At 33.7% G+C, this 70,907-nt stretch overlaps 8 protein-coding genes across 12 annotated transcripts in view; 3 read left to right on the top strand and 5 right to left on the bottom strand.

The window, feature by feature from the left end:
• Window positions 1-1,325, bottom strand: part of LOC140809156 (protein FAR1-RELATED SEQUENCE 5-like) — a 1,527-nt gene extending 202 nt beyond the window's left edge. The window contains exons 1-3 of the mRNA XM_073166649.1: window positions 313-1,325; window positions 173-237; window positions 1-87 (exon numbers count right to left, since the gene is read on the bottom strand). The exon at window positions 1-87 is cut by the window's left edge and continues 202 nt beyond it. Of these exons, the coding sequence (XP_073022750.1) occupies window positions 44-87; window positions 173-237; window positions 313-1,325 (1,122 nt within the window). The 3' untranslated portion in view covers window positions 1-43. The remainder of the gene's footprint in view (window positions 88-172; window positions 238-312) is intronic.
• A 16,068-nt stretch (window positions 1,326-17,393) lies between these two features.
• On the top strand, window positions 17,394-19,436 carry LOC140810649 (transcription initiation factor IIA subunit 2-like). Of its 2 annotated transcripts, XM_073168511.1 has the most exons (4): window positions 17,394-17,516; window positions 17,605-17,757; window positions 17,996-18,046; window positions 19,054-19,436. In XM_073168511.1, exons 2-4 carry the CDS (start codon window positions 17,629-17,631, stop codon window positions 19,192-19,194), a joined length of 321 nt encoding a protein of 106 aa, XP_073024612.1. In that variant the 5' UTR covers window positions 17,394-17,516; window positions 17,605-17,628; the 3' UTR covers window positions 19,195-19,436. The 2 variants fall into 2 exon arrangements, with proteins under 2 accessions (XP_073024612.1, XP_073024611.1); XM_073168510.1 differs by having other exon boundaries at window positions 17,402-17,757.
• An 859-nt stretch (window positions 19,437-20,295) lies between these two features.
• LOC140809208 (exocyst complex component SEC10b-like) lies at window positions 20,296-33,665 on the top strand. 4 transcript variants are annotated; one of them, XM_073166719.1, is made up of 27 exons: window positions 20,296-20,493; window positions 21,687-21,734; window positions 22,247-22,342; window positions 22,441-22,686; window positions 22,767-22,841; window positions 22,953-23,054; window positions 23,217-23,267; window positions 23,375-23,480; window positions 23,814-23,933; window positions 24,286-24,377; window positions 24,759-24,924; window positions 25,002-25,078; window positions 27,476-27,574; window positions 27,659-27,749; window positions 28,228-28,313; window positions 28,394-28,567; window positions 29,094-29,147; window positions 29,249-29,377; window positions 29,505-29,597; window positions 29,686-29,832; window positions 30,001-30,098; window positions 30,238-30,322; window positions 30,490-30,548; window positions 32,565-32,663; window positions 32,763-32,846; window positions 33,210-33,335; window positions 33,448-33,665. In XM_073166719.1, the coding sequence occupies exons 3-26, from the start codon at window positions 22,247-22,249 to the stop codon at window positions 33,286-33,288; spliced, it is 2,508 nt and encodes an 835-aa protein (XP_073022820.1). In that variant the 5' UTR covers window positions 20,296-20,493; window positions 21,687-21,734; the 3' UTR covers window positions 33,289-33,335; window positions 33,448-33,665. The 4 variants fall into 4 exon arrangements, with proteins under 4 accessions (XP_073022820.1, XP_073022821.1, XP_073022819.1 ...); XM_073166720.1 differs by having other exon boundaries at window positions 21,662-21,734; XM_073166718.1 differs by lacking the exon at window positions 21,687-21,734.
• A 709-nt stretch (window positions 33,666-34,374) lies between these two features.
• On the bottom strand, window positions 34,375-38,400 carry LOC140809983 (QWRF motif-containing protein 2). Its single transcript, XM_073167770.1, has 6 exons — window positions 36,690-38,400; window positions 35,880-35,999; window positions 35,531-35,647; window positions 35,362-35,451; window positions 35,151-35,258; window positions 34,375-35,058 (listed from the first exon to the last, which is right to left on the bottom strand). The coding sequence occupies exons 1-6, from the start codon at window positions 38,019-38,021 to the stop codon at window positions 34,999-35,001; spliced, it is 1,827 nt and encodes a 608-aa protein (XP_073023871.1). The 5' UTR covers window positions 38,022-38,400; the 3' UTR covers window positions 34,375-34,998.
• Window positions 38,401-41,521: 3,121 nt separating this feature from the next.
• LOC140810747 (small ribosomal subunit protein uS14z/uS14y/uS14x) lies at window positions 41,522-43,334 on the bottom strand. Its single transcript, XM_073168632.1, has 3 exons — window positions 43,117-43,334; window positions 41,881-41,980; window positions 41,522-41,767 (listed from the first exon to the last, which is right to left on the bottom strand). The coding sequence occupies exons 1-3, from the start codon at window positions 43,176-43,178 to the stop codon at window positions 41,759-41,761; spliced, it is 171 nt and encodes a 56-aa protein (XP_073024733.1). The 5' UTR covers window positions 43,179-43,334; the 3' UTR covers window positions 41,522-41,758.
• A 465-nt stretch (window positions 43,335-43,799) lies between these two features.
• LOC140809279 (probable polyamine transporter At3g19553) lies at window positions 43,800-46,533 on the top strand. The gene is given in 3 exon segments (XM_073166858.1): window positions 43,800-44,715; window positions 44,718-45,003; window positions 45,852-46,533. Coding segments are annotated over 3 exon segments (1,515 nt in total). The 5' UTR covers window positions 43,800-44,027; the 3' UTR covers window positions 46,393-46,533.
• Window positions 46,534-46,612: 79 nt separating this feature from the next.
• LOC140809280 (protein SYM1-like) lies at window positions 46,613-48,623 on the bottom strand. Its single transcript, XM_073166859.1, has 4 exons — window positions 48,212-48,623; window positions 47,891-48,116; window positions 47,088-47,212; window positions 46,613-46,980 (listed from the first exon to the last, which is right to left on the bottom strand). The coding sequence occupies exons 1-4, from the start codon at window positions 48,581-48,583 to the stop codon at window positions 46,897-46,899; spliced, it is 807 nt and encodes a 268-aa protein (XP_073022960.1). The 5' UTR covers window positions 48,584-48,623; the 3' UTR covers window positions 46,613-46,896.
• A 2,130-nt stretch (window positions 48,624-50,753) lies between these two features.
• LOC140810730 (uncharacterized) lies at window positions 50,754-55,120 on the bottom strand. The gene is made up of 5 exons (XM_073168615.1): window positions 54,616-55,120; window positions 52,862-53,020; window positions 52,607-52,779; window positions 51,142-52,531; window positions 50,754-51,039 (listed from the first exon to the last, which is right to left on the bottom strand). The coding sequence occupies exons 1-5, from the start codon at window positions 54,727-54,729 to the stop codon at window positions 50,977-50,979; spliced, it is 1,899 nt and encodes a 632-aa protein (XP_073024716.1). The 5' UTR covers window positions 54,730-55,120; the 3' UTR covers window positions 50,754-50,976.
• Window positions 55,121-70,907: the final 15,787 nt, after the last annotated feature.

The following is a 70,907-nucleotide window of genomic DNA, read 5'->3' as shown; positions in this document are numbered from 1 at the left end:
TACAAGCACCAGCACCAAAAACATAACTTCATACAGATTAATTTCAGTCATCAAAGCTCATTCCAGTTGTCCACATGTTTGTACTACCTGCAATTATGTACACGATGATTACAAAAAAATTATGAAATAAACAAAATTTAAATGCATAAAATAATTTATGTATTTGAGTTACCATGTATTGAGCCAAAATCTTCTTCATCTGAGTTCTCATCAGTGTTATCATTTTTTACGGTTGACCTGATAAATGAACTTTGTCATCTGTAGTAATATTAAAGAAATTATTAACTTCTCAAAAAATTAATCAATACATACCCGTCTTTCAAATTTGGACAGTTACGTTTGTCATGTGACACGCCTCGACGCCCGCATCCACGACACTGTCTGTCCCTTGATGTTGACTTCTCCTTCGATGATTTTAGTCTCTTCCCACGTCCTTTTGTTCTAATTTCAGAAGGATCAATGATACCAATGGCTCCATCCAAGCTTCTCCTACTTTGAATTCCACTGCGTAATGTTCTATTAATATTCATCTCCTTCATTTTGCTATCAATAAAATCAAACTGCTCAGTCAAAAAGTTTGTCCCCTCATCACTGAAAGATGCAACATCAATTAAAGCTGAGGCTTTACAAGATAGCCTCGTATGTCTAGACATCAAACACTTTTCTGGATCGTCAACCACATTTTGCTCAGCCATAGTGTAATATACGCCAATCTTTGCATCTTTTGTCCACCGTTTGAGTATATACTGATCAGGTAAGTGGAAAACTTGGTTGATACGAAAAAATGCTAACATATGCCTGCACGGAATACCCTCAAATTGAAATTTCATGCAACTACATGATATATCGTCTCTTTGTATGTCATGCGTAAGCAGTCTATGTTTGGCAGAAGAAGAACCTTGAAAATTAATGATATTGTAAACCACAAACTCAATTCCAATAGATGCTTGTTGCACATAATAACCATGACTCAGACTAATTTCATTTTGAAACTCCAACCATTTGTTTTTCGTGTATACATTCACCATTTGCAATTCCATTGGCCAGTTCGATTTAACCTTCGGCCGCTCGTTCAAATCAGTATGCTCGGCAACTAACTCATTGTGTCTTTGGTGTCGAAGTGCTTTATTGAAACGAATTACGAAATCCATCAACGAGTTATTGCTACATACGTACTTCTTGAAAAATGAATGTGAACTTTCAGACCTTTGGCTACTTGACATTCCAGCAGAAAATACAAGGTTGAAATATGCCGGCACCCACTTATGTCGCAACTCATACATCAATGACAGCCAATCATTTTCTACCAAGTCAGCACAATTCATAACCTCTTCCCATGATCTCTCAAATTCAATAGAAGTCGTAGAATGTACAATGACATTTTTTATGCTTTGACAGTGGTCACGAAAAGTCGTCGGGTTCAATTTATCTGGGAATTTGTTTAGAATGTGCCACAAACAATATCGATGAATTGTTTTAGGGAAAACTTCACCAATGGCTTTCGTCATAGCAGGATCCTGGTCAGTTATGATCAAGTTTGGTGCTCCTTTAGGCATGGCTTCTAGAAACTTATTAAGCAACCAAACAAAGGAATCAGTTTTCTCATCACTCAAAAATCCACAACCGAAAACAATGGTTTGATGATGATGATTAACTCCTACAAATGGTGCAAAAATCATTCCATATTTGTTGGTGTTATATGTTGTATCAAACACCACTCATCACCAAATGCAGTGTATGCCCTCCGTGACACAGGATCCGCCCAAAAACAACGAATAAATCTATTTTCTGAATCTGTCTCGTAATCAAAAAAGAAAGTTGAACTCTTGTCTTTCTCAGACAGAAAGAAATCAATCAATGTTTCGGCATCAATACCCTTGTGCTCATCCCTAAGCGTTTTCTCGTAGTTTTTTATATCTCTTGCCGTGCAACCTACATGTTCAGGCCCTCCAGACTCTATTTCAAACAATCGCATTTGTTGACAAGTAGGTACATTCGCTTCAGCAAACTGTTGAGTTAGTGCTTTCTTTGCTGCAGAAACAGTACGATGTGAGCGTAACAAATGCACCTTTGAAGGAGTTGATAGTGGATGATTATGACTTTCTACGAAGGTACTAACAACCCAACCTACACCAGTTTGTTCCTTCACAACTGAAATCTTTGACTTACATCCAGTTCTAATCTCACCACGAGCTCTTTCCTTTACTGGTTCATCACTTTTTGATTGTTTACTCCATCTTATTGCATCTGTATGTCCTTCTTTAAAGCATACAAATTTTTTCCAGATAACTTCATTTGTTTTCTTACTTTTTTTGCTATTGCTCATTCTCGCACTAAAACCAGATTCTCGTGCGTATTGGTTGTAGAACGAAAACGCCTCCTCTAAAGATTCGAATTTCATACCTATTTCTGGCTTTTGATTGTCTCCAACTTGGAGAATGTACGACAGTTCATCGCCGCCGTTTTCTTCCATTCTACAATATGAAATGAACAAAATTAATTTTGCTTAGATATTGAAATTCTACCGAAAAAGTGAGAAAGTTAGGAGCATTCACGCACAAATTCTACCGAAAGTGAGAAATTTTCGAACAACATCGAGTTACCTTGGGATTTGACGCGCACGAGATCTGGAAAAAAAATTAATTGTGTTGTGGGCACTAGGTTTTGAGGCGCACGAGATTTGGGTGAAATAGTTTACTTTTCTGTGTGGGGCGCTAGGTTGGACGGGTTTTGTCTAAAAAAATTTTTTAGACAAAACCGGTTACAATTTTTTAATATTGTCATTTAGCGACAGTTTCTAACAAAACCGTCGCTAATTCCGGTTACAATTTTTTTTAAAAAAAAATGCACAAGTGAGCTGTCGCCCACGGATAATAATTTATTGCATTGATATGTTTGATTCTCTCCTCGGACGAATTAATTTAGTTTTGAATATACCGATTTTCATGTATATCATATTTCTTTTTTGAGCATTTTTACGATGAGCTATATCTCAGATTGGATAATTAATTTCAAATGGACAATTTCTTGTAGTTAGCACTTTTCTTGCTTGTGTATAAAATTTCCCAATTGATTAAAAAATCGCTCTTACGTTCCAAGAAAATATAAGAATTGATCGATTGGCTTATTTGATTTTTTTAGATTTGCTTAAAGAAAATCTCCAAATTCGAAAGAAAATCTATCAAAAAATAAACTAACCAGATGCAACCATGACGTGATTATCCAAGATTTTTTGTCATTGAAACACATACATCCTTAGGAACTATTATAACGTAGAACGTGCATGCTTATTTATCTGGACTTTGCACCGTAGTGCTTCCTTTTGTGGCCACCCAAAGCCGGACCAGAGTTGTAAACTTCGCCGCATATCGAGCACTCGAAGACCCTGGCAGGTACATTCAAATCAGGGATTTCGGTGGTTGTCTTCTGCCGATGACTGGTTTTGTGCCCCCCTAGTGCTTGAGGTGACGAGAACTCTCTATCGCATGTATCGCACTTGTACATGGTTTTTTTGGCCTTCGGCTGCAGTTTTATAAGTAGCAAAAGTGGGTTTTTCTCGTCTCTTGATATCGATATCGCACGTGGTGTTGTCTCAGTAGCATTACTTCCACTATCTCTAGAGTTGATATGTGACGACATAGAATCCGCGACAGCGGAGGGGGAAACGCAGAAGCCACCGCCGCCGAGTGACAGCAATACTAGGGCATCAGCCGCTTCGAGTTCGTCAGCATGATAGTCTCGGCAGCGTCCTTGCTCCGTCCGCCGAACTTTCCTCGACGAACAAAGTTGATCATCATCCCCAAACTCTTCCAATCTCGGAATCACAGTGTGTGGCGCTTCTGCTGTCGGAATCAGCGTCGAAAAAAATTTAAATTCTTGCTCTTGAGACGCAGTATACATTGAAGACGATGAGAGATCGATCGAAGAGAGAGTTTTTGGGGTGCTATATGAATAAAAGTTGGTGCGCGTATCAGAAATATGTTTACTGAGGGAGTGGAACGGTGGAGTAGGTTCCTAGCTAAAAGAAGATAGGAGAATTTTATCTACACGATAATTTGAATAAGCTTATAGGATTGTATTTATTTGTTTTCCGTATGCTTCAAAAATTATAAATATCCGAATTTTATTTGATGAATTAAGAAAATATAAATATTTAATAAATAAGTATAATAGATTTGTGTAAAACTATGATTAATTATGAAAAAATTTAATCCAGAATTGAACACATTTTTTTATATAAATTAAATCAAATTACACTGAAAACAATATTTATTGGGACTAAGATCCTATACTGTGGCTGTGGCACAAAGTTTTTTTTAAAAAAGATTTTATATATATTTTTTAATTTTTTTTATCATTTTTTTTGGATTTTTGTTTTAATCTTTTTTTTTTTACTTTCACTCAAAATTTTCATTTTTAAATATTTTTTTGATCTTTTTAAAATATATTATAATTCTTTTTTTCTTTCTGTTTTTTGATTTTTTTTTTGACATTTTGTTTACCTCGTAATTGTTTTAAAAGTAAAACATATTTTATGTTTCAATTTTAGTTCTTTTCGCATGCTTGATTCGTCCATTTTCATCGATACTCAAACAAGATCATTAATTAGTGTGTTTTGTTTTCGTTATCAGTCAATTCTACCAAAAAACATCGAATTTTCATTAATGTGGTAAACACTTGGTTTTACAATTAAAAAAGAGGGAAAAAATTATAATATATATTAAAAGGAGCAAAAAAATATTTAAAAATAAAATTTTGAGTGAGAATAAAAAAAGATTAAAACAAAAAATCCAAAAAAATGATGAAAAAAAAATTAACAATATATATAAAAGCTTTTTAAAAAAAAAAATTGTGTCACAACATCCTCACCACAGTAGAAGATCCTAGTCCTATTTATTGACCGTATTTAATTTATTAGTGAAAAATATAACAATTTAACAGTCGATATGTTAGAATCGAAACTAAAATTTATCTTGGAGCACTCCAAATGGCCACTCCACATCTTTTCTCATATGAATTTCCTCTTCTTGGATCATCGGGGGCCGAAATACCTTAATGAATGTACCTCATTAAGGGTAGAAACCATCTGTCACATAATATCCTTCTGTATATGATGTGCCATTTACCGTGAAATTTACGTCCGGAGCATTTCTTTTATATATAGGACGGCGTTGAACAACGATGATTCACTAAAGACATCTGTATCTTTATGTGACCTGCGACGCAAAAAAGAAAAAACAAAAACAGTGTCATATTCACAAGCTTGCAAATGCGGACTACTTCAAGAATTATTGTTGGGACACCGTAATCGCCTCTAATAAACTGACATTTCCATTTTCCAAGCGACGTGGTAATTCCTCCACTCTCAGTGCATGCAATCAAAGCTACCCAATATTCCAGGAAAGTCGTGTCATTGCTCATGCATTGAAGCAAGATTTTAATATCAACAAGCCCAAAATATATCAATAACACATAGACAGAAGTTGACCGGGCAATCCAGGGCAGTTCTCTCACCCATCAGTCATATCGGTGAGGGCTGCATATATATGCCAATTGACGAATAATCATTGTGCATTAATTTTGAAGTTGCGAGAAACATTTTCTTCCAATTGTGTCTCTCCTTCACTAAAAATTCTTTGAATGATTTTCAAGGCATCGACTTTGTGAACGAATAACTCTCTTTCGCATTTGAAATCGTCGTCGGTCGGAACATGTGAGAAGTAATCTCGGACAACGTCGGCATGCCCGTCTTCGCGATCCCGGTCCACTAGCCTTCTTCGATTTGTATCTCTTGAAGAAATTCGACCTGATTGACGTCTTTGCTCTTCCTGCTCAAGCATCGTAATCACCATTCGATCAACATCATCTTCTGCATCTTCTCATTTTTCCAAAATTCACGTATGATATTTTTTTATAGAAGCGGATATCTACATACGTTTCTAAAATGTACGTAGGAGGATCACATAGCAGCTGCTTCGATGTCGAGCATAGATCCTTGTATGGACGTGATATACTCACAGTTGTATATCGGATCATCACAAGACTTGGGTCACGACGAGGAGGAGACAGATGCACAATAGGATTTTATTTTGCGTATGTATATATATATAATTCATATTCTATTTGGTATATATTAGTTTAATATTATTCTTTTTAAAAAAATTAGTAAAATAAAGCAATACAATGTGTGACGTCAGCCTGCATCATTTTATTACGATTAAATTTCGATTGCTTAACTTAAAGGACTTCAATTCCATATTGTCCAACTTCATGACTTTTTTAAAAAAAAAAAGAAAATTCCCTCGTATTTTTTTCGTGTGTAATTATTAAAAGCATTTTGATTGTGACTAACATAAAATTTATATTAAATAGTTAAAGTATATACGTAACTTTTAAAAATAATAATAATAAATATGTATGTAACTCATCATCATAAAAATAATAAAAAGTTTCTAAACTACTTTTTTTCTTTTTAATTAATAATGACATTAGACAGGGACACACTGCATTTATCTATATAACCCAACATCGACCAAAGACAAATTAAAGAAACGTTAAAAATGGTTAAAAGTAATCAAAGAGGTTGGACTTGAATTAAAAAAATAACCATGATTTCGTGTTTTTACTATTTGAGTGGATAGTATTTAAATATTGAGGAATTGATTTTTTAAAGTATGTGGATATATCGTATTAATTAAATTATAATAATAGTATATAATGTAATTAATAGGAGATGTGAGTACATTTTTAAAAAGACAAAAACTTATGTGAGACGATTTTACGGTCGTGTTTTGTGAGAAAGATCTCTTATTTGCGTCATCCGTGAAAAATATAATTTTTTATGCTAAAAATATTATTTTTATTGTTAATATCGATAGGGTTGACTCATCTCATAAATAAAAATTCGTGAGATCGTCTCACAAATCTTTTAAAAATTGTAATAATAAATTAAGTAGTGTCATTTTTAGACTTTACAAACACCTTTACTCTTTTAAAGAGTTCTAATCTAGATATATTGTTTTTAGGGTAATGTTACTTCAATTTTATTTTGCAATAATTAGATTTATTTTTTAAAAAAGAAAAATATTACTTATAGCTTAAAAATATATACGACAGAAATTGGAATACAAAGAATATAAATAATTCTTTTATTTTCACATATAACAATTGAGAAGAAGATGTACAATAACATGGCATATTATTTCCAACTTTTCATTAATAATTCAACTTTCACATGCAAACAAATATGATGACTTTATTCTTTAATTTCCAAACAAATTGAATAAAAAGTAAAAGATTAATGCAATAAATCAACACAAATACACAATTATTCAACCTTGTAGAATCTGATCTGCATCTGCAAATTTATGCAATTATCTCTATAATGCTTCTCATTGGTATTAATCCACCATGGAGATTTCTTAATTAACATTCATTAACGGTAGCCGTGTGCGGAGGAGGGCTGCCCATGCATAGCTCCGCCGCCTCCACTAATCTCTCCACCACCATAGGCGGCGGGGGCGGCTGTTGCTTCAGGCTCATAAGGAACAGCGGCAGCTGCGGCTGGAGCCATTACAGGCCTTTTCTTTTTCTTGGCTAAGCAGAAGAGGCCAGCTGCAAGGAAGGCAAGGAAAAACAATCCACCTAATGAGACACAAACCGCGATTACGGTGGTGTGGTCTTTGCCGCCGCCGCCTGGTGGTGGTGGAACAAGAGAGGTGGAGGGTGGTGAAAATGGAAAGAGGGGGCTGGGAGGTGTTGGAAAATTGAATGGGGATGGAGCTATGGGTGGATAGTTATAGTATGGTGGCTTTTCAGGGACACCAGGCTTCGGTGTTGGTGGATAATACGGGGATTCCGGCGGCGAAGCTGAGCCACCAGGTGGAGTTTTTGGTGGATATGCAGGTGTCTCAGGCTTTACAGGAACACCTGGTTGTGGTGTTGGTGTATCGCACGGTGGTCCCGACGGAGGTTTCGGCGGTGCGGCAGGGCCGCTTGGAGGTGTTTTTGGTGGAAGTGCTGGTGTCTGTGGTGGTGTGGAGGGTCCATTAGCAGGTGGATGATGATAGTAACCACAATGTTCTTTGTCGTGACAAGGATGAGGCGGCGGTGGAGGCGGAGGAGGTGGTGGTACAGCTGGTGTGTCACATGGTGGAGGAGGTGGTGGTACAGCTGGTGTGTCACATGGTGGAGGAGGAGGGGGAGGTGAAGGTGGTGTTTCACGTGGAACTGGCGGAGGAGGAGGGGGAATTGAAGGTGGTGTCTCATGTGGAACTGGCGGAGGAGGAGGGGGAGGTGAAGGTGGTGTCTCATGTGGAAATGGCGGAGGAGGAGGGGGAGGTGAAGGTGGTGTCTCACATGGAACTGGCGGAGGAGGAGGGGGAGGTGAAGGTGGTGTCTCACATGGAACTGGAGGAGGCGGTGGCGGTGGCGGTGGCGGCGGTGGTGGTGGCGAAGGTGGTGGTCCCGTCGGATTACATGGAACAGCTGGTGGCGGCGGAGGAGAGTAGTATGGATAAGCAAACTTGATGCTTTTAAATGAAGGCATTTTGATGCTAATACCTTTGAAAATCTTGAATTTAGGAACTGATATTGAATAATGAACGATGCGAGGATATATACACACACCCCTATATGCAAGAGGTGCAAAGTAACTAATAAATAAATAATTTAATTTCTCAAAATAAATAAACATATCCTTAATTACTATCAATATCATATTATTTACGTAGGTATTAAAAAGGCAAAAACTTGTGTGAGATGATCTCATGAGTCGTATTTTGTGAGACAGGTATCTTATTTGGGCCATTCATGAAAAAATATTATTTTTTATGCTAAGAGTATTACTTTTTATTGTGAATATCGGTAGGGTTGACTCATCTCACATATAAATATTCGTTATAATATTTTTTATAATTCATTTGATTTATATTTAAATGAGAATCAAAATATAATTATAAGAAATCATGAGGGACTACACTATAATTTTGATATATAAATTAAAAAATAAATTGAAAAATAAAAAATAAAAAATTGACCTCAGTAAGAATTGAAGATAGAACCTAAATCCCATCCCCAGAAATAATGATTTCTATCCGCTGAACTGCATATAATTTACATTAAAATTTTAACATGTTCTTAATAGATATAATTATTAAAACAAACAATGATACCAAAATTAGTTATTATAAATGTTTCAAATTTAATAAAATAGTATAGATGAAATATTTTCCACTTTTTGTAAAATAATTTTCCAATCTATTTTATAAAGTATAAACATCCCTTGTTATTTTTATTTATATTATCTTTTGAAAAGGAGTCCCAAGTTAACAAGTTATTTTACTTGCTTTTCCACGCTTTGGTCTACAGTTGTATTCACATTAATTCAAGTGGAGCTTACTTAAATTCAGGATTCCATAATTATTTATAACTTAGAATTTGAGCCGACAGCCTTAATTCATTGACCAAAATGACCAAAATTAATATAAATATTCCCTTGTATTAATAACGAAAAAGGGCTGCTAGATCACATAAAATATTATATAAAAAAATAAGAAAATAATTATAATATTGATCTATTAATTTAGAGTATATCTCTTGTGAGACGGTCTCACGATCTTTATCTGTAAGGCGAGTCAACCCTAACGATATTCATAAAAAAAAATAATATTCTTAGCATAAAACGTAATATTTTTTCACAAATGACCTAAATAAGATATCGGTCTCACAAAATACGACCTGTGAGACCGTATGACCGTCTCATTCAAGTTTTTATCATTAATTTACTGGATTTCCATGCTATCGTCACATGAGTCAATAGGAGTGGTTGGGTTCGATTTCTAAGCATGAACCTGTCGGCGTAACTTTCTATTGGATTCAAGCAAGTACAGGCTGTGGCTAATAATAATAATAATATTTTACCAAGTAGTAACTAATATTGACAATTGACATATACCTCAAACTTTAGGGCAAAAAAAGGTGACAATTTAATAGGAAAATCTGGCAATAATTTCCTTTCATTTATTGATTTTTGGTTACTTACAAATTAATCAACTAAAAATTCTTTTTAAACAATGCTTTTAAATTTTTTGTTCGTTAATTTTCATACATCCCAAAAAATATTGGTTGTGAGGTAAATGCAACATAATTAGAGATTTCATCGCTAAAAATAGAGAGGAATTCTCAATTTCGTGACCCCAAAAAAACAAACGTCTCTAATTCTTATTGTTTCAAAAGGTGAAATCGCTCACCTTAGGCGCCCCTCACCTCCCGGCTCGACAGGAATGTGAGAAGAGGTAAATCATGGTGACTCAGCCAACCAGCAGCAGCTAGACCTTATGCTACGCCGCGCACAAGGAGCTTCCTCTCATTGGAGCGAATTCGCTTGCGAGACTCGATCCCTGATCATTATTCCAAGATTCACTGCTGCTGACCAACTGAGTTAAGCCCATGCGAGCGTCTCTAATTCTTATTCTAAAATATCAATGTCACTCTCTACAAAACTTAGTGCAACACGATACCGAAAGTAACATATCCATCCTTCCTATGTATAACAACTCAAAATTATCCGAATCTTAAAAAGATACAAAACCAAACATATATATCCGTCTTTGTGAATAGCCCTCTTAAATTAAAGATTGAACCCATTTATTTTATAATAAAAAAAACATTAAATTTGTAACCCACTTGTAACGGCTATATATATATATATAGACTTTCCAAAACTTTTTTAAAAAAATTATATTTATCTAAAATTTTGAATTTTTAAATGCTCGAATCATTTAATAAATAATAATATTGTAAAAAATATTTAACACGTGGAAACTTTTACGTACGTCTATAGCGAAAGTACGCTGATTTTTGAATTGGTGGTGGCTAACGAGTCAAAATGGGTGGGTCTATTATTTTAGACTTCGCTCGCTTGGTGAAAGGCGCGTTTTTGTCACGCTGCTCCTCAAATATTTCGTCCTCAAGCAAAATAAATAAGAATAGGTTTTTTTTGTGAGAAGGTCTCACGAATTTTTATCTGTGAGATGAGTTAATCCTATCGATATTCACAATAAAAAATAATACTCTTAGCATAAAAAAAAATATTTTTTTCATGGATGACCTAAATAAGATATTTGTCTCGTAAAATACGACTCGTGAAACCATCCCACACAAATTCTCACCAATAAATAAATCTCAAACGAAAAGTTATCGAAATTACGAATTAGTGGGATAAGTAATCATATTTGGCATAGTTTGGTACATGAGATAAGAGAGGGATTGATAAATAATTCTCTTTATCCCATGTTTGGTACTTTTTTAAAAAGCTCATGATAATATCATGGGCCCTTGGTAAATAATTTTTTAGAAGGATAAAATATCCGTAATAGAAGGTGTGATAATTTTAATTTAATGATAAAATATACTACAAATGACTTAATTACCTTCAATTTATAAATGATCTTTTTATAAATCTATGCTAGTAGGTAGAAATTAAAATCAAAAATTTTTTTTATTTATTTTTATATATTATATAATATGATAATTATATAAATGAATTCGAGATAAGTATATAAATAATTTTTTTAAATCTCAATAAAATTATTAGTATCACTCGATTAACCTTAAAAATTGATATTTGACTTGAATCAAAAAATCAAGAGCTCAATTATCATATTATATAATATATAAAATTAGGTAAAAATAAATAAATCATGCAAGTACTATCGGCACATGAACAAATAAAAAATATGAACTCAAGCAATAATTTTGAAATTATAAAATTTATTATAATAAGGTTAATTTTGTCATTACAATCTAATATATAAATTTAATCACTCTTATTAAAATCATACCAAACATTAAATATAATATCATACATCTTATTTATCATTAACTTATCCTTATATTATATATCACATGTTTATCCTATCATGTGTACCAAACTATACCTTTCTGTATGAAGGGAGACTATAAGTTATTAAAAATCAATCACTTAGGACAAATATCGTTTTGTATAATTAGTATAAAAAAATTATCTTTAAAAAATGTTTAAAACAAATATTTAATCTCATTTGAGCAAGTCTCATATTTTAATTCACCATGTCTTGAAACCCTCGAAATTTTCAGAATATTTGAATCTATGTTATATATATATATATATATATATATATATATATATATATATATTTTAAATTTATGAAAAAATATGATGAATTGATTTTATTTATTATTAATAACTATAAAGGTATAAAAAAAATTATCTAGACTGACCCAAGTGATCTACCAAAAAAATGTAAGATCAGTGGGAAAAAAAATAGATGACAGCTCGATTTCGAAATGCTAGCTAGCTCATCGCAATCATGTATTGTATTGCTTTTATCCGGAAAACTTTGGTATAGTCCCTCTCGCACATGCATTATTCCATTGTAGTGATAGCTTCTTTTTTGTGAATTGTGCATGTATGTATACACACACACACACACACACATGCATGACAATAATGTGTGTGTATATATAATCAATAATTGAATTGATATCATGATAATTATGTTATTGCTTCCCAACGTGACAATAGTTTCTTTTATATAAACCCACAAAAAAGAAGCTATCACTACAAAATACACATACACACAGAGTTCCATATTAATTAAGATAGCATTTAATACTGTGAAAACAATTAATCCTACCGAGATATATAGCTGCAATTGATAAACTTAGTTTCGCCGATTTTTTAGATTAAATATGCTATGGTAGCACAACAACATAATCTATCGCTGCTCATGTATTAATATATCATGACAATTAGTCAATTACGGATCACCGAGTTCATGGATAGTAGTAGAAAATTATATATCGAATTAAATTGTTAGAATAATCAACATACAGTTTTTATAAAAATAAATCAACAAATACTTGAACAAAATACGAATATTAAATTAAAACTAAAAAGCCTCACAGTGATAAAGTTGAAATAATAAAAACATCTCTTGAATTAAAAATAAAAATTTAGCCTATAGTTTTGGAAAGAAGATGAGAAATTCTCGTCCTTTTTCTTGTTCTTCGCGTTGAAGAAGTAGATGGAGAAGAGAGAATTTTATCGTCCATTGTGTGTTTCCTTATCTTATTAACTGTATAAATGATTAATTGAGCCAAAGAGAAAAGCCCATTAACCAAAAGAAAATCTAGTGTACAAAAAAAAAATTACCAAAATGGAGGATAAAGTTTTTATGAAATAAAACTCTATATTATCTTTATTTTTCCCAATAATGAAATTTCTCTTTAAATATTTTAAGTCAAATACGATAATTAGGACTCTAAATTTTGGCATAATCTTTACAAAATTCGAGATTAACTCTTTGAAATTCTGTCAGCTTCACGTTCACATACATCAGAAGAATATTCATAAGGTGTGATCACGCCTTGTTCCAAAACTTCTTTTGTTCTTTGTATTTTTCACAGCTTTATCTTGACAACTTCAAATGTGATAAAAATCACATCTTTAGCTCAAATTTGCTCCAAGACTATAAAATTTCTTCCTACAACAAAATAACACCAAAGTGTACATCAATTAAGCATGTCAAAAATGAAAATAATGAGAAATATGATTACAAAAATACAACTATTATGAGCCTATAATTTATTTATGGTATTTGAGAATTATCATCTTAGGCTTTCAATTATTTCGGTTTACATAGATTAAATAACGAAAAAAAATAAATGGGTTCATCATGTTCATTGGTGAGTAGGGACTAATTATAAATATGAATCAAATATATAATTTTGCATTTTGTGAGAAATAAAATAAGACTATTTATTTATTCTAATACAATTATATATCATTAAATGAATTAATATTTTGTTCATTAGGTACTTAATTGATTTGTATTTGTTTTAAATGGACAAAAGGTTTATATAAATTAAACAATGAATATATTCTTTACTTTTGATGATATAGAGTGATAGTAAAGTAAATTATAGTTGCTATTTAAGGTATAACTTTATTTTATTTTATTTGTGGCATGACATAATACACCTATTTGGATGCTAATAGGTCGGACTGTTAGGTTTATGTGTCCTGGAGGTGCATGTCTAAATGTTTATGTTGTCTCATATCCTTTAGAAATCAGTCTTACTATTTCCATACTGTCGGCCATGTCTCCAACAAATAAAGTATTATCTGTTAAGATCTAGTGTCAATTTTTTATAGCCCACCTAGCCAACCAGATCAAGTAGTGACGCAACATCAACAGCTTGACGCACGACAATTTCTTAGAAGGTCGTCTATCTACTACTCTCACTCATGCACGATTAACCAAACATCACCAAGAAGTATATAAATATGCTTCTTGGGAGATTTGAACTCAGGACATCGCTCCAATATCAATTATTAGGATCAACTGCTTATCACTAGGTCAAAACTGTAGCTGTTAGTCAAGTCGCACCTTTATGTCCTTATATCACACCTAGCCAATCAGATCAAGCAGCAGCAACGTCTGCAACTTGAAGTACGATAACTTCTCAAAAATTCACTGATCTCAATACTAATATAACTCATGTACATTTAATCCAACACTAAATTTAAAAAAAAAAACATTATGTTACGAAAATATTATGAATAAGATGTTTTTTTATGTTGTTTGAGAAAACAAATTTATCTATTCACTCAATCGAAGTTTCACATGTTTTTTTAAATTTTAAATTTGGTTATTAAAATATAATGTAATATACCATTAGAGAACATCAGATTTATAAAATTCAGAATATTTACTTTTTAAATTATTTTAGTGAGACTATCGTCTAAAAAATAAAAAAACAAAATTAAAGATAAATATATCAAAATATTAAAAGATTGAAATATCATAAAATATCTTGACTCATCAATTTTTTATATGAATTTTTTTTTAAATATAAAATTCAGTATCCTTGATACAAAATCCTGACAATTTAAAATAATTAAGTTTTATCATTATCACCGACTAAAACTTTTATTAAACAACTAACGTTTGATCTCAAGTGTTATGTGCTTAACAATTCTTTAGACATCACTATTTAGTATAAATATGATATATGCTATATTATTGAAGTATGGAACTGATATATTGAGAAATACAAAAAATATATAAAATATGTTAAGATGTGTTATTTTGTAGATTTAATATCCTTAACTACTGTTAGAGGAATATTATCCAGGGAACAAAAAATAACAAAACCAAAATTGGATGAATATTGATACACATAGTGTAAGAAAGATTAATTCTTTAAGAAACAAAAAAGTACTCATTTAGCAAAAGATAATTAATCTAAGTATCATATATTTTTTATATTAATTTGAATGAATATTTTCCATAAGAAAAATATTTATTTTTAGCCTCTATATTGTCACGTTTTAAATTATTGTCATCTAAGTCGTCAATATTAGATTTAAATTTAAAACTTTACACTTTCGGTTGTTAGTCTTATTTTTTTGAAGTATTGACAAAATGCTTGACACGACAAAATATTTGATATCATGTTAACATTCAACGATAAAATAAGTTTAAAAAATTATAAACTTTGCGTCCTAATACTAAGTAAGATCTAGAATAAGCTAACTTCCACGACATATCTGACTATTTTCTCAATTTTCTTCGCTATTATATTATAGTTTGAATTATAACTTAATTACCTCAAAATCAATAAATTTACGCTTCATGGCTATCCCCCACACCGATAGCTTTGGTGGTAAGTAAAATGACAAACACGGACACAAAAACATTACATTTTAGAGTAAGTCTATTTGTGAGACGATATCACGAATCTTTATCTTTGAGACGAGTCAATCATACCGATATTCATAATAAAAAGTAATACTCTTAGCATAAAAAGTAATACTTTTTTCATGGATGACCCAAATAAGAGAGCCGTCTCAAAAAATACGACCCGTGAGACCATTCTCACATAAATTTTTGCTTACATTTTATATCAACATGAAACATTTGAATAATTTTTTTAAATTAAGATAAGAGGGTGTCTCATGTGAGACCGTCTCACGGATCATAATCTGTGAGACGGGTCAACCCTATACCATATTTACAATAAAAAGTAATACTCTTAGCTTAAAAGATAATACTTTTTCATTGATAATCTATTTAAGAGATCCGTCTCACAAATATGACCCGTGAGACCGTCTCACACAAGTTTTTACCCTAAGATAATGTCATTGTCTCTATAAATATTAGTTAATTATTTCATATTTCATATATTAAAATCGAATAAGATGGAAATAGAATCAACCGCTAACTATTATTATTATTTACAATCCAATTTATATTATTCACAAATTAGTTAATTGGATATAAAAAGTGACAAAAATTGTGAGATGATCTCACGAGTCGTATTTTGTGAGATGAATATCTTATTTGATCATTCATAAAAAATATTAATTTTACGTTAAGATTATTACTTTTTATTGTAAATATCGATAATATTGACCTATCTCACAGATAAAGATTCGTGAGATCGTTATACTCAAAAAAATACGAGTGGATCAAAAGGTTTTTATTTTTTTTGGGTAAAGTAAAAATAAAGTAATTATTGTGTACACAATCATTGCCACTACTTTTAAAAAGCCGCCTTTGTACATCCAAAAAAACAAAAGAAAAAGAGAGCCGCCTAGTACTATTGACACGTCTGCAGATTCTCTAACTCAAACACAAAATCAATATGAAGAATTTAAAGGGGTAAAAATAAAATAGAAAAAAATGTTGAAATAGGGTTTAGAGCTTGTATTATATTTTTCTTGTTTTATTTCGATATAGTTATATTACATTTTACTTGAATAGTTTTATTTTTTTGAAAAATCAGAGTAGGGTGTGTAACCCGTCCTTACACCGTGAAGTTGGCTTATATTGAGTTTTAGTCTTAAATTACGAAAGTTTTCAAATTTTGATTCAGACGAAAGGATGAATCTTAGTTTTTTTTTTAACGTGTGTATGTGTGCACGTGCCTAAATAAAAGCAAATATTGGAGATAAATTAGGATGGTATTATTGATGGCAAAAATTTGTGTGAGACGGTTTTACGGGTCGTATTTTGTGAGATATATATCTTATTTGGGTCATCCATGAAAAAATATTACTTTTTATGCTAAAAGTATTATTCTTTATTGTGAATATCGGTGGATTGAGCCGTCTCACAAATAAAGATTCGTGAGATCGTCTCACAAGATACCTTCTCATTATTATGATATGTGAATTTTCATAGTGGCCCATTTTGTTGGAAATGAAAGCCCAATACGAGGAAAGAATGCTAGGGGGAATTGAAATTTATGCTCCGGCCCATAACCAGCAAGAAATATTGGAGGGTAAGATCGTCTTTTTCTTTTGTGGCTCGCCTATATAGTTCCTCATCTACAAAATCTAGGGTATAAAAACCCTTATTTCCTCTCCCTCTTCTTTGCACCTGCTGTGTCGCTCTCCATCCAAGCGAACCGAAAGCTTCTAAATATCTGAATTGTTAATTATTAATCGATCAAAACGAGTGGCAGTGGTTAAATTTCTCTTTTTGGGTCTGATTTTTTTCCCCGGGTTATGGAATGTTGGTTGTGATTGTTTTTGTTTTTGCGATTTGTTTGCAGGTATAGTGGTGTTATTGGAGAATAATGGCGACTTTCGAGCTGTACCGAAGATCTACTATCGGGATGTGCTTGACGGAGACTCTGGATCAGATGGTATCCGGAGGAATTCTCAGTCCGGAGCTCGCCATTCAAGTTCTTATTCAATTCGACAAGGTCATATTTTTTTTAATTAATGGTTGATAATTTCCTGGTAACTATGTATTGGGGCAGTGTTCTTGCTGAATGCAATCAAGTAGAGGGATGAAGTTTAGTGGGTTAATATGGAGCAGGAAGTAATAATGTCATGTATTGTGATGTGGGAGTGTTCCGGAGTTCATTTCTTGAGGCTTTTACTTTGATCATGCACCCTACCTACTTGAATCCATTTTAATCTCGCTTCCATGGGTTGCAGTCAATGACAGATGCTCTGGAAACTGAAGTGAAAAGTAAGGTTTCCATTAAGGTATATGTTGTTCCTTTTCTGCCAAAATTTATTTAGATATTTGCTATATATGTGACCATGTGCGCGTGACTTTGTTTGTCTTCATTGTGAACAAATTTGTAATATGTAGTTGGCTAGTAAGCATGGATATTGATTTGTGCGTTGTTTGCTCAAGGTGTTGTGTTCAGGTCTACTTGTTAACCTGTATAGCAATCAATAACAGGTTGCCATATTATGTTACTCGATTTCAGCAAATCAACTTATATGTTAGTTTCCTTGTTTGTTTTACTACTTTCTTAGGATAATGATGAGAAAGTGTATTGAATATCTTTCAGGAATCATTGGGATTCTCTATGATTTTAAATAATTAAATTTCTTTTGTTTCAGCAGTTGTTCATGCTTCAGAGCTGTGCGTATGAGGCGACAATTTTACATCGTTGTTTGCCGACTTTTTTTGTTAACCATGCCATCATTGTGAAGCAAATAACCCCCCAGTATGAAGTCATTGTACAGTTTTTCGTTTAGCTATTGTGTCAGGAGTTTTAAAAGATGTTTAGTGAATGGCAATTTCATTTATTGTTCATCAACTTAATATTCTTTACCTCTTCATTAGATTTAATGAGTGTTTTTTGCCTATTTTAAATCTGTTCTTCTTTTAATAGTTTGAACTTGTTTGGTAATCAACCTGACTCCTGGGCATAAAGCCATTTATTTATGGGAATGTATTTTGTTCGGGAATGTATGTGCTCGCTATAACAGGATTATAGGAAGAAACGCCCAATGGGAATGTATTTTGATTCAAATTTGAATTTAGTTTAGAATTATGAATAGTATGGTTTAGAATTATGAATGGTATGGTGATGACAAAGAAGGTAGTTATAATAGATTCATCCTAATTTTTCAGCTTTATGCTTACCTTTTATGCTTTTTTTTTTCTGGATATCCTCTGTCCATATTGTTAAGATGGAGTTATGGATATTAACAGCTACAATGCTCCTTTGTTTTCCTTGTCACCGTTGTTGCTACAGGGACATCTTCACACATACAGATTCTGTGACAATGTTTGGACCTTCATCTTACAAAATGCTCAGCTCAAAAGCGATGAAGGCCAGGAAACTGTTGATTCGATCAAGATCGTCGCATGTGACTCAAAGTTACTAACCCAGTGAAAAAATGAGGAGGACTTACATTTCATTGTAGTTTTTGTGTGTGTTATTTGTATGGAGAAGTTTGTAACAAGAGAACGGAATTGCGGGGTGTCCATAGCCTATCTAATTTATACATGGTGTCATGGTCGAAGCATTGTATTGTGCTATCATGTATTTTTCCCTTGATACAGTTATCTGTCATTTGCTTGGAGTTTCTTGTGTTACTCTATTCTTTCACTTCCATTTGTCTCTATTCTATGTTTTATGGGAATTTAGCTTGCCCTTGCATCGAAGAGGGATGGATTTGTTAGAGTTTATTCAAAATGGATCCAATAGTTGGGGATTTGAAATCTATTGTATTGATTTGATTTATTTTCCCATTGATACAGTTATCTGTCATTTGCTTGGAGTTTCTTGTATTACTCTATTCCTTCACTTCCATTTGTCACTATTCTATATTTTATGGGAATTTAGCTTGCCCTTGCATGGATCCAATAGTTGGGAATCTGAGATGTATTGGTTTGATTTTTTATTTTATTAAAAAAACTTATAATTGGAATGTTGGATTTAAAATCAACATATTTGGTATCATAGTCTTAGTTTTCCCCGATACCTTTATTTATATTATTTTAGTAAATAAATTTATCGATTTACATTATAATCTACATCAATTGTTTCTCATCGAATTACTAATGACAGAGAAAATTCTCCAAAAACCTATTCAAAAATCTCGATTTGAGATTTATGGATACAAATTTGGTCTAATTTAAAGAGTTGATATGTTATGAGTTGTTCGCATATCTTTACTTGTGAAACAGTCTACATTATTTATACATACAATAAAATCGATTATATAATTAGAAACGGTCTCTACACATCTATTTTTTCATATTGTAGATTAAAATTCAAATTTTATTCAAGAGAAATCAAACATTTTATCATTGGAATTTGGAAGCATCGACGTGACGCTCTAAGCTATTAAAAGTTTACATTATTTGTGATGGATAAAAAAAACTCGTATGCTAAAATCGACATAATTTATTGGGAGCAAAAATATAATTCATCTAAAGTTGAAGGGTTAATATGTTATTTCCCCCACAACACAAAGTTGGCTCAAGATGTTTACCAAGTAAACAGATCGCATACCAGTTCAAAGGCAGTGCATCAGCAAAGTGATTTGTTCCGAGCTTCCCTCCTTCTCCTTCTCCTTCTCCTTCTCCTTTCAGTCCTGCAATCATTTTCAGGTTATCTGATTTTTCGTACATTTCTTTGGAGCTGAGCCGTCCAGCATTGCTATCATCGTTTTTCGTGTCTTCCGAGGTCGGTTTTCTCTTTCATTTTTTGGTTTGATTTAATTGTTGGTTTTAGATTATATTGTGTTTTGATTACGATCGAAATGTTTTGGGAAATTTGAGTTTCCTGGGTTTTGTATGATTTTTCTGGATTTAATCCTGTTTTATGATGTTCTTTAGAATTTATTTATTCGAGTTATTTATGGAATAACTGGAGTGTTTTTTGGGTTGGATGCGTGCGATCACGGGTTCTCGTGCATAGAATGACGATGCATATTCATTTAAGACCGAGATACATAATTTCGCTGTCCATTTCTGTAATTTGTATCTGAAAAAAAATTAGAAGTTCTGAAGGATAATTTGAGGAATAATATTTGTGGCAGGGTTTTGTAATCGATTTTCTACTAGAGTGATAACAATTGTTTGGTAAAAAAGAAGAAAAGGTTGATAAAAACTGTGTTGAATATGTTTTTGAGTTTTGCTTTTTTAATGATGACTGATCCCACAATTTTTTTTTTTTTTTGCGTATGCACTATGCTTCCTTATGATTTTGCAGATTTTTTTAAAACGACTATGTTTAGAATCATTTAAATATATGACTCCTGCATATATACTTTTGCCTTGTACGAGTTTATGTATCTAAGCAATCTAAAAATAAGGTCATTTTAAAAACTGTCCCCCTACTTATGTTGTGTTTTTGTTATTAATATGCCACGAGTTGATCTTTACTTGTTATCTCATGGTTTGTACACTTTCATTAACCTGGGGGAGATTTCCATGATCAAGATCATTCACTACAGGGTCTTTGGTTGCAGATCTTTCTGAAGTTCTGAACTAATATATCAAGATATTCATGGTTTAAGTAGGATTTTTTGTGAAGGTTTTAAGTAGGATTCTATGATTTAGTACACAACAGATTTTGTTGAGAAACATAAATGGTTGATGTCCATAAATGGATCTACTTTTATGGGTAAAAAAAAATATTTATCTGAACCTTTCCCGCCATTTATGTGTGCTTTAATCATTGCCACATTTGGATTTATTTATAATTTCAATGTTTTGAACTCAAGGTTTAGGCGCATTTTAATGGGTTTTTGAAATTGAATACATTTTGAAATTCACTATTTGAGCAATGGGTAGTTTCTGTTTAGATCCCTTCATATTCTTGATTTCACTTAGCTTGTGTTGTAAAACAGAGCATTTACCATTTGCGTCTCTTAGGCTGTATAGCAACTCAAACATCATATTTGGATTGTTCTTTCAGATGAGGTAATTATTGGTCCTCGGTAATCTTCTCCCCTTTAACCACAACAACATTTAAATCACAGGAATCAAACATGTATTTTTGCTAGGATACCAATTGTAGGAATGGTCATTGTCAATTTACCAAAAGTCATAGTTGGTGGTGATGGTGTAACTCAGTTTTTTAAAACTATACAACATGTCAAACTTTGCATTTGGATCAGCCTCTCAACAGGGGTTGTTATTTGCCCATGGTTTGATATGTACTCAAATTTCCTCATTCAACTCATAATTCCATACAAGTAGTCGTAGCTTCTCGAATCTTATTGAGCAATTTTCGTGAAGCTTCGAGACTTATTGCTTTGTCTGTTTCGGAGTTACATCCCAATGTTAGGTTCCCATGTTGGTTGTCTAACACAATCATAGAATAGTGTCCGCTGGATTTCAAAGTTGATTAAAACCATTCTGATTAGCAATCTATTTCTCTGTTTTTATGCCAATGTATACTTTCCAACTTCTCATGTATTAATCCAACTTAGATGAAAGAGACTAAAGATGGGACAATGACTCGTAGAATTTCGGAATCTCCGTCAACTGAAACTAATCCAATTGTTTTAGACATCGATGACTTTAAGGTGAGGCCTCAAACAATTGTTTGTGTGCAACTGCCTCTTATTGAGAAATTTATCGGTGTAGCTACTAATTGTTGATATGGCCTTCCTGTATCATGTAGGGTGATTTTTCATTTGACTCTCTATTTGGGAACTTAGTCAATGAGCTGCTGCCTTCTTATTTTGAAGAAGAAACCGATACTTCAGATGGACACGGAAACGACACTATGGCAAATGGTCATTTGCGAACTCCATCTGATGCAGTAAAATTAGTTATAGGGTCATTGAGCCCTCTGTTTCCAGAAGTAGATTCTCTGCTATCTTTGTTTAAGAATTCGTGTACCCAGTTGATTGATCTTAGAAAACAGGTAATATGTCAGGTTTGTTATAAATTTTTGCTCGTATGTACCAAATTTTCACTCTTCTGATGTTCATGTACACTCTTAAGATTGATGGAAAACTCTACAATCTGAAAAAGGAAGTCTCTACCCAAGACTCTAAACACCGGAAGACACTTTCCGAGGTTAGTCAATCCTGGCTACGTAGATTTGTTTTTAATCCGTCAGAATGATTCTGCATATGATTAGAAGTATAACGTGCCGATTTCATTGTTTTTTTCCCTTTTAACATACAGCTGGAAAAAGGAGTCGATGGGTTGTTTGACAGTTTTGCAAGGTTGGATTCACGCATATCAAGTGTTGGCCAAACTGCTGCTAAGATAGGAGACCATCTCCAGGTAAAGCTTAAGTTCTGTGATTTTTTTTATCATGCTATTTTATGTAAACCTTATCTAATGCTTTTGCTTCAGTTTTCATCTTGATTTATTTCATTTTTTATTGCTCATTGACTAATTTAGCATATGACTTAATATTTAGTTTTTCTTTTTCTTAATTTCTAGAGTGCAGATGCTCAGCGAGAAACTGCCAGTCAGACTATTGATCTCATTAAGGTGCACATTTGAAGAATATGTGTAAAAAATCTTGCTAGTTTTTGCTGACTTCCAAGGGTTACCTAAGGGTACCATTTGAACAACATTAAATAAAACTCATCTTGCAGTATTTGATGGAGTTCAACAGTAGCCCAGGTGATTTAATGGAACTTTCACCTCTGTTTTCTGATGATAGTCGGGTAGCTGAGGCAGCGTCTATTGCACAGAAATTGAGTAAGTTCTTTGTACATCTTATAGATGAATTATATGTATTTACATTATGCACAAAAAATTATCATCCAAAGGCTCACTTTTTACTAGCTGATTTTGGAAATCAAAATTGCAATTTTAAGCACGGCAGCTATAGAATGTTATCAAGTTCTTGTGAAAAACAATGATCATTCAGTGGACTTTTAATGTTATATCGATGAGATGTAAACGTATGGTTATTTCTTTTCTTTTTTACTAAACGTATTGTTATTTCTTTTCTTTTTTTTTTTTACTGAACATATTTTTATTTCTTCGATTGTCAATCGTATGGAAATTCACTAAGAATCTTGAAACTAGGATCATTCGCTGAAGAAGATATTGGCAGGCAAGGCATGTCGGTCTCAACAGTTGTGGGGAATGCAACAGCAAGCAGAGGATTGGAAGTTGCAGTGGCTAATCTTCAAGAATATTGCAATGGTACTATATACCAATTTGCCATAATTGTTGCTTTTTCGTTCACAATTTTAATCCACAACTGTATTTTGGTACTTTGTTCTGATATGAATACGCATGACACGAATCTTCTTTTAATTTTTTCTTGCTATTTTGAGCTTTTTAAGGCTATGTGATTAATTATTGTCATATCTAAGCAATTTGGCAAAATTCATGTGAAAAGCTCCAAACACATTTTTCTTGACGTGTAAATGAATTTTGTTTGGAGAGGAGTTTCTCCTAGTGTTTCATTTTATTTTGCATTTTCTTGGTTCGATCTGATAATCTTGTTTGCTTGTCTAAATGACAATTTCTTTTGTTTCAAATGCATGAGCAGAACTGGAAAACAGATTGTTGATTAGATTTGATGCAGCATCGCAAAGAAGGGAATTGTCTACAATGGCAGAATGTGCAAAAATTTTGTCACAGGTAATTTGTTTACAATTTCTGTCAGAAGTATTTCTAATTAATATTTTGTTCAGTGAGTTGGAGAAAAATAAGTTGTTCTTTGTTAGAAATTTGTTCTTTATTAATAATTTTTCCTCTCGATCCTTTGATTCTTATTCCTTTTATTTGAGTAGGGTGGGGTGGGGTGGGGGTGGGGAGCCACAATGAGTGGATATTCGCAACCCACTTGTCATATCATTTTGTAATTGTCAAATGGGTTTGTGCCTCATTGAGCATTTGTTCGACGGATTATTTATTTAAATCATATTGGTTTATATGCAGACAAATGAAATCATTAGTATTATTAGTCGTAGGCTTAATATTTCTCCTTTTCTCCTTTAACATATTAGTTTTGTCATCCAGTTCAATAGAGGTACTAGTGCCATGCAACACTATGTGGGATTACGCCCAATGTTTGATGTAGAGGTAATGAATGAAGATGCCAAATTGGTTCTTGGTGACTCTGGTTCTCAACCCAGTCCTAGCAATGCCGCTCGTGGGCTCTCTGCATTGTACAAAGAAATTACAGGTTTGAATTACTCTGCGTCCCCCAGGTCTCATGAAGATGCATGATTTTAATTTGATTTATTATAACATGACTTTCAGATACTGTGCGGAGAGAAGCAGCAACAATAACAGCAGTATTTCCTTTCCCAAAAGACGTTATGTCAATTTTGGTTCAGGTATTCCACCTTGACTTTTATTATTGTATTTGATGGGCATCTGCTTTTTGAGGTGTCTGAATAGGATGTATAAAGAAGGCTCCTCCTTGTTTCCTGTGGAACAATCTTTGTTATTGATGGAAATCTGATGTAGTTAGAGATTACAAGATATTTAAAAATGATCCTGCTAAGATAACAAGCAAGCGAACACTTTAAGATGTGACAGGATAGGAAACCCTAGAAAATCTGTTCCATAGAAGAGAAACCTGAGAATCCCTTTAAAATCTTCAAGGACTTAATGAGCTCTAGAATTTCTTTGTTGTATGAAAGAAACCTGAGAAATTCTAAAGCTTTCAAAGACTTTACGAACTCTTACCATTGTGTCCTTGAACTTTAATAAATTCTTATTTCAATCATTTTGTGCGATGAGAGATTTTTGATATTCAATGGCTATGAAATTCAATGGCTATGAAACCTTCAATCTGAACAATTAATAGATTTATGGTCCGCTCCCAACAAAATTAGAACTATGATGCAGCGGAAAGCTTTATTCTTGTAGCGTTCTTACTTGAGCCATTACTAAACAGACTAATTAGCACACAAAATTTAAACTTGATAACAACAATTAAACAGCTGAAACCAAATAACTTAATCATCTTACAACCCAAACGAAAAAAGAACAATAACCGCAGTTTTAAGCGTTAATATAAACCAAATCGAAAACAAAATTCTGAACGAGAAAACGATAAATCAAATAAAGCCTCCACTTGATTACCACCAAAAACCCAACTACTCTGGCCGTCCGAACTGTCCAGTCTAAGACCTGCCCCGCGGAATGAGGTGCCCAAGATGAAAAACAAGGACGTGAGCGACAATCACGGATCACCCAATACGAGAATGTACGAGTATACAAACTGATATGATGCATGTCAAATGCATTATGCTTAGACATCAAGGATCAAGTCAAGAATCTCATGCTCAGTCTAAAGGCGCCTGAGTGTGTAGTCTTTTATCTGCCCTAAGCATGTTTTGTCTCCCGCACTCATCATCAAGACGTGGACCTACAATGTCCAGGGTCATCAGAGCCCGCGGGTCCCGTCGGACACTGTAGCTCTCTATGCCCAACCGTCCACAATACAGAACAAGGCTGAGCGGCCCCAACAAACAAGGTATATCTCAAAAGATATCAGGCCCAACATGATATGTATTGCATAACATGCCAAAGCAGTAAAACATATATTATAGAGCAGATAAATATGCTGCATATAAGTGTGTATACTATGCTTGAATATCTCAATCAGTACATCACGTACCTCACTAAAACATTCTGACAGAAAGCTTACTCGTCTGAACCTAGACAAGACCAACATAATGAAATAACTATCAAGCCAGATCTTGAATTACCAAACATGCTTCAAAATTCTTCCTAATGATCCTTAAATCACTATTTAATGCTTTAGGATTATACCTGCGTCCGTCGTCAGCCCGTTGATGATGTCTCTATCTGCGTCCCGGTTCACCGACCCCTCCTCAAGTCGACACTAGCTTCGAAATTTCTCAACACCAAACTATCATAGAAACTGGCTAGAAAACCTAATGCATATGGCTAGAACTCGAGAGAGTAGCTGAAAGAAGCGGTGTAGAAACAAATGAAATCAGCTTCCATTTATAGGCTGCATCCGGACTAGTTCAGAAGATTCGAATCAATCTTCTCTGTCACGTGTAAGAATCTCATTCGTCTAGTTAGATTTCTCGGGATAATGTAATTTGAAGTAGATTGAGTTGTCCATTTTAAATTCGGTGGTTCCCAGATTGATCACGAATTATTAATTCTTTAATAATACTTAATTAACAACCCTTTAATCATATTTTAATTAGTACTTCATTCAAAATAAGAATTTGGGACATTACAATTCTTCATTGGAATGGAGACATCAAAATGTTTGTTTTGACAAGCTTTGACAAATTATTAAACATTCCCTTCGTAATATATTACCGTACTTGTATTTTGGCTTATGTACTGATCACCCAGTAAATTTTGCTTATATTCTAATGAAAGATAAGAAGTGATGCCTTAGGGGAAACCAAATAAATTAAATATTTCCAAAAGATACATTATGCTGTTAGCCAACTTATTAACCACATCAGCAGTACCAAAAAAAAACATTCATATTTCATAGATATATTTTTAACTCTGCAAAGTACCCTGTTGTTTTCTATAGCGTTATGCTGTTAGCAAACTTATTAACCACATCAGAAATACTAACTAAAATATGCTTACTTCATAGAAATATTTTTAGATCTCCACAGTACCCTGTTGTTTTCTACAGCGTTTGCATCACCATGTTCTGTGTTTAGGTCAAAGGATATAATAGTCTCTGTACGGCATTAGTGCTGATGGAACCTTTTTTTCTGTAGCGTGTGTTGGAAGACCGAGTTCCTAAACTTCTTGAGAAGTTGTTGGTGAAACCATCTCTTCTTAACCCACCTCCCATGGAAGAAGGTGGACTTATATTAGTAAGTTCCATCTATGGCTTGTAGATAATACTAATAATTTCAATGTCGAGTGCTATTAACTTTTGTTTCATGTATTACCCTCAGTATCTTAGAATGCTAGCAGTGGCATATGAGAAGACACAGGACCTTTCCAGAGATTTACGCAGCGTGGGTTGTGGTGACTTGGATGTTGAAGGTGCACTCTACAGAACTTGTTGAGCTTCTTAGGTCGCATATCATCATCCATTGATTCAACCTTACATTTTTATTGTGATGGAACCTTACTATACGCAAGTCTGCATATTCAAATAATCTACTTGGAATTGTTAAAGTTAAGATTCATATGGTTTGCTACTCCTTATATTTTGATAAAAGCTAGGGGAGTCCATGCTCATTACCGTGTCAAAACATAAATATCATGTTGACCTCTAGACATATTACCCTGTCCGAGATTGCAGTTGGAATTGATTGATAAAATGAAACTGGATAGCATCCATTAAAATATAATATATCTCTGTACCTTTCACAAGTAAAGTAAGCAAGACAACATGCTTGCGTGGATTCGCAAGGATTGATCATTTTCAGAATACTTCGATTTACTGAATTTCAAGTGTGTACAATTTGTGAAATCTGTATACCGGCAGCTCTGAATATTGTTCTTCCCTGTTGTGAAGGCTTAATGGAGTCCCTATTTCTTCCGCACCAAGATGTATATATAGAATATGAGCAGGCTTCTCTTAGGCAACTGTATAAGGCAAAGGTGATGCTCTAATTTGTTGAGCTCCATTGCCCTTCGTGTGTTTTAACTTTTTCTCAAAATCAAACATTTATATGAGTTAGATGGAGGAATTGCGCATTGAAAACCAGCAGTCTTCTGAATCAACGGGGACAATTGGACGTTCTAAAGGAGCTTCCATAGCATCTTCTCAGCAGCAGATATCAGTTGCTGTTGTGACCGAGTTTGTACGTTGGAATGAAGAAGCTACATCTAGGTGTACTTTGTTTTCATCACAGGTATACATATTGTTTCTATGCTTAGAATTGATGCAGTTTGACCTTGGGTCTGACCAACCAATTCAGGTTGGCTGGAAGAGACTCAAGTGTATGACAGTATTTCCAAGTTTTTATGTTTGAATTGCTTGTTATGGATGTAATGTGTTGGCCTTGGGTGGAATGCAGTTTTGGCTGTACTGGTAGTCTGGTACTCAGAGTCTCAGACACTTAGTTTGGTGAATTGAGTCTGGAGTCATGCCTTTGTTTCTTCTTTATTTCTTTGGTATCTTGGGATCTTGGGGAATATGGTTAACCTTAGTTTGGGACAACTTATTCTTCCGTTATTTAGCTTGGTGTAGTATCCATATCCAGTATCCATATCCATACTCTGGTTCTGTTTATTCATTTTTACTACTTTTATACGCCATAAATTTTATGGTCAAATTTGAAAGTTAAGTTTCTGTTGAAGTTTGGTATTCATCTCTAGTTTGAATGTATAGTAACTTTTCATAAGTAATAAGTTATTCATTATCTTCTTCATTGGTAGCCTGCTACACTTGCGGCTAATGTGCGGGCTGTTTTCACATGCCTTTTAGACCAGGTGAGTACATTAGTTTCTTTTCAATTGTCATAACTCATAACTTGTTATGCTTCTTTAAAGTAACCATTCAAATTTTCCAAATTTTCGTCTCACGCGTTCAGGTCAGTTGGTATATAACAGAAGGACTTGAAAGAGCTCGAGATGGCCTGACTGAAGCTGCCGCACTGAGGGAACGGTTTGTTCTGGGAACTAGTGTTAGTCGAAGAGTTGCTGCTGCAGCTGCTTCTGCTGTAATAATTTGATCACCTTTTTTTTTCTCAAATTACTTATGGTCTGCTAGACGAAATCAAGATAAGCTTCTTCAGTTTGGATGTTGTCAATATGGTTCAGCATGAGACCTTCGCTTGAAATTTGCAGGCAGAAGCTGCTGCTGCAGCTGGCGAAAGTAGTTTCAAGTCTTTTATGGTTTCTGTACAGCGGTGTGGCAGTAGCGTGGCTATTGTTCAGCAGGTATGTTAATTTCCTTTTAGTTGTATTTCCTGATGTCATCATTAAACTTGTGATATTATTTCGTTAGGACTAAATTATTATTTAACAGTACTTCGCAAATTCTGTTTCTCGATTTTTGCTACCTGTGGATGGTGCACATGCTGCATCCTGTGATGAAATGGCCTCAGCAATGTCCAGTGCGGAAGGTGCTGCATATAAGGGGCTTCAGCAGTGCATTGAAACAGTGATGGCTGAGGTTTGTGATTAAAAATATCTTCTCATGGTTGAATTTATACATGCGGTATCTAAACTAGCTATGAGTGTTTTTGTCGATTGCTCCTTCTTAGACTCGTGTCATCATTAACATGACCTTTGCATTTACTTTTGTTATTTTTTTTATGGTTAACCCGTGGAATTCTTTTAGGTTGAACGGTTGCTATCAGCTGAACAAAAAGCTACAGATTATCGGTCCCCTGATGATAGCATTGTTCCTGATCATCGCCCAACAAATGCCTGTTCTAGGTCTGCATGAATCTTACTTTGAAATTTTTAAAGGTTATTAGTAAATCAAAAATTTCATTCTGCGGAATGTTCCATCGTCACATTCTTTAAGTTACACCTTTTGTAATTCTAAAGTTTACACATCTGTCTCCGATGTCAGGGTTGTTGCTTATCTTTCCCGGGTTCTTGAGTCTGCTTTTACGGCCCTGGAAGGTCTTAATAAACAAGCATTTCTGACTGAGCTGGTATGGCTATTTTCTTCTTTCCAGTAGAGTTTTCTTGTGAAGTCGACGGCTTTGGGTTGCTACAAATTATATATCAGCTGCATCATGTTTAGAATTTTCCTTATGTGACTTTGAGACATCCAATTTCTGAGACGTCGAACTGGTAACACTATCTTTTATGGATGCAGGGAAATCGTTTGCATAAGGGGCTACTCAATCACTGGCAGAAGTTTACTTTCAATCCTAGGTAACATCTTGATTTATATTTTGATTGCTTACTTGTTGTTTTATGGGGGAGAGAGTATATGTGCTTGATGATGTGCTCTTCATACTCTGTTAAGTGTTGGTTTTATTCTTTTACTTGTCCATCATATTTACAATATGGCGTGTAAAGCTATGCTGCGTAGCATGTTGTGATTTCCATTGACTAACTTATTGAATTTCCCGCATATCTATTGGCTGAGCATCATTTCAGGTCTGTCAAACCTCTCCGTGCCTTCTATTTCTACTCCCTAAATTCATGTTGCAAGATGTTATGCAATCTAATACACAATGTTTGGTTTCTGAGTAAGGCATTGCATTAGCTTATGTCACGAGGAATGAAGATTGAGATCTCCTAAATCATTTTCATATGCTTTCTAAAGAATTATTGTCCCGAGTTTAGGAAGGTGAATGCATCTAAAGGGGCTAATATTTTATTACTACTTTCCATTGTTATTTTATTTGGTTCCAATAGCATCAAACTAACCGCTCCGGCGGCCACGCACAGTCGACCTTTTGACAGTAAGTGTAATTTGATGAGTTCTACAACTTTTGTATCGAAAGTGTTTCAAATTTTCCAGCCGATTTCGCCCAAATTTCAATTTTCCAAGATGATTTTCAAAGTGTTTTGACCACCGGAAAAAGGTTACTGACAATGACTCTTCGGCCCGGCGACCGGCATTCCTTGTATACTAGACAACACGAGGATCAACTTTTCATTTATACACAATCCAAAAACAGTGTAAAAGAGTAAGAAATAAGAGCTTCTAGTCCAACCCTTTTCATAAAAAATCAAGTGTCTAAATTTGGTTTTTAACTTTAAAATTCATAATAATCCAATCGTCTTTCCAAAAATTCCCAAATTTGTGAAATAAGTCAGAAATCACCCCAGAAAGCCGGATTTTTTCATTTCGGGGCGGTGTGTTTCGCGAGTGGCCGAGCTCCAAATGTCGTGCGTGGCCTAACTTTTTAGGATGGATGTCTTGAGAAGTAGCCAATATTGCTCAAATTTGAAATTTGAGAGATGTTTTTCTTAGTACTTTGGTTACCGGAAAATGCTACTTCCGTTGATTTTCTGGGCAATCGGCCTGACACGCATGGAGACTACACAACATAATGAACAAATTTTGTTCATCATGGTTGATCAAAAGCAGTCTAAAACCTACTGAAACCGAGACATGAACTTACTGTGTTGAAACTGTTTTTCCGGTCTGGAAACTACCCTGTTCTTCGTGTTCCTTAATTTTCTCGATGATTTTGGTTTGGAGTTTTGTTACACCTCCTCTTCTAGGCGTTTTCTGGGTATGTGGTGAAGTTTTTAGGATTTTAGGAGAAGGTTTGGGTATCTCTTTGTGTTTTATCCTAGTTTGTGCCTATAATGACACTACTTTTCTGCGCACTTTCTCCTACATGGTTGCACGAAATTCCTACATAATTGTGATGTGATGGAGTGTTTTTATAGAGATAATCCATGCAAAATTAGGTCTTTGTTTGTTGCCAAATGTTAGCATCAACCTTGGACTAATAAGGTGTTCTTAATCTAATAATATCTTTGAGATGTGTATATATATATATATATATATATATATATATATAAACTAGGTATATATAGATTTATGGATTATTTAGATGAGGATATGTTCTATATGTATATATTTTTATTGTATATAATAGCTATATAATTCCAATCACACACCTTCATGTATTTTGGGGTGTTACAATTTCTGTCTCACGCCAAGGTACTCTCTTTGGCTTTTACTCAGCCGTGATTCTTTCTAGACTATGTTCGACAAAGAAAGAAGAGAACTTGGAACAGTAAATCTCTTTTTATGTATCTGCCTCACAAATTAGTATGTGACGAAACTCACTCAAAAGATTATAATTTAAGCTCGTCAAGCATGAAGAAACCTAACGTTCCTGTTTGGTTCTTTCTCATCCCCTAACCTACATGTCACTGCTTTAAAATAAACTCTTCTATATTCTTTGATTGTGACTTCTGCAGCGGAGGACTGAGGCTCAAGCGTGATATAACCGAGTATGGGGAGTTTGTTCGCAGTTTCAATGCTCCTACAGTGGATGAAAAGTTCGAGTTGTTGGGCATGTAAGTAATTTTGTTTTGTAGAATTTCTTATTGAGTTAGAATATAGTAACCAAATTGAAAGCAGCATATTTCACTCGACTCACCGTACATCCTCTGCAGCATGGCCAATGTCTTCATTGTTGCTCCTGAAAGTCTATCATCACTATTTGAGGGAACTCCGAGCATACGGAAAGATGCACAAAGGTATAAAATTCTAATGCTCAAGTATGCAATGCATTCTGGTATGTAGCATGTGTCTTATGAAACAGTAGTATCATTGGTGAAGATTTGGGTTTGGATCCTGCAGGTGAAATAAGATAGTCAGTGTCTTGATTCTTAAATAAAAATCTTAAAAGCATCCCGCCTCCTAAAACATGTTTGTGTAAATATTAAGTCGTGTTCTTTCGATAAATATGAGCCCGATACAGATGAACATGTCTATAGTTTTCAATGATTTCGTGTAGTTATTTCTGTAAATTTTCAAGAGACGTGCTCTTCTATAGAGTTTTCTCTCCGACAGTCGTAATTTTTTTTGAATAATGTGTCGATTTGGCTGTAAAACCTCAGGTTTATTCAGCTCAGAGATGACTACAAGAGTGCAAAGTTGGCATCCAAACTCGGGTCCTTGTGGGGCAGTTCTACATGATGCAGAAGTGGCCCTGTGAAATGATTATCAACGATGTTTACTGGAAGGTATCGTCATCTTTTGTCGAAATTGTGTTACTGTCTCGTGCAATCTTTTCAACATCTTTTGAAGATCAGTTTGTTGCTCAACTAATACCATATAAATCACTATTTTTAGCAGTTTTTCTTAGGCAGGAGCCTGAAACAGCATCGCCTAGTGTTACAGCTTTTGAGTTGGAGTATTCTATGCACGTGGGTGATTTTTAGTTTATTTTTCCTTGTTCCTTGTTATTATTTTCTGCCATTTCTAAAATTTTGTACTAGCTCGCAAAAACTTTATATTGCCAGCATGAAAAATACGTTGTTAAAGCTTAAATCGATAATATATATATATATATATATATATATATATATATATATATATATATATATATATATCTGTGTGTGTGTGTGTGTGTGTGTGTGTGTAAACACACATACACCCAGAGGTCGTACTTGTAATATTAATAGTCCAATATAATTTGTGTAACATGAATTTTTAGGGCAGACGGACAAGACCACATGTGAGTAGGTTGGTGAAGTCGACCGAAAAATCATAAATTTTGTTACTCTTTTTTTTTTAAAAAAATTAAGTTTATCCACCTTTAATTTTATTATATTGTTGTTTCTTTCTTTTTGGTCAAGATTTTTCAATTTTTTATTATATTATTTCGTTTTGCCACAATTTTTCAAGTCTTTGAATATATAATCCATGTGGTGGACACCCCATTTAGATTTTAAAGGGCTGGAGCATTTAGATTTTGATTTTTTTTAAAAGAAAAAACTCACCCAATACATAATTTTAGTAGAAAATTTTAAAATAAATGATTTTGCTATTATATCTTTAACTTTATTTTGAGTGTAACAAATCATTTATATTTGGATGCGGTGAATATTGTTCATATGATTATTGGACGAAGTGAAAAATCAAATATTACCCTTTACAAATATTTAATGAACCTTAAAACAATGCTTCAGTATGTGTCCTCGTGGAGGACGAAATAACTAACGAACAACATTATCTTCTTCGATCCTCCACGTGGACATATTTGCTACAACATTTTCAATATTCTTTCGTGATATTTACACTTATACACCCAACGAAATCTCATTTTCTCCACATTACTTTTCTTGAGTAGAGTTGCTTCAATGTGCAGCAAAACACAAATTCCATCTACATGCTTTCAAGCTAAGGTTTGAAAGTAATACATAATGTGAACTTTCACCATGAAACCTAAAAAAAACAGAAAGAAACCATATTCAACTTCGGAAAAAAAAAAAAACAGATTTTCAAGTAACCTGGGGCAAGAAACAAAGAACATTGACCATGCATTTCGAACATTTTCGGAAGCAAGAACACAAAGAGACTGCAACTTACATTAAACTACATGACAGTAAGTTTAGATCACAATGAGACTGAACAAGAATTGCTCAATGACAATACAGTTACTGTTACTTATATACAGCCAATTAGTGAGCAAAAAATAGTAAGACCAAATTTCCTATTATACTGGATTACTGGAGTAATTCAGAAACCGTTTGCGAGGAAAAAATGCCAAACGGGTAGCCAAGATTAGTCGTTAGGTTGTTTCTTGATACCTCAAATGCTGCCTCCACTTGGTCAATAGGTCAGTACAATTCAATGTTAGCATTACGAGTGGACTGTCAAATAAGATCAGTTCTATGAGTCTGGTCAAGCTGTTGTTACACGGTTATGCTGTAGCATATGCGTTCTTAGACTACTGTCTTTAACCTGATATATTCAAATAAAATGGAAACGATCAGCACACGATGATGTAAAAGGAAGAGCTGAAAGGGTGGGAATGAAGGGAATTTTATGTATACCAGAATATCTGCCAACAAGGAATTAAAATCTGTGCACTGTTCAAGCAAAGCTCGCTCTTTACCCGTTACTTTTGCAAGTTCAGTTGCTAACGAATTTATGTTCTGTACCTGAAAAGGAACAACGATTTCTAGTCATTTTTCGTGCATTTTACGCATTGTAATGCCTATAGTAAAAGAGTAGCATGACATAGACCGGAAGAGATGAGAATACCATTGGCTGAAATGAACGTATAGAGGATATTACTGCATTTACAACGTCCACTGCTGAACCAATAGCATCCTTCAAGCTTTGGACATCAGCCTGTCGAAATCATAATATTGTCAACTAAGTCAAATCACAGGATAGCAATCTTTTATTTTTAACACTGCTAGGAACATACGGTTGCTCCTCCGGTGGCTGGCAGGCGAAGGGTGCTAGCCTTCAGAGCTTCAATAGCGCCAAGCAAAGAAAACGAGTGGTCTTTATCCATAGATGCCCAATCATCTAATGAAGTCATCTACGTGAAAAAGATTGTATTGAGATATGCAAAACTGAGATAACCTATTTGTGCATGCAGACAGGCGGCACAAAAGATCAGACAGAAGACAGAAAATTACACAAAAAATAAGGAAAAGCAAATATCTCTCAAATCAACTAAAAAAGCCCATTATGGTCATTGGAATGCCAAACAATATGATATTGTAACAACATTTGTACAAACAGAAACGCAAGTAGGGTACAGAGCTTACTTGTCCTTTTAGAACGAAAGCTAGTTTCAACTTTCGTTTTAGCAACTGCAATCTGTGTCTTTTTTTGGTTACTGTGTCACGTAGATCCGATATTGTTATCCATGCATTCCAAAGATTCTTCTGGCAAAAATCAACGATGTACTTTAAGAAACCGAAAAAGGCCAAGACGATCAGATTAGAGAAGAAATGCTTTTTTGAATTCTAGGTAAAATTGTATATCATCGTCGTATAAAAAAGATCACAAAACAAAATGCTGGGACAACTCACGTGTGAAGTAAAATCTAGCTTCATAAATTTAGGTGTTGCTCATTTATTTCTTAAGAACCTCTAAGTTTTAGCAGTAAGGTCTGTCATGAAAAAAAATACACAATTCATCACCACTGTTTGACTTAATTCACCATATGTTACATGAATGTAAAGTAAAAAGTGTCTCTTCAGATAATTAGGTTCATCGATTGACATGTTCCTTGGTTATATAAGAACTTATACGTTAAATGTAAAGATATGCTATGTGCATAGCACTCCACTTAGATCAATATGATGAAGGTTAGCAAATAAGCAAGCCCGACAATATTTTGCAACTCGGAATATTATCTGTCTGTCTAACTTTCATTTTAGTTGAATTTGGTTACATTGAAAACCTCATGAATGCTACGATTCCAATGCATTGGAAGAAATCATAATAGGTATGTTGTGATGTGGTCCTCAATATCACTTCAAACAAGAAGCCATTTAAATACTGATTTGTGGTATTCAAAGAAACAAAATATTCATCCATATGCTTAAAATATAATAGCAGAAACTTCTCACCTCTGAATTGTGTTTCTGCACCAGCAGGGCTGTTTCAGTTCGAGCATTTACAGAACGCCACTGCAGGTGCCTATTGTACAAAAGTCTTAATAAATGTGCATCAAGAATCTGATTTTCACCAACTTTCCCCCTCCGAATGTCAACAGCAAAACTAAGAACCGAAGGTGTTTCCACAAAATTGTTGCAGATGGTGCTAACAGCATTTCGGATCCGAGAAGGAGTATGTCCCCTGGATAGAGAAGATCCTGTAGGAGACATAAGCTTGCCAGGTGATGCAGCTCTAATACCTCCACTTGTATACTTTTTCAATTTTGGTGGAGCAATGATTCTAGAACCGGTACTAGTTGACAAAGGAGAACCTGGATCCTGCAACCTCCTCAAGCGATTGTTCATTCCTTGCCAAAACTGAGCCAAATCAATAATCCCACCAGAACCATTATGCCCCAGGGATGCCCCACCACTTTCGTCAACTCCTGAAGTACTATCGGAAGATACACTGTCGGAATCAGATGCCACGAGGTCAGATGGCAAGGAAGACTCTTTATAAATGGAATTTCCATCAGGGGCTCGTTGAACAGCATTTAAAATCTCAGAGCTGCCCAAATCAAGATCCAACCTACTATCGAACGAAGGCCTCCTTTCATCAATAACTGATGGGCGCAATGCTTGAATAGCATCACCAGATCCGATTAGCTCACACGTCTCTTCACCAATGCCGCAATTCAAACTTATGGACAATCGATTCACCAAAGGATTCCCAGTGGGCCACCTATGCTGGTCAACAAGCTTAGAAATATCTATCTGATCTCCATTCTCACCCTTTCCTGCCAAAGGAGTGCCAGTCCTTCTCCTCTCCTGGGTTCCCTTCCTCACACTACTCAAATTAGGCTGAGGAGTCACCTTAGTCTTACTAATAGGTAATGAAAAGCCTTCTCCTTGAAACGAAACCGACAATCTCCTTGTAGAGGTCACAAGAAGCCTTTTGGCAGCTGAAACATCAGTTGCGTTGCCATTCTTGAGATCAATATCAGGAGTTGAAGTCCTAGCAGCCGTGGGCCGCCTCTTGTCAACAGAAGCATACCTCTTCGAACCTAAAGAATGCCCATTTGAGAATGGATTCGGGTTTTTAGAAACCGAAGGAGATGGAGACCTTCCAGGAGAAGATAAAGATGTGGAATCTAAGGTTAAATTTGGAGCAGAAGTTGAACAGATCGAAGGGAACATGTATCTAGAAGAGACAATTCTTGATTTAGCATTTTTTTGCTTATTTGATGTCGCGTTACGGTTATCTTTTCCAGAAGCTGCCTCAGAAACAGCAGCAGCCACCATCATCACAACCAAGAACACACACACACACACAACACTAAAAGTTCAACTAACGTTCCGCATTACCAATAAAAAAAAAAGATCCCTTACGGCCACCAACATTGAACCTGCAAGAAATATCAAGACCCACAACTGGAGCTCAAGAAGCCATGACGGGTCTTCGAAAGATTCCACATTTTTTTCCAAGAACTTCTTTCAACGAGCGTGATTCAGCTTCTTCTAAAATTCAATGCTCGAATTCTGTAAAAAATAATGGCTACTCGCCACGCAAGAATTCGGAGTCGGTGTTTCTTGAGAGAGAGTTAGTGCTTGCTGGGGAGATCGATTCGGAGACAACATTGTTTTCGTACTTTCGGTTGGGGATTGGCTTTTTGTGAGACTTTGAGGCGACGCAACGTTAACCATTAACAGCAATTTAATCCTAAATTCCTGATTAAGTAACAACACTAATGATTATCTTATAAAATTTCGTTTTTCTATATGAGTGGTCTTGTGAGACCGTCTCACGGATCTTAATACGTGAGAAGGGTCAATTCTACCGATATTCACAATAAAAGTAATACTCCTAGCATAAATAGCTATATTTTTTGATTGATGACCCAAATAATAGATCTGTCTCACTAATACGATCCATGAGACCGTTTCACACAAATTTTTGTCATTCTATATTATAACATTATGAAATTATTTAGTAATAATTAGTTACTATATATATTTTTAAATTAATATTAGTTTTGTGAGAGAAGAAATATATCCAAATAATATATATTATCCATTAATTCATACTATATATTAAGTTTGACACTCTTAGAATAATTATTTTAGAAAACATCAAAATATTTAATTCCATAATCACTCTTCTTATCCTACTAAAACCTTCTCAAATAACTCCATATTTTACATAAGAAAAAATTCTAAACAAAATTTTCCTTTTAAACCGAACAACTCTTCTAAATTAAAAAATAATTTCGTGTGAATTATCTAGTATTATTTGATCAAATTAAAAATAATAATAACACATGTAATACGTGTGTATTTTTTACTAGTATTTATTAAATATGATTGTCTTTTAGTACTGTCCTAATCATTTGATATAATGTCTGTAATAACAATTTTTTGCAAATATTGTAATTTGTCTAAATAAATTTATAGAAACTTCCTTTTTCAAATATGAGATTACGTTTATTTTACCAAGTATAATATATAAAAGATATAAGAAATAAAAAAATTGAAATTTTAAAACTCGACTACTTTATATTTTCCATTTTTACATTGCAAATATGTATATTCGGTTTCGGTTATTATTATTATTATAAAAGTTCGATTTAAAATATAATATTATTAAATTTTTTAATGAAACTTTATTAGGATATACAATTGGAATTCTTTGGTGATGCAAATAACATATCGCCAAACTAATAAAATCTTATCTGGCCATAGAAACGGGAAAAAAAATATTAATAAATAAAATTCAATTTATTAATTATCTTTGAAATATGTATTTTAAAAGTTGAATTAACTGATTTTATATTCAGTTTGGTTTTTCGAATTTGATACAGGATCGGTTTGGTTTGTCGAAATGAATTCGGTTAATTTGGTTTTGATAAGCTAGACATGGTCGATAACCAAATCAATCGAATGCTCGCTGAATAGATATAAGTATCGATTTTTTTACTCACACGAATTTGACGCAATAGATAAACAACAATACAATAAAAATTTTATTGTTTTTATTCTATTGTAGTTGAAATATGTGGACTATTAAAAAAGAAAAAAGGGAAAAAATTCTTTGGGAATTTTCCAGCCGTGTGACTTAAAAAGTACATTCTTGATTGGTGTAATTGTATTGGTTGTTTGTGTTTGATTTTATTGAAAGCAATCAACCAACACTTTGCCAACTCAAAAGTCAAATAATGTTACATTTCTAGCATGTGTTCTACTTTAAAGTTGAGCATTACTTTTTTTAAGAACATGTTACCTTTATCGTTTTTTTAAGAATTTATTCAATCCCTTTATAAACACTCGTAAAAAATACATCAACGATAAAAAAGGATCGTCTGAGGAGATATAGTTGTAAGTGAAAACAATGATGGAAAATGTTGTTTTGCTATAGAAAATCTAGACCATTGTAAACATGTAGCGACGATATTAAGCAATCCATCGATGAATATTAGCGACATAGACACATAGTTAGATTTAACACTATTGTTTAAGAATTTTAATTCCATTGATAAAAACAAAAAGCTTAAAATTAAAAGGAAAAGATTTCAAATTTAAAGGAATTCAAGAGTAAAGGATCATTTTGGGGACAAAATTAAATATATTTTAGAGATCAAAATTAGCTTCTACACAAATCTCTCGGGACATCTCCAATGCTGCACCAAAACACACCATTGTCTTCCAATGGGGGCTGCACTATTTTGCTAAATAGCACAGCTGGCGCAGAGGTTTTCAATTTTTTTTAATTATAATTTTTTTTATTTTTTATTACATATAGTTATATTAAAAACTATAAATATTATTTAAATTTATTAATCATATAATATTGATTATATAATATAAATATTATTCATAATTAAAAATATATTAAATAAAATATAATAATTAATATATGTAAAATAAAAAGAATATTTCGAGAATATTCTTTTTGGTGTAAGATTTGAATTAAATAGGTTGGAGATGAATGTTGTATTTGATGCAGAAATCACACTATTTTATTGTAAAATTTACATCAAAATAGATTTTGTGGTTGTAGATGGTCTCATTTACCAATTAATGCTTCGTGGAAGAGCGTATTTGTAATAATTATATTTAATAAAAATAATTCTTTAAATTTGCCTATTTTTTTATTTTTTAATTTATGGAATTTTAATTAATTAATTAATAAAAATGTCAATAAAGATAAAAAAAATGTTAAAACTACAACCAAAATATCGTACAATATTTACAACAATTAAATGGTGAAATTTTGTTATTATATCGTAAAATCTTACATTGACTTTATCATGAGATGTTGATAAATGAAATTTTTATATTGAATTTTTTGTGTTACAAGAATTATTATACAAATTTGATTGTACATGTACAGGCTCGTAAAAGAATTTGTCATCCTAAAATTTTAGAAAATTGATGTCTATAGACAACAGTGTCATCGATTAGCTACGATTTTTCAAATAAATGGATATCATAGATTGCAATTAATTAACATGTTTTTTGGTTGGTAGATTAAAAACACTCATTATTTCAAAGATGTTACCAGAATCCTATGGCTATACCTCAACCAGGCGAAAACTTTCAACCGAATCCCCACCCTTGAATGGGATCAGACCCCGATGATTTGGGATGGACTCGACATCATCCAAGGGTGGAGACTGGTGCAGCATAGGCATAGCATTTCCTATGTACCATCATCCTCCTCTTTGCAAATAGTAGGTACTAGAATAGACAAGGACGATGCCCACACATATAAACTCGTTTGAAGGGCATAGCATAAGATGCAACTACTATTCAACCTTGAAAATTTGCTAAACCAACAAAATCTTGTAGTCAAATAAGAAACACATTCAGTCTTAGTTTGAGAAATAAGAAACATAACAGGTTGGCTCGATACGCGGTATAAAGTTTCAGCCGCGGACTAGAATAATCATTTGGATAAAAAAGTTGACAGTGGGGAACTTCTTCAAAAGACACCACATTACATAACAATCCTCTTGTAAAATTGCGATAGCAGTGGCATAGCTGGTTCACCGATACTGAAAACAAAGTAGTAAATCAAACATTAGATTCTGCAGTCCTGCAAACTGTATAAATTAGCAAGTAAACCAAATAGTAAAAAGTCAGCCCCATTGAAGATACTAGTAATTACCTTAATGAAGCCAATTTCCTTAGCATTGCTGCGAAAGCACTGTCTGCAGCACATCAGACCATATTTTCTAATTATCCCGTGAGGGTTCCCACAGACACGGCTGTCGAAAGCAGATAATTATCAACATTCAACTCCAAAAGAGTAATTAACAACAGAAATTGGGCATTATATGTAAAAAAATAAGAGTACTACTAGTAAGAAACAAAATAGTTATGAAGAGAAATACCATAATTTCAGTTGTAAACTGTTTCGGTGCAAATTCTAGCTAAGCAGTAATAAAGGTTTCATTTTATAAGGTATTATAGTTTCAGCAAATGCTGTTTAATTTGAGACCAGGTTCATAATAATTGGAAAATATAGCAACATGACTTTCCCCACCACAAACAGTAAGGCAACTTCCGCTTGTCAGAAACTCATAACCCTCAAATATTTTAGTGCAAGAAAAAGAATGCACTGAAACAAGAGAAATCAGAATTCTCATCTATAAACCAGTCCAACACACGATTACTCAGAAAATCAATTACCAACATTACCAACAATCACTCGCTCAATCGAGTATTCAAACTACAAATTCAATGAAGAAAATGCAACTTCAAGCAAGTCCAATCCATGGGCCATAACTCATAACCATCCACGAACCAACAATGTTATCTTGAAAAGCTTGAGAAAAACCCAAAAACAAAAAAAGATGCCCGTCACCAAGATCAGGGCCAGGAACAATCTTTTTTTAGAACCCAGTAAAAAAACATATATCCAAGACAAATGATCGCTTAACGAATAATTCAACTTAACAATGCCATCCAAAGCGCACGGCCAATTCCCATTTGTGAAAATAACCATCAATCACAAAAACATCACAGTATGTCCCACCAATCAAAACATACAGCACGAATAGAAAATTCATTAAGCATCTCATCAACTGATCATCCATGCGCACGGACACTTACACGATTAATCAACAATATCAACCAATTTCTGAGACACGTTCCAGTTCTAACAACTACAACACTGTCATTCAGTCGTTGCTGCGGTATTCTGCCTTAAATTCGAATTGAACACATAAAAAAATAATCTTTACGAATTAAAAAAAACATATAATCCATAATTTCCCAGGAAGCAACCATTTCCCATTCGTCATTTTTCACGAGAAGGGTACGACATCACATCCTTCCACGGATTCAGTAACAACAGAACCACAACCGGAATACGACAACGAAGATTGAGAGGAAGTGGTACCAGGTACGAGATCCGGGTCCGTAGGTTTTCGGGTGAGAGTTCCAGACATTGGAGTGTCCCATTTCGCTAGATCAAATGCCGCGGCGGCAGAATTGCAGTTGACAGTGATGATTTGCGCGTGGTATCGAAACTGTGCATTTATAGTATCTTGTAAGCATGTCCCAAAACCTAGTGTTGAAAATGTAAATACTCAAGAAGATCAATGGTATTTTCGACTTCTTGGAATGTTATATGCCATAATTTGTTTAGAAAATTTATTATTATATTTGGATGAAATAAGATCATACAGCTTGAATATATATTAGCGAGTGAGTCTCATGTGAGACCGTCTCACGGATCATAATCTGTGAGACGGGTCAACCCTACCCATATTCACAATAAAAAGTAATACTCCTAGCATAAAAAGTGATACTTTTTCATAGGTGATCCAAAAAGAGATCCGTCTCACAAATAAGATCCGTGAGACCGTCTCACACAAGTTTTTGCCATATATTAGCATGTTTGATACTATAAAATAAAATCTTGACTTTAGAATTCTATGTAATAAAAATTATTTAAATAATTAGATTTGAAAACAAAACAAAAAACGAATACGACGCGAGGACCACACACTAGGAAGATTTTTTTCTGGAATAACTAGTTGAGGTTAATAATAGTTAATCAACTAACATGAATTTTCTACCTGTATAGCATCTGATTCAAACAATATCCCAGTGGGATTATGGGAAAAAGGTGAGAGATGACAAAAAAAAAATATTGAAATTTTGGTATATGTTTCGAAAAAATATCATATGTTAAGATAAGATACTATATCAACCTTAAATGACATCTTTCGTTAATTTTTCATGCACTAAACCCTGTAAACTGTGATCCAGACTAATTATCTCGACTTGCTTTTCTCATTTGTGTGAATGGATGAGGAGGGAATGGTGAGTGATTTCAAGAACACAGCTACTGCAAAGGGTAATCCAAAGCTCACGATTTTACCTCTGATTGCTTTGATTTTCTACGAGGTTTCTGGAGGTCCATTTGGTGTGGAAGATTCAGTCAAGGCAGGAGGTGGCCCATTTTTGTCTTTGCTAGGTTTCTTGATTTTCCCTCTGTTTTGGAGCGTGCCTGAAGCTCTTGTCACGGCTGAACTGGCCACAACTTTCCCCGAAAATGGCGGCTATGTGATCTGGATTTCATCCGCTTTTGGCCCTTTTTGGGGTTTTCAAGAAGGGTTCTGGAAATGGTTTAGTGGGGTTATGGATAATGCCCTTTACCCGGTATTGTTTCTTGATTACTTGAAGCATTCATTTCCCATTTTTGATAGTATTCAAGCTAGGATTCCAGCTTTGTTGTTAATTACTGTTTCTTTGACATATTTGAACTATAGAGGTTTGCATATTGTGGGATTCTCCGCTGTTTTACTAGCTGGTTTTTCGCTCTTTCCTTTTGTTGTTATGAGCATTCTCTCGATTCCTCGAATTAGGCCTAGTCGGTGGCTTCGTGTTGATTCTAGGAAGGTAGAATGGAGGGGGTATTTCAATAGCTTGTTTTGGAATCTGAATTATTGGGATAATGCGAGTACGTTGGCTGGGGAGATTGAGAATCCAAGTAGACTTTTCCGAGAGCTCTTATGGGTGCGGTGGTTTTGGTGGTATGTTCTTATTTAATTCCACTTCTCGCGGGTACTGGTGCAGTGGAAACTGATTCGAGTGAGTGGAGTGATGGTTATTTTGCTCAAATTGGAATGTTGATAGGTGGATCTTGGCTGAAGTGGTGGATCCAAGCGGCTTCCGCATTGTCAAACATGGGGTTGTTTGAAGCGGAAATGAGCAGTGATGCATTTCAACTTTTGGGGATGAGTGAGATTGGGATGCTCCCTTCTGTATTTGCATCAAGGTTAGTCGTTTTTCTTGGATTGAATAGCCATGAAATCACTTACTTCCAAGGTCCTTTCTGTTCTGTTTGGTTGCTATTTTGGCATTGAGTGCCGCCTGATCAAAAGTCTAATGTTGGCATCTCGAAGAGAGACCACATGGCAGGCGATAAAAAGAAATTTGACTTTTTTTTGGGTACCACGGTGGATGAAAAAGAATAGTCCCACGCTGACTTATCGACAAATTCTATAGTAGCACATCAGCTTGAGATACTCATTTGCTAATTTTTTGAATTAAGGTGCATGTGCCCTTGGTTTCTTGCTCATCCTAGATTCATTCATTTGACTTGGATTTTGTTACATATAGATTCAGATACTTGGTCCATGTTTGTAAAAGAAGATTGTTTGGTTGCCTACGCTTTCCTCTTTCTCATCTTAGATTTCATTTATTTGACTTGGATATTGTTATCTAGATTCGGATAATTAGGACAATGTTTATGGTAAAAGGTTGTTTGGTTGTCTACCCTTTCCTATCTATAAACAAATCAATCAGCTGTGAAGTGATTATAAAGGTGTTGAGGATTTGCCGCTGATCACTCCTTATGGGAAAGGATTGAGTTTTTTTCCTCGTTTGGATGTTTTCGAATTAGGCATTCTAGATCTTTACTAGGCAAGAACAGCAAAACTTGTCATTTCTTTGTATTAGGAAATCCTTTATAGAACAGCAAAACTTGTCATTTATTCTGGCCAGTTTTTGGTCCGCTTTTGGTCTTTCCCAAAGTCATTTGGTAATCTTGTGGACCGCCTTACATTAATCAACGTCTAAGTTCTCTATTTTGTTGCTGATCTGTGACAACTTCCTACTTTGCAGATCAAAATATGGAACACCAACGTTCAGCATTTTGTGTTCTGCAACTGGCGTGATCTTCTTGTCATGGATGAGTTTCCAAGAAATCTTGGAATTCCTAAACTTCCTATATGCTATTGGAATGCTATTTGAGTTTGCAGCTTTCATCAAACTAAGAATTAAAAAATCTGATCTACACAGACCCTATAAAGTTCCCTTCAATACATTAGGCGCAACGATGCTCTGCTTCCCTCCAGTGTTGTTGCTTGTTCTGGTAATGTGTTTGGCTTCCCTGAAGACGTATTTAGTGAGCAGTGGCATAATTGTGCTTGGATTCATCTTGTACCCCGCTTTAATTTATGCAAAGGAACACCGATGGTTCAAATTTAACATGGATTATATGCCGAAATCTTCTGGTAGTGATCAAGAATGTAGTCCAATCGGGCTGGACAAACACTGTGTAAATACTGATGAAGCCTCTCTGAGACTTCTGACCGATTCAACATCTTTGAAAATAGATCACGAAGGTGATATTCTACCCGAGGAAGCTGTGAAATGGGAGTAGAAGGGAAATTATAGAACTTTATGTTGCCATATACTAAATGTACATTGGTTTTTGGGTCGACTTGATTTTCTCTATATTGCATGAAGTTACATAAAGGAAACTACGTGTTTCCTTGCTGTTATATGATTGAGCACAACATTTTAGTCCTAGTTTCATTGCAGTGATTGACAAATTATCTTGCAAGAAAAAATGTCTGGAAAGAGTCTTTTTAGACGTAACTCTGGTTTTCATTAGTACAAGGAAAATGTACAAAGGGTAGCAAGAGTGTGAATAATTACAAAGACAAGATAATGGCCACTGCCATTGAAAACTAGAAAGATCAACTGCAGAATCTCCACAACTTTGAATAACTGGATTAACTGCAAGGTTTCAGCGGCAAAGAATATCGAGCCCTCTCGATCTGCTTCTGCCACGAGAAATAGTGTTTTCTTTGAAGATCAATAGCAGCATACTTCTGATAACCATGAGCATGTGAGATACACACACTCCACGGCCAAGAAAACCTCAACTAGTATCAACTTTTTCTAAGCTTGCCACATAAGTCAAATAAATCGTCCATACGTACGAAAATGAGTTGCTCACAACTGGCTGCCAAATTGAAAAACATGATAACCATTATGGATAAAAAAAATTATGAAATACCGGTAGTGAGTTAGACCTGTTGGAACGAAGTACTTGAGTTATAGAGTTCTTACTTGTAAATGAACAGGGACGAACTTGAAGGTGATGAAATCACATATAGGCCAGTACATGAAGCCTTTCACCATCGTAGGAACCACGTCACGTTTTACTCTAGCAACTATCTCGGAGCCACTTTCACCTGAGATTAGAAGTCGACTTACACTCCTTGGAAACCGAAAAATATATGCAACGTAGAGCCGGAACATAACAAGAACATGATTTGCATTTAGAACTTTTGATCGATCAATCATAAACAGAAAACAAACAGGCACCATAAGCAGATGTTTCCAGCCATGTTTCAGCTGCTAACTACACACCCAAAACTGTCCTCAATGCGGGGAAGATCAAAACTCTTGCCCTCAAAATGGACAGCTCTTTATGATCCGCAGGTGCACAAGCATGTAGCTCGCATGTTGAAACCAAGTAGTATTTCCAATTACAATACTACAACAATATTCAAACCAAGTAGTATTTCCAATTACAATACTACATTGAAATCCAGAATGTGAAATAAAAAATCAATCTTTGTGCCATGGCGTAACATTTTCAGTCGAACCAAAGATGGAATTCGAATTTTTCATCATTCGTAGATGTGATGTCCCCGTAGCTCAGTCCCCCCGAAACTCATATTTCTAGAATCTATCAACTACCATAGTCAGTGCTCGCCAACATTCGATCGAGGCATGTTAAGATAAAAATACAACAATTTCTTGAACATACGCAAAAACCAGGCATGTCACAGTATCAAAGAACAATAGCTAACAATCTAGAACGCCATGCTAGAAGAGAAAACAACAATTTAATAAAAATGGGGTACCTTGTAAGCCAGCATTTACAGAGAAGAATGCGGCAGTCATTACAGGCCCGTATGCTAGCTGTCCCACAACAATTTTCTTAATCGTCGAGAAAAAATCCCGCCTAGGAAAAACTCTCGACGCGAAATTGAACCAGCAATGCAACGATGGCCCCAATATAATCATCCCATATCCAGCCATCCTCAAAGTCCTCACAAAATCATACTCTGACGACTCTCCAACTAACGCCTACATCAAAAAATTTGATAGAATCAAGTTCTACATAATCATGAATAGAGAAAAACAGAAAATGGGCATCGATTTTTCTCCTTATTTCAGCGTACCTGAGATGATAAATCCGCTGCCGTGTAGATAATGGAAGAAGTGACGCTTTTGGTGACAATGGGTCGGGTCTGCACCATGCCCAAATACCACCCTACAAACCCGAGCTTGGAAGTAGAAGGTGAAGAAGATGCCCTCGAGCTGAGTGAAGAAGATTCAAAGCTCTTAGCGGCATCCTCCAATTCTTTTGCTCTCCGGGAAAAGGTATTAGGATAACGATTACACCATTTGGATTGTTGGAGCTGGTGACCAGAAGTCTTCGGGGCTGAAGCCGGGACTGGTGGGGAGTGTTTGATGCTGCTCCTCCATAGATACTGCCGGGAATGGCGGTGGAGGCTTCTTTGAAGGCTGTTTCTTGTTAATGCGGCGGCCATGAATTCCAGCTAAATCGGGGTGCGCTGTGATTTGTTTTCTTTTGTTCAGGAGTTTAGGACAACTTATATAGGAGATTTGGCGATTCATAGACAGGTGTATCTTTTGACCGCCGCTCGCTATAGTGTTCGTGATGTGTACTCGCTACTAGAATTAGCTTATAATATAGAAACCAAGAAAGTTTATAATTCTTTTTTTTTTTTACATATATATTATTGATGTTTTATTAATATATTATATATATAAATATATGATTGTGTTATTTGGGCAAAAAATTAGTTATTTCAAATTAAAGTTTAATTTGATATATGTTTTTCTTCGTATATCTTGTTTTTTTTTTTTTTGAATCAAAACATTCAAGCTTCATTAATTCAAATCAAGTTTCTACAATCTTGGAATAGAATATCCGTAATAAAAACAGGACTATCATAAGAAATAAAAAGACTAGCAGAAGAATTGGCCGCCCTTGTCAGGGTGTGAGCAGCCATATTCGCTTGTCTTCTGGCAAAGCGAACTTCGTACGAAGGTTCTTGATAGAGAAGGGAACAACATAATCACAATCATTTAGAGTTTTAGACCATCAAACGATAGTAAACATAGAAAAGAAAGACAGATATTATTGTGATAGTCCGAGATTTATTCAAAAAAAATAACAGCTGTGAGTTCTTATAAAAATAGATAAATATTTATTAAGAAGAAAAAGATTTAAGTATTTTATCTGCATCTATTTCCTTTATCTTGTGATTTACTCGTACTTTTTTACTTTCGACAATTATGAAAACTTAAACTAATGCTACCATTTGTCTTTTTACTAATCTTTAAAGATGTGTAGGAGACCCTAATATTAAGCTAAGTATTTCTTATATTTTCATTCCTTTTCACGACCAAACATCTTGCTCTTTTTTATATTATGAAGGGAAGGATCAAATTATACCAAACGTCATTTAAGACAAATTATAATTGTATGCAAAATTTTAATAATTTTACAAGTTATAATTAACGATAACAACACAAGAAATATCTCAAATCAAATCTATACCGATTGCAAAGTACACAAAATGTCATCTTTAGAAAAGAAAGACAAAATTTGTACGAGACAGTCTCACGAATCATATTTTATGAGATTTTTCATTGCGAATATCGATAAAATTAACCCATCTCACAAACAAATATTTATATTTATTCATTAACAAAAGGTAATAGTTCCAGATGAAGTACAAGAGCAATCGTGGGGCGTATGTGTGCTTGCCGCGAGTAGGGAAAATATATATTTTTTAAACGACACCGTCTGCTGAGATGGCCAATGAAAATGGGCCGATTCTTACTTTTTCTGGGAGTCAGCCCAACTCCCCACCACAAATATTGGACACGTGGAGGGCTAAAATTTGCTAGCTGTGGTGTTTCCTTTGTTTCAAACAATTTTCAAATCTGTATATTATACGTGTCTCGTACCGCATCTGCCTAATATCAAACGTAGTCCAAACCAAACATTACGTGTTATATGTTCGTAAAAAGTTTCATTTGAATTTCTTAATTTTTTTTAGTTTGAATTAATTTATATTAAAATAATTATGAAAAATGAAGTTGATGGTAATTTCAGAACTTGATCGTACCGAACTGTTAATATATACTAGGCTAACGCTTAGTGTATACTTTTTATTATAGAGATAATAAATAAACATAATATATGAATAAAATAAATTTAAGATAAATATACGTGTGAGAAAATAAACGAGTCTGGGTTCTTTTGAAAATTTTCAAGCGGGTGAAGACGGTCTCACAGGTCATACTTTGTGCGACGGATATCTTATTTGAGTCATCCATATGTGAATATCGGTAGAATTGACTCATCTAAAAGTGATTAATTTTTAATTGAATAAAAATTAATATATTTTAATTTGTGATAATATTCTTTTCTTAAATATGATTAATATAATTTTGAAAATAATTTTATGATTACTTAATTCTAAAAGTTTTTATTTTATATTTGAAAAAATATAAAATAAATAAATTTGACGAATTCACGGGCCCCAATAGCCACTATTTGGTGGGTCGAGTCTCGGCTTTGGCCTAACCCACCTCGACCCGTGGCCATCCCTAGAACATTACCTAGAATATAATGATATTAAGATTTAATTATAATATATGACTAATTACTAGATATAAATATTGAAAAATATTGAAAAATTACAATCAGGAATAATGTATTACGAAACTGCAGAAACAACAATTTTCTAGGCAAAATAATATAAGCTCTCTTGCACACATGGAGATCAAAAGAGTTTATATCTTTTCGCAACAAATGGCAAGCGGGATAAATCCTTGCTTGAATAGTGTAAAATGTTGCTGGTGGAAACTAAGAAACCAAAAATCGTAGAACATGGTTCTTGAAAACTCATACACCACCTTCCTCCACTGCCCTCTTTCTTTCCTCTTCTTCGGCTTTAAGCCAATTGGCCTAAACATATAAACAAAAATGCACATAAGAGAAGTTAGAAATTCACAACTTGTGAAAAATTCTAATGCAAATGTGAAGTTATGCAGGAAAAAAAGAACTCGCCTTTTGGCGTTCAAGTCTAGAGACGTGGGGGCGAATAGAGTTTCCTAGGCTTAAACCACCCCATGCTGCCTGTAACTCTTTCTCCCTAGCCTGTCTTCGAGAAACCGAATACCTGGTACCGTCATCTTGTTGATCTGTAGTAGTACCCGTTTTTTCCTTCTCCCTCTCAAGTTGTGATTTATGCTTGATTAGAATTTGGTCCAGACTGCTTTCACTGCTCTCCATTGTGTCCTTTCGTTTTGGTTGTGTTCCCGTTTGTTCATCTGCACGAAATCTCATCTTCTCCCTTTCCAGCCTAGAGACATGCTTGACCAAGATGCTGTCTAAGCTTTCATAATTTGCGTCTCGAGGAATTTTGGTGCCAGTATTTATGTGCCGCCTGTTTTTGTTCGTGTCCACGTTCTCTTTGCCTAATGAATCTCCATCAGTATTCAACAAGAGTTCATTTCGTGCTACCTCGACCTCTCTCTCAAGTCTTGTTAACCGTTTCACCAAAAACTTGTCTAGACTAGGAACCTCCTCCACAGCTGCTTTTGTTTCACTGCTAACTGACTCTGTAAGAGCCTTTTGCAATTTCTCGGCTTCTTCAGCCTCCTTCTCAAGCTTTAAATCTGAAACGGTAGTATCCTCTTTGAGCTTTTCTTGAGTTCTAGAACTCGCAATCTCTACCGAACAAATTTTCTCATCAGTCTGTTTATCCGTAGCTTCATTCTTTTCGGCATTTTTAGCTTCTAATACCTCTCTTTCAAGTCTTGTCAACCGCTTGACAAGAAACTTGTCTAAGCTCGGGAGTTCAGCCACAGCTGCCCTTCTCGAGTGAGCGTCTGAAATAGAGTTCCTCCTTGTCATCCTCCCGCCGAAAGAAGTTCTGCTTGAGTCTGTCTTAAGACAAGGATTCTTCACAGTTTTAGCCAAAGCAGCATTTAGCCCACAAGTTGCAACTATAGTTGCAAGAGAAGAAAGTTCTTCTTCTTTTAAGCATCGAAGTCTATCTAACATCAACTCTATAACATCATTTGATTTGAACTTATCAGCATTAAATTCACATGCTGGATTAAATGAAGAATCAGTGTAATTCTCATCCATATCAGGGTTCTCGCTAATTTTATGCAACAGGTCTTGAAATTCATCCTTCTTTATTGAAGGGCAACTCGCAAGCTTGATAAAAGCCGCTTTAACTGCTGCAGCTACTTTTTTATCAACCTCGAATACAGTTTCAAAAGTTGCTGAAACCATATGAGTGGCAGATTCACCTCCTATCTTACAACGATTTTGTGCACAATCTGGTATATCATTCAAGATTACCCCTATTGCTTCCGCTGCTTCAAAGGCTTCGTCAGCAGATTTCTTAGCCTTCAACAACTGAGCTTCTGCTACTTTACTTTCAATCCTGTTGATATAAAGCAATATATAATAACCGTAATGTAATACATTTTCTATGAAGTAGCCCGAAAAGACATGTTACCCAGCTGCTCGAAGTATTCTACACCAAGATGCCTCGATCATGGCAGCTTTTCGAGCCTCCGTTGCTTTATCGGAAGCTTCTTTTGTTGCAATCTTTTCTCTCAGTATTTTCGAGTAATGAGGATTTGAATCACCAAGAGTTTCATCTAGAGTGGATTGCATTCCATCCACTTCCTACGATCAAGAGTTCATACATAATATACCACGATGAAGATACATTGTCAGTAAATAGACCAGTAAATAAGTAAATTAATACCTGCAGCAACTTTATTTTCCTCTTCAAGTAAGGTTCCACTTTTTTGCGGGGAAACCAGGTAAGTGGGGATGTTTTGCGGTGAGGAGGCTTCGCGATCTGGGATGCAAGTTTGTTCAAAGCATTTAAGCTAGACCGCACACTGTCCTTTGTTCTAGTGTTCTGCATAACACATGAAACAGCTAAAGAAACATCATACCAAATTTTTCGACAACTAAGAAGAAATCTATGAGTGAAAAATGCACACGTTCTTCAAACTAGCCAAGAAATGTAATAAAAAGAAGAGTTGCTAATCTAGAACAGATAGATACTGTAAGAAGATTGAAGTAAATATAAATTAACTTAAACCATAGAAAGAAACAAGCCAACAATTTGAGTTCGTCTAAGTACTCATGTGTTCCAAGTCGATTGAAAACTGAATTGCTCATTTATAACATAAGTAAGGCTTATTCATGCATATCCAACCAAATTCATCGCATCACAAATGGTTCAAGAATCAAAAAGTTTCTTTGAATATCACATATGTAACCCACTTATTAATGGCCGATGGGTAAGGAGGAAATTTAAATTTGGGAGCAAGTAATAAGGCTACATGAATTTCAGTTGGGTAACAATATAATTTATTTGTTAACTACTTTGTTCTTAAGGCAATATTGTGCTGCTATGGTGCTCCTGGTGCTGGTAATTCAAGATATAACGACCACTATTTTGGGAAAGCAACACTAAAAATGGAATACACGAACCATAAAGTATTCAAACTTTCCTCGTCTATTCAATACTAAAAATCTATAGACACATCTCATACTTGAATTTAAACATTAGCAATCTTAAACATCCGAATTTAAGATTGTATGTCTTAAAAATTCGAACCTAGTGTTTATTTCTTAGAAATTCTGGTAGACAAGAATTTTTAAAAGAATTTTTAAAAATAGGACTAGCATTTGAATGTGTAAAAATGCAAAAGCTTGGGTCTACTTATGTAATAGGATGAAGATTTGTGATTCTTTTGATAACCATTTAATAGACAAGTATCTACGGACTCTCTATTCTCCAACACATCATATGCAATGTGCCGCTATTGTATTGAGTAACAATATAATTAGTGATCAATTTTATAAACCACCAACCGCAAACACACTAACACCATATGCCACGAACAAGAAGCCACCACCGTCACCTGGAGGAGCATCAAAGAACTTTCAGCAGCCCTGACAGTGCACCTCCACTGAGCTCCGGTGGGCTTCCGATGAATCTCCGGTCACCATTTTAAGCACCTACTTAATTTTCGATCAAACTTGGGTGTACAACAAACCCATTTGGAAACCAATTTACAACACTCATTACTTCATGGAAAATATATTTGTGCTATGCACAATCACCACTAGGCCAAGAAACAATGTTGACAAATGTTTTCAATTTTTCAGGCATACTTTTTCCAAAAACTGTAGTGCCACCAAAAATAAAAGCTCAAGTCACCAAACATAAAAACTATGCATCCACGATCCAAATGCTCAACACTTCGACTAGATCCCAATTAATATCAGAAAAAGAAATAATAAAACTACTAAGATGATCGATTGGGCCCCAAAAAGAACCGTCTTTCAAGAACATCTTAAAAGGCATCACGAAAAATTAAACCCTGAAAGAGAATCACTGATTCAGGTTTAAAGCTATATAACGAACAAACTTGGAATAGAAAAGCCCTAATTGGAAAAGGAAAATGAACAGAAACACACCCAAGAAACAATTCGGAGTACCTTCCCAAGTTTAGAAGCGGACATTTTAGATTCCTTGGGACTGTTCTCTTTCTCAGTAGAAATTTCCTTCCTTTTCTTCTCAACACAACCCATATCGATGCAGCCAAGATCCATTCCTTTTCAGAGTGATGCTTTCAATTTTCTGGGCTTTGAATAACAAAAAAATATCGACAGAGAAAATCAGCCAGGCATGAAAATTAAAACCCAGAAGAAGTTCACTGAATTATTCACAGTACGATTCGATAAAATCCCAACAAAGAGATTTATTCACAGTACGATTCGATAAAATCCCAACAAAGAGATAGAGAGTGAGTTTTTTTCTTGGGGTTGGGGACTGAAGAAATTTTGGATATATTTTCCTTTTCTGAAAGAAAAAGAAGTATCCGTTACGGGCGGACTATAGGGGGATGTAACGGTCCATTTTGTGTATCCTGTGGATCCGGTGCAGGGAGCCTATTCCCCGCTTGGCATAAAAAAATTGCCTCGTCTGAAACAGAAATAAGTATCCGTTACGAACAATATATTTTCGGAAGGGTTAAATAGCTGAAATTGTCCCTATTGGTTGAAGGGTTTCTCACGCAGCCCTCTCTTCTTTTGTGTGACTCGAAATATTCCCTGAATTTTCAAAAGTTTCCCAAATTAGTCCAGGAGTTCATTGAAACGTTAGGTTTTTTTAAAAATAAAATTAATTTTAAAAAAGTGTTTCTCACAAAACTTACGGGACGTGTCAGAGATGTGATCATGCCAAATATAGAATGATCCAACTTCTTTGTCAAACAGTTGTGTGTCTCGATTCAACCATTAGTTCTAATTCTCTTGGTATGGCTTCAAAGCGAAAAAATATAAATTGAGGAATATAATGAAATTGTAGAGAAAATCAATGAACAATATCAAATTCAATTACATTATTATGAACATGAACGACATTTTTACAAGAAAGTTGGAGGAATATTTCCAAAATATAAAGAAACTAAGATGCTAGAAATTAGAAAATATGCAGATAAAATATTGAGAGAATTGAATAACCTTTGATGCAGCTTTGTTGAATGTTTTGTTGTGACTATTCTGATTCTTCTTTCTGCTTTTGTTACACTTCAAGGAAAAGTTCCAGCCACATTCCACGATCATCCATCATGCGTCGTGGATCAACTCCTCCATCGTGCTTGCTTCTCGGACCAACTATATATCTCCTAGACTTAGCAACATTTGGGCATTTTTTTAAAAAAAAAATTGGTTGACTAACTAGCTATTTAAAGCAGTCTCTTTTCAAAATATTGAACTTGAGTTTTAACTCTCATTTTTTGCATGTAACTTTCTTGTTTTACGAGTAAGATATGTGTTTAAATTTAATAAATAATAATAATAATAAATAAATAAATAAATAAAGCGTCAACAAACGCTTCCATGTGTGCACATGGCAACTTGGACGCTGCAATTTTGAAGCGTTCGCTGTTATTTGTGGCGCTAATTGTAGCTAACGCTGCAAAATATATTGTCATTCACAATTGATGATGGTATTTCGTCTTAATTTTACAAAACTTTACCATCTATCTTATTTCAAAAATTAATTTAAAAAAAACCCTTAAAACAATAAAATAACAAATTATTCCATGGAATAGGTCAAGTTTTCTTACATTTATGGTCTCTGTGTAATATTTTTTTTATTCTTTGTTAATCTAAATTACTAAAAAATATTTAAATACAAAATTGTAACTTTTTGTATGTATTATTACAATTATCTGTGCTTATAAATATTATAAATTTATTACTGATTAAATATTTATTTAATATATAGAATATAAAGGAAAAATTATAATAATTGCAATAAAAAAAATTTACTCGGTGATGTATAAAAAAAATTATATTCAACCATGCATTTTTCAATATTGTCATCAAAAAATATAAATTATGCAAATAAGACGTCAATGACACATGCACTATTCATACAATCTTTTGACACATCATAAAACTTCAGGGCAAAAACTTATGTGAGACGGTCTCATGGGATATTATTTGTGAGACAGGATCTCTTATTTGGGTACTATAAGAGTACTATTTTTTATTGTGAATATGTGTATTGTTGACCCGTTTCACAGATTATGATCCGTGAGACGGTCTCACATGAGACTCACTCAAACTTCAGACTTTTATTGCACTAAAACTTAACAATTCAAGATCTTGTGAGAAATCAAAATCAATAATTTTTAAACTCAATGCATATAATTTCTCATCACCCTCACATTCATAAGAATTGGAACAAAAGTTGAATTTAAATCATGTCTCTTATCTACCACATTTGAAATTCTTTTCCCGGAATCTGGAAAACAATATTACATAGAATTAAGGTAAGAAGCAAGACATACTGTTGGGATCGATTAGGAGGATCACCGTTGAGCTACAATAGCTCGGTTCTTGAAATCTTGAACACCGATGAAAGCAGGAAAATACTCGAAATAATCTTTCGTAGAAACCGATTGAATATTTTGTAAACCATTTAAAATATATGCAAGTTGAATGAGTAAAAAATATTTTAGTTGAAGCATTTTATCAAACACTTAGTATGCAATATTTTGGTATTTGAAGAACACATAAAATGCTTCAACAATGCTTCTTTAAAACTATGAAAATGATAAGTAAATGCAATAAACAAATAGACACAAATTTGTTTATGGATGTTCGGAGATTTAAATACTCCTACGTCACCCCTTCTTCCCCTTGAGAAGGATTCACTAGAAGACTTTGATTTATACAACACCTTGTACAAACCCATTCAGCTAGAACTTACCCACTGCCTAAACTGAACTCCTAGCACTCAAGATTGTAGGCAAGCACCTCACAATCAGCATATTGTTTAATGTCTCATATGCAAAGACTACATACACAAGTTTTACGTCTTTGTGCAAGACTCATTCAACTAATCTTTGAAATTCAACTCTCTTGTATATGTGTGAGTGATCGTGTGTGAGGAATTTATCAGTTACATTGTACATCTCAAATGTATCCTCACACAAGGGCTTGTGATCTCAACTAGCTGATTTCTTCATTCTAACTACCCATGCTTTGAATCCTCCTCAAAAAATCTTGTTTGATCTTCAATATGTTGTATGTATAAGCCCCAACAATGATATATACGTTAAACACAAGAATATGACCGTTTGGAAAGTTTCTACACTGTTTATGAAATTGCAACGATCAAATTCAGCTTGCTGGGCATTTCCTGACTGGTCAACTCAACTGGTCGTTCAGTTCAACTGGTCAGCAGCTGGTTCAGTTCAGTTCAGTTGGTCAGCAGCTGGTTCAGTTCAGTTCAGTTGGTCAACTGGTGGTTCAGTTCAGTCCAGCTGGTCAGCAGCTGGTTCAGTTTATCTGGTCAGCAGCTGGTTCAGTTCAGTTCAGTTGGTCAGCAGCTGGTTCAGTTCAGTTGGTTGGTCAGCTGGTCAGCAGCTGGTTCAGTTTCAGCTGGTGTGCTGAAATCAGCCTAGCTGATTTCAGTTTGTGCAGAACCAGTAGCTTCATCGTCATTTATACGCGTCTTAAGCTTTGATTCAGACTTTGACTTCTGAAGATGATTTGTAGATCTTCGTCTTATCTTTCCAACGCATACTTAATCGCTTCGTTTCGATAACCGAGCTGAGAGATATGACCAAAATACCGCAGCTGCTCAAACCCAACTGATTGCTGTTTTTGTGTGATCATTTCGGTAATTGAGCGATCAGTTAGACCATGATAACATCCGATTTTGCCCAACTGACGTGAGATACTACTTGTTCCAAATTGAGTTTTCTGATCAGTATAACTGGCGAAATTTCATTTGAATCATCCAGTTAAGAGATATCATCAAAACACCGAAACTTTCCAGAAATTCAGTTTGTGCAGAATTCAGTTTCAGCTTGCTTCTTGTGTTGCAACTTCACACTTGAGTAAATATGTTAGAAACACAATAACAAGTTTTGTTAACATCAAAATCAAGATTGCGAACATGAAATGTTCCAACACATACCTTCAAGATTGCGAACATGAAATGTTCCAACACATACCTTAAAGTCGTTACCTTGACAACTAATCTAACCTCATTTTGATTGCTTCCAGATTCATGCAGATCAACCCATTGTAATCTTCCATCATAGATACTTGTTTGTCTCCTCATCATGACACATTCACAATCCTGCAAAGAAAGAATAACAATGATCATGACTGAACCGGCTATATCATTACAATGTGAATATACATCTTTGTACAAAAGTACTCTAAAGGTGCAAAATCAAGTCAATCTCGTTCTCACTTTTTTGGGCAATTACTTTATTTTTCTCACCTTTTTATTGGACTTCAAATACAACGGTTTTTAGGGTCAATGAAACGGTTCTATAAAACTATTGTCTTTGAGCGTTTATGACAACGGTTCTATGAACCGTTGTCTATTAGCATGTTTTTTTGGACAATCGACAACGTTTTTAAAAGACTATTGTTAATTATTATGTTTGTTGGACAAATAACAACGATTTGTGTAAACTGTTGCCATATTTATCGACGGTTGTGCTAAAATCGTCGCTAAAATTAGCGACAGTTTTAGCAAAACCATCGCTATTTCAAAATTGCGACGGTTTTTCTTAAAACCGTCGCTAAGTTTAACGAGAGTTTCAAGTAAAACCGTGGCATTTTTAACTTAGCGACGGTTTAACTACAATCATCGCTAATTTTAGTATTTAGCGACGGTTGTGCTAAAACCGTCGCACAATTTAAACTTTGAAAATACCGCCATAATTAGCGATGATTTTACCAATAACCGTCGCTATTAGCGACAGTTTTACCAATAATCGTCGCAAAATTTCTATAAATACCCACATTGTTTTATCCATTTTCTTCCACCCACTTCGCAACACTTAAATTTTTTCTCTCTTACACAATTTTACCACTTCACAACACTTAAAATTTTTATCTCTTACATGATTTTAGTTTCGATTTAGGGTAAATTTTTTCGTTTTAATTTTTTGTAATTTTTTAAGTAGTTAATATGAGGAATATTGTTAGCATAGTAATAAATTTTTTTAGATTTATTAAATTATTAAAAGTAATTATTTTTTATTTTACCTAAAATATCAGTGACGGAAATCATGAAAAAACCGTCGCTAAAATTAATGAAGGAAATAATGAAAAAACCTTCGCTAATTTTAGCGACGGGTTTATGCGGTTTTGTATAAATCCGTCGCTAATTTTATTTGTGACTGTTTTTTAAAAACCGTCGCAAATTGTAGCTACAACAATGGTGAACAACTTTTGTCTTTGAGCGAACATTTTAACAACAGTTTTAAAAGGGCAATGACAACGGTCCATGTTTATACCCGTGCTTTTCAATATGTTTTATAAATTTATTTAATATTGTGATCATTTGTGCGTGATTTTGTTTCAAATATGGAAAGCAAAATTTTAAATTATTGGGAGAATATCCCAATTGTGCATGATTTAGCAATATTAATTGATCATAGTCAAAGTGAAGATGAGTTAGACGTGATTTTTTACTATTGTTTTAAATTTCTTCAGAACAAATGTTGACGATAAAAAAAATTCAATCATGCATTCTCTCCAAGAATTGTTTGATTTATATGCTAATGAACAATGTGAACCGAGTGCACAGACAGATAAAAAGAAAAATAGAACATTCAACTTCTTTCAAAGTTTGAAACAACAAATGTTCAAATGAAAATCAGGTGACAACAACAAATTACAATGATACACAAATTTTCTAAGCCAATATATTGAGACTACAAATAATTTCGATGTTCTTGATTGGTGGAAAGTAAATTCTCAAATTTATCTAGTGTTAATGACAATTGCAACCGATGTCCTACCCGTTCAAAGTTCAAGTGTTGTTTCCGAATCAACATTTTCAGTATGCGAAAAAATCATTCCTGAACAAAAAAATAGTTTAAAGCTAGAAAAATTTAGCATGTTAACATGCCTACAAGATTGGTTGGCAGCAAAAAAGAAAAAGAATAGGACTGATGGAGCGATCGATAAATTTCAAAGCTCAAGTTCGGACGAAGATCCGAAGTATTAAAAATATATTTTGATAAATAGTGATAAATTTAAATGTTCAATTGTTAAATCATTGTTTAAGTCATTTTATTTTATGAATAGTCAGTATTGTTTCAACTCATTATATTAAATAAAAAAATGTTCATTAATTAAAGTAATCTTATATTAAAAAATAATAATAGTCAGACCCAGAACTGGGTTGAACATGACTGGAACCCATGAACCGATAAGAATGCCTAATTTTTACTGCTCTTATCAGGTCGTCTATCATCATCTCAATCCAAACATGATTATGTATAGCATCAACTCTTCTCGCTCTTCTACCTGCATCAACTTGCATATACCTCACGTAAATGTTTAAACTTTTTCTTGATGATACTTAGGCTTTGTAGTTTGTGTGCATCAAACTTTACAACTTCAAACTTCACTACACTTGAAAACTGATTCACTTAGACTGCACAAAAACAATTGAATTGAAAGTACTCTTTCTAATAACGTGAATGTGACTCAACACTAGAAGAAAATTTTTCAATGCTAAGATGCAAACGGTAAGGAAATTTTGATTTTTGTTCTTTTCTTATTTTTCTTTTTCAAATGTCGATCTTCTCTCTTTTGTGATTGGATTTTTTTGTCGATTTTTTTTCCTTGCACGACAAGACACAAAGGAACTTGTGTGACAAGATACAACGAAGAAAAACTCAAAAAATTTGAAAATCAATATTCACGAACACTAGAAGACTAGAATTCAAGATTCCTAATAGAAATCTTGCGACACAAGAAAATAAAGAACGCAAACAAAAGGACGAAGAACATACTCGATAAATAAAACAAGATAACTTATCTGAATCAAAAGAACCTAAGCTCTGGTACCAAATGATATGATTTCTTGTGAAATTGAAAGCAAACTCGAATATTTGGAAGAAAACAAATCCTCGATCCAAGAACGCAACAAATCTTTATATTTGAAACAAATATATTAAGATATTCATCCCTAAATTATGAAGTTTAATAATAAATAACATGAAAATAACAATCGATCTCAAGTGAATATTCAAAGAACCCGTCTTTGATAATTTGTATGAAGAAACAATTGACAAACACCACAAATTAAGAAGCTTTAATAAGTTTGATTTTGAGAAAACACATAAGTTGTAGCTCAAAGCTTTGAAAAAAAAAATTTAAAGAGAATTTTTTTATAGATAAAATCTAATTAAAAATCAATAATAATCTTCATGGTAATGTACAACATTGTTTATATGAGCTTCTAAAAAAAATTAGAGAGAACTTTTTATATATAAAATCTCATTAAGAATCTTCATGGTAATGTACAACCTTGTTTATATGTGTGTGTTAAATGCATAAGGTTTTTTCTTAAACAAATTATATGGTCGACTAGATTTTACTTACTGAGAAATTTAATTGTGAAAACTTGAATCAATCCAATCTTGAAATATTCCATGCATTTCGTATAAATGTGCAGAATGTGCTCTCTCCATTTAATCACCATTGTTCTAAATTGAATTGGTCAAGTTGTAATAGTGCAATAAAAGAGGATTAAAGGTCATTTGACCCATTGTTGAGCAGCAATACAACATAAAAAATTCAAGCATTCAGCCTTCAAATTCAAAATTTAAATTGGACACATGTAGCTGGTTTGGAGGAGTTGTAACACATGATTTAAGGTTCATTAATAGCTATTATTGAGTGATAACAGCTACTTATTTAGCTGATCAATTTCACCTATAAATAATGGCCAAAATTTGAAGGGAAACAGAACCAAAACATCACCATAATCACTGCATTTTCCGAGCATCAAAGTGTGTTATATTTCAAACGAGAATGTTGTGGGAATTATGATATTTCAGTGGCATTTTGAAGCCAAGTTTTTACCATATCGAAACTTTGCAAACAACCAAGTTCGAGGCAATCTAGCAGCTTTCGTGCTAGAATTTTTAGTTGTTCTTCTTTCATTTTTTGAAGATAATAATCAGGTATGCATGCTTATATATGCTTAAAAATGATTATAGTCCCTTTTTTTTTGAAAATTTGATCGATCGATTCATGCTCTTTATTCTTATATGTTTCCTTCCACATGATTTCTTTGTTATGCTATAAAATCTCGGAAAAAATGCACTGTTAGGATTCGAGTTAAAAGTGATAAGGAAATTTCCGAAACATGAAAAGATAAGGACCTGATGAAGTGAGTTATAATAACCGATATATAGTCTTGCCCTCTAAGAGTAGTAATAATTAGAGATTGATCAGTATACCATGAACAAAGAGATGAATAACAGTGTGTTGGAATATTTTATGTTCGTAATCTTGATTTTGATTATAATAAAACTTATTATTTTGTTCCTAACAAATTTATCTAGTGCGTAGAAATCTGAAATTGATCAGATCCCAAATTGATCAGTTTTCGAAGCCAAAACTGAAGCTTGTCAATATGCAAACTGAAAGCGCCAATTGATTGACAGAATTGAACCAGTCCAACTGATATATCTATGAACAGTTCCACTGATTTTCCAGCTGATAGTAGGTTCAACAGGAGATCTTCAGAAGCTCGACCAACTGATGAAGACCTAGCTGAACAGAAGAACTGATACAGTGAAATAAGTCTAAACTGATTTCACCATACCAGTTCACTAGACCAGTTCAGAGCATCAATTGTAACTGATATGTTCGCATATCACGAAAATACTATCAAATGGAATCCAGCTAAGTGCGAATATACAAGCTACAAGCTACTTCACATATGAATGTACAATAATGGACGTTGCAGCAAAGCTAAAAGAGAAAAACTTCTAGAACAGTTGTCAGAATGACAAAACGTGTCTAAGAGCACATGCAAATGCAACAGACACTATTATTGAGTCTTCATGTATGGTCAACTAAGCGCCTATAAATACCATATCAAAGACCATCAAAGACATGTAGCAAAATGTTACGTATTTTCCGTTCGCAAGAGCATGATTGTCAAGTTTTAATATATGAGAGTAAACTATCGTTTCCATGAGGATTGTATTAATAAACGTCTACCAATGCTTGTAATTAAAATAGTCACGACTTTATCTAGAAGAATCAATTAATGATTTGGTATGCTTAAAAACGAATTAATTGTGAATAAATGTTAATCTAATCATCGAATTGAGAAATATCAATGAGAGAAAATATCTAGAAGAGTGATGTCACTAAGTTGCCACAATAATTATTCCTGGTTGCATTTATATTCATGAATTCCATTCATTTTAATGGACAAGAAACACTTAATTATTTTATTCTCCTTTCCCAAATGAAGAAAAAATTTATCATTCACACTTCAATTCAAACATTCCTAATAAAAATCTAAGTTTAAATGATATATGCAAACGATGATCTTACCTAGGCCCCGCTAAAGTTATACGCATTCTGAACGATATAAAAATTCAGCAACGTGTCTCTAATGATCTATAACTCTAGTCCCACTCCCGAGTTGTAGAATTAATCAGATAACAAAAATATTATGGCTAGTAAATTGGAAGCAATTAAAAACAAGGAAACACAACTAAACAAAAAAGAATTCAATCATATAAACAACCGAGTCAAAATTATCGTATCAATGAAGCTAAATCATTCTAGAATGGAGAAGTTAGTGCATAATGAAATCTAAACAAAAACAAAATCGAAAGATTTAGATAACAAATCAGAAGTGGTGTCTCTGTCCTCAGATTTGTCTTTCTTCGTTGTTGCGATCAATCTTTGCGCTCCTGATCTTCTTCTCGTGTGTCCTCTCGTCTCTCACGTGAATTCTGCTCCAAAAACGCCCATGTGTAATTTTTTCCTAGGGCTTTTTCTGCCTTTTATCCTCGCGTGGCCAATAAAAGTTGGATTCTGCACGCCTCTTACACGCGGGCGTTGCTAGAGTATGTGCAATCGTGCACGTGCCTCTAAATTTCTGCTGCACATTTACACGTGTTCTGGCGCACCAGCGCGTAGTGCTTTCTCGTGCGCGCGACCATGCGTGATTTGGTGTGGGTGTGCGCGTGCCTTCGTATTTCTTGAATCAATGTGGCGTCATGTAAATTTTTTCTCCATTCCTGTATGGACATTCAAAACAAACCAAAAGCTCATAATTCCGTTCGAAACTAACATAATTCAATATGGATTCTCGCATAAATTATGTCCAATTCTAGCACTTATCACGGAACTACAACCAGTGTGTGAAGAAAACTGAGGGCACATTTATCTCATATTAGCTTACTAGAAGAAGTTAGCCCAATTGTGTGTGAGAACACATTCGTGTTGTATTGATTAGATCAGTTCTCATATACTCACACACAATCACTCATATATAGAGAGTTGAGCTTATTGTTTAGCTGAATGAGTCTTCACACAAAGACATAAAACAATGTGTTTGTAGTCTTGACATAAAGACGTTAAACATTATGCAGATTGCAAGATGCTGTCCTGCAATCTTGAGTGCTAGGAGTTCTAATGGGGTGTTGTCCTTCTAGAGTGACTTTGTACAAGGTGTTATATAAATCAAAGTCTTATAGTGGATTCTACCCGAGGTGTTATATAAATCAAAGTCTTAGAACACAAGCTATTGTAGGAGAATATTGTGTTTGAAGCATCTTCAAAGGTATCAAAACTGATCCTTCACAGTTTCTTGTTTTGATACCTTGTTTCGAGTTCTATTTATCTCATGTTTTGATTCATGTTGTAATATGTTTTGCGACATTTCACTTTTGAACTTACATTATATGTATATTTCGATATTCTGGTGTACGATTGGCCTCCACATACTGAGTGTTTCTCTAAACACTCACAGTGTTTCTCTAAACACTCACCATTTACTTCCCTCCCCAGATAAGAGCGAATATCAATTGGAGGATGATGAACAACACATGTTTCGGGGTTAGTGATCAAGTTCGAGACGTGAAGTTTGAAGTATCAATTTTAGTTTTATTTTCCTTTACATTATCATTTCTCCATTTGTGTTATACACTGTAAACACAACCATGGTTTATATAATTTACTGACCTGTGATTATTTTATGTACTACGTGACTTGTTGTTTCGCAATTTTAAATTGTTAAACAATGCCGATGACGCGTCTCAATTTCGAGGCTTGACATTAAAGATAGCTTGAAATTTGTAAATATCATATTTTTCTTCTTAATCAATAACATGAGTTACCAAGTCCTTGAGTAAAAATTAATTCCTGGAAACGTGGTGTACGAAGACTGCTCTTTATACCCTTTTATCGACGAAGATGCTTGGTGTTGAAATCTTGATACCAACAATGTTCACATCACATGGAAATTGTCTTTGGAATAAAATCAGTCATCGCCGACGGTGATTAAAATAATATAACTTCACTGTCACAATCAATTTAAATAATATAATATATAATGAGGTAAACATTAGTATATGAGGTAGACATGAAATGCTAAACCCAAGAGACTATCCCTAGATAACCCCGCGCAACTTTCTCTAGATCGTTTGAAAAATTTTAAACCAATTCCGAGCAAACAAAACGACGTTATTTTTTTATCGAGACCGAGCAAATTATCAGTTTCATAAAATTGATTTGTGAAAACGTTTTACATTGGTTTTTGTGTTTACTAGATACTTTGATGTTAACTTGCGAAGGCAAGATATTGTATTTTGATAATAAACCTCACCCTTACATGACTAATTGAATATAGTAGCTCATAAAAAAATTTAAATACATTTAGGGAAAAAATCGATTATTTCGGTTTATTTGTTTTTTTTTTTAAAAAAAAAACGGAATTGAATAAATGGAAATAATTGATTTTTCACAAAATCAATTAATTTATAGAATCGAAATTTGAAATTTATTCGATTTTGTCAGTTATTTCATTGGGTTTTTTTTTAAAAAATATTATAAAATAATAAAATCATTGTAAAAATATGGCAGATTGTAAAGATTTGTAAAACTATAACAATCCGGCACATACTGTCCCGGATTCAAATTTTTTAATTTTTTTTTTAAAAACGAAAAGAAAGTGGAGCACGGATTTAAAAAAAAAAAAGATCGGCGACGGTTTGTGTAAATCCGTCGCTATTGACGATGGTGTAAATAAAACCCGTCGCTATTTGCGACGGTTGAATCAAAAATCATCGCTAAGGAAATCCGTGACAGGTTCTCATCGTCGAAAATAATTGTTCCTTATATTATATGTGTAAAATCCATCTTTTCTACTTCGATCATATATTAATATTATTTGTTGATTTTATCGTCCATTTCATTTGAAGTGATACGAAGAGGTAATATTTAATTTCGTTGATAATATTACAATTATATATTAAGAAGTAATTTTTTGTGTAATATTTTTTTATAACATTTGTCATTTATTTCAGATATTAACATCGTCCGTTGATATTATATCAAGTTCCGTATAATTACGTCGAGAAGGTAATTTAATTAATTTTTTAATATTTTGTTGTATTATTTATATTATATTAATGTAATTATAATTTTATTCACTAACATTATATGATTAAATATTATTTAGTTAAATAGTATATTTTTAATATTAATCGTGATATTAAAAAATAGTTTGAATATTAAAAAAATAATAAATATGATTTTTTGAATTTTGAAAATCTTTCAAGGTTAGTATTTTTAATATAAATAATTTAATTTAATATAAGAATGAGTTAATATTAGTGTACTTAATACTAATGAAATTATAAAGTATTTTGTTACGTTTTTAAAGTATATTGAGAATAAGTTTTAAAATTTCACGTAATTTTAACCTCCGTAATTTATAATACAATTAATATTATAATTATACATATACTATACATAAAATTTCACGTAAATATAAAGTCCGTAATTTATATACATATTCTAATTCCAATAAAACAATTAATATTATATTGCAATTATTGTAATTGTTGTAGATATAATATTATATCGCATAAATTAAATATAACTATTGTAATTATTGTAGATATAATATTATATAAAGTAATTATAATTATTGTAATTAAATTAAGTATATTAATTAAATTTTGTAATTATTGTAGATATAATATTATATCACGTAAATTAAATATAATTATTGTAATTATTTTCTTAATATATAATTATAATATTATCAAGGAAATTAAATCCGCGCTTCACTTTTTTTTCGTTTTTTTATATAATAAAAAATATGAATCTGGGACAGTATGTGTAAATGACAAGTGTTATAAAAAAAATTAAACAAAAAATTACTTCTTAATATATAATTATAATATTATCAACGAAATTAAATATTAACTCTCCGTATCTCTTCAAATGAAATTGACGATAAAATCAACAAATAATATTAATATATGATCGAAGTAGAAAAGATAGATTTTGCACATATAAAATCGAATGAAAGAAATAAATTGCGAGAATGAATATGAAGAACAATTATTTTCGACGATGATGGAAAGAATACCCGTATTTTTTACTTAGAGAAAGGGACACGGCTTATTATTAGAATCCGTGACAGGTGATCACGGATTTCCTTAGCGACGATTTTTTGTTAAACCGTCACACATAGCGACGGATTTTGATTATACCGTCGCCACTAGCGACGGTTTTACACAAATCGTCGCTGATCTCTCTTTTTTTTTTTTAATCTGTGCTCCACTTTCTTTTTCGTTTTTTTTTTTAAATAAGAAATATGAATCCGGGACAGTAAGTCCCGGATTGTTATAGTTTTACAAATCTTTACAATGATTTTATTATTTTATAATATTTTTTTAAAAAAACCCTATTTCATTGTAGCAAAAAATTTACTCATGTTTAATAATAATCAAATGAATTGATCAATAATTTTAATTCTATGAATTATTCTATATTTATTCGTCTGAGGTTGTCTTTGGATTTAATAGATTATTTGACGGAAGAATTTGAAATTAATTCATATTATGATAAATTTGAAATTCATCGCAATCACTCAAAAATAAATAATTGTTTTGAAATTTTATTTTCAAGTAGATTTAAGTAAATAAACTAATGAATTTGTTATTATGAATTTAAAATCCTTATTTTCAACAACTCCATCAATGCATTTACACGATGATGAGTACCTCTGTTGGATCATTGTAAAAACACGAAATTTAATTATAACTTGGATTTTATTAATTCTTGGCTTAAATTTATGTGAGTTTGATGAGGAAGTCCCAAATTCTTATATTCAGAAGAGATTAAATATAGCATTATACAAATTAATCTACTTGCATGTTCCCAATTTTGAGTGTCAGCCATGCTATCTTTGGTTTTTTTTTTTTTTTTTCCAATTGTATGTTAAGCTGATATGTATAATTAGGGGTGTCAATTGGGTCGAGTGGGTCGAGTTTCGGGTCAACTCGTGCATTTTTTTCCCCCAACCCAAACCCGAAGCAACCCGAAAACCTCCAACACGAACCGTCTAACCCGACTCAACTCGTCTAACCCACCTAACCCGAATTTTATTTATTTTTTAAAAAAAATTGAAAAATAAAAAATAATAATAATATTTTAATTTATAAACACATAAACACAAAATTTCCGATTTAAATTTGAAAATTTAATTGTAGAAAATTAAAAGTATATTTACTAAATCAAATAAACAATTGTTAAAAAATTTAAAAAAATATTAATGACGAAAATTTATCATATAAATATACATTAAATTTTGTTCAAATATACAATATATAAAAATATAGGTAATATTTTCAAAAAAAAAAAAACATTTCGGGTCAACCCACGACCCATCCTGAAACCTGTCTAACCTGGCACTAACCCAAACCCGAAAAACCCCAACCCAAACTTTATTTTTTTCATGTTGGGTCGTGTTGGGTTGACGGACCGTGTTGCATTTTATCACCCCTATGTATAATGTCATAAAAACCTTTTTTTTAATAGAAAAATGATAAAAGTTTCAAAACAAATAGATAAAATACCCAAAAATCGAATGATGCATGGCTAATTCTCAATGTTGATATAGTAAAATACCAAAATTGTATACAGAAGAAGAAAAACGTGTGCATCAGATTATTGACGGGAAAATTCTGACGAGAAAACACGTTTTCATGTGTCTTTTACACGGAAAAAATCTCTACAAATAGAGCTCCCTCCCCTTATTCTGAAATCATCTTTTCTCGAGTTTTCTCTCATCTTATAGCTTTTGAGTACTTAGTTCTATAATATTTGTGAGGTGTTTGTTCTCCTGTATTAAGAGAGTGTGTGTTATCTTTAGAAACACGGTGAATGGTTATGCACCATAAAATATTACAGTGAAATTCTTTTCATCTTGCTCGTGATTTCTACCCTAGTAATTTTTAAGGGTTTTCCATGTAAATCTCGGTGTCCAACTTATTTTTTATTTTCATATTTATCATCTCAAATTAGCGCACGTGGAACCAACAAGTGGTATCAGAGCCTAATTTCTTAAAATTCTGAGTATACTCTATGGTTGCAGCCTAGACCGATCTTCCACATCAAAAAAAGATTTTTGAGATTTTTTTAAGGTGTGATTATTTTGTTCAATCTACTAAATCTTTTTAGACATAATAGCGGGCATGTACAAGATAACAAAATTCAATGGAAGCAATTTTATGTTGTGGAAAATAAAGATACAAGAGTTTTAAGAAAGAAGAATTGCTTGGCGGCTATTGGAGATAGACCGGTGGAAATGACGGACGATGGAAAGTGGAATGAGACGATGATAATGTTGTTGCCAATTTACACTTGGCTACAGCATAGAATGTATTGTCAAGTATCTCTGAGATAAAAACAACAAAAGCTATGTGGGATATTCTGACAAAGATGTACGAGGTCAAGTCGATACACAACATTATTTTTTTTAAAGAGAAGACTTTATACTCTTCGGATGACGGAATCCTCATCGATTACCGACCATATCAACACATTAAATACTCTATTTGCCCAACTCACTTCTATGGGGCATAAAATAGAGGAAAATGAACGTACAGAGCTTCTACTTCAAAGTCTACCAGATTCATATGATTAATTTATCATCAACTTAACCAATAATATTCTTATGAGCTCTCTAAAATTCGATGATGTCTTAACTGTAGTTCTCAGAGATGAAAGCTGACGTAAGAATAAGGAAGATAGGTTGATAAATTCGAAGCAGACAAAAGCTTTGCCGATGATAAGAGGAATATTTATGGAACGTGACTCCAGTGGGAGCCAAAGATGAGGTAGATCAAAGTCGAGAAGTAAGAAGAAAAATATTTACTGCTTTAAATGTGGCGGTAAAGGGCACT

This window comes from Primulina eburnea, chromosome 13 (assembly GCF_022965805.1).
Source record: "Primulina eburnea isolate SZY01 chromosome 13, ASM2296580v1, whole genome shotgun sequence".
Taxonomy (NCBI): Eukaryota; Viridiplantae; Streptophyta; class Magnoliopsida; order Lamiales; family Gesneriaceae; genus Primulina; species Primulina eburnea.
Note: the sequence above shows the minus strand (reverse complement) of the source record. Positions and strands in the feature narration are given on the sequence as shown.

Excerpts from the sequence above, each read along its gene's own strand:
- LOC140810649 (XM_073168511.1), top strand. The coding sequence starts at position 17,629 with ATGGCGACTTTCGAGCTGTACCGAAGATCTACTATCGGGATGTGCTTG. Across the intron at positions 17,758-17,995 it reads TTCTTATTCAATTCGACAAG|TCAATGACAGATGCTCTGGA; the intron begins GTCATATTTTTT and ends CATGGGTTGCAG. Across the intron at positions 18,047-19,053 it reads AAAGTAAGGTTTCCATTAAG|GGACATCTTCACACATACAG; the intron begins GTATATGTTGTT and ends TTGTTGCTACAG.
- LOC140809208 (XM_073166718.1), top strand. The coding sequence starts at position 22,247 with ATGAAAGAGACTAAAGATGGGACAATGACTCGTAGAATTTCGGAATCT. Across the intron at positions 23,268-23,374 it reads AGACTATTGATCTCATTAAG|TATTTGATGGAGTTCAACAG; the intron begins GTGCACATTTGA and ends CTCATCTTGCAG. Across the intron at positions 28,314-28,393 it reads GGCAACTGTATAAGGCAAAG|ATGGAGGAATTGCGCATTGA; the intron begins GTGATGCTCTAA and ends TATATGAGTTAG.
- LOC140809983 (XM_073167770.1), bottom strand. The coding sequence starts at position 38,021 with ATGATGGTGGCTGCTGCTGTTTCTGAGGCAGCTTCTGGAAAAGATAAC. Across the intron at positions 35,648-35,879 it reads CTTTCGTTCTAAAAGGACAA|ATGACTTCATTAGATGATTG; the intron begins GTAAGCTCTGTA and ends TTTTTCACGTAG. Across the intron at positions 35,259-35,361 it reads TACGTTCATTTCAGCCAATG|GTACAGAACATAAATTCGTT; the intron begins GTATTCTCATCT and ends GTTCCTTTTCAG.
- LOC140810747 (XM_073168632.1), bottom strand. The coding sequence starts at position 43,178 with ATGGGACACTCCAATGTCTGGAACTCTCACCCGAAAACCTACGGACCC. Across the intron at positions 41,981-43,116 it reads GGACCCGGATCTCGTACCTG|CCGTGTCTGTGGGAACCCTC; the intron begins GTACCACTTCCT and ends TGCTTTCGACAG.
- LOC140809280 (XM_073166859.1), bottom strand. The coding sequence starts at position 48,583 with ATGGCCGCCGCATTAACAAGAAACAGCCTTCAAAGAAGCCTCCACCGC. Across the intron at positions 47,213-47,890 it reads TGTAAATGCTGGCTTACAAG|GTGAAAGTGGCTCCGAGATA; the intron begins GTACCCCATTTT and ends TTCTAATCTCAG. Across the intron at positions 46,981-47,087 it reads TCGTCCCTGTTCATTTACAA|CCAGTTGTGAGCAACTCATT; the intron begins GTAAGAACTCTA and ends TCAATTTGGCAG.
- LOC140810730 (XM_073168615.1), bottom strand. The coding sequence starts at position 54,729 with ATGGATCTTGGCTGCATCGATATGGGTTGTGTTGAGAAGAAAAGGAAG. Across the intron at positions 52,532-52,606 it reads AGAATACTTCGAGCAGCTGG|GATTGAAAGTAAAGTAGCAG; the intron begins GTAACATGTCTT and ends TTATATCAACAG. Across the intron at positions 51,040-51,141 it reads CTAGACTTGAACGCCAAAAG|GCCAATTGGCTTAAAGCCGA; the intron begins GCGAGTTCTTTT and ends TTATATGTTTAG.